The sequence below is a fragment of the Zeugodacus cucurbitae genome, chromosome 3 (genome assembly GCF_028554725.1).
Source record: "Zeugodacus cucurbitae isolate PBARC_wt_2022May chromosome 3, idZeuCucr1.2, whole genome shotgun sequence".
NCBI classification, from domain to species: Eukaryota; Metazoa; Arthropoda; class Insecta; order Diptera; family Tephritidae; genus Zeugodacus; species Zeugodacus cucurbitae.
In genome coordinates this window covers 34,117,727-34,189,815 of record NC_071668.1, presented here as the reverse complement: position 1 = coordinate 34,189,815, position 72,089 = coordinate 34,117,727, and the positions used below count along the sequence as shown (strand labels likewise).

General features: G+C 37.5%; 1 protein-coding gene and 1 long non-coding RNA gene across 5 annotated transcripts; one reads left to right on the top strand and one right to left on the bottom strand.

The window, feature by feature from the left end:
• Window positions 1-12,220: 12,220 nt before the first annotated feature.
• Window positions 12,221-60,283, bottom strand: LOC105219819 (protein diaphanous). 3 transcript variants are annotated; one of them, XM_054226334.1, is made up of 5 exons: window positions 60,254-60,283; window positions 23,965-24,274; window positions 19,897-21,101; window positions 16,337-17,615; window positions 12,221-12,735 (listed from the first exon to the last, which is right to left on the bottom strand). In XM_054226334.1, exons 1-5 carry the CDS (start codon window positions 60,266-60,268, stop codon window positions 12,251-12,253), a joined length of 3,294 nt encoding a protein of 1,097 aa, XP_054082309.1. In that variant the 5' UTR covers window positions 60,269-60,283; the 3' UTR covers window positions 12,221-12,250. The 3 variants fall into 3 exon arrangements, with proteins under 3 accessions (XP_054082309.1, XP_011194450.2, XP_011194452.2); XM_011196148.3 differs by lacking the exon at window positions 60,254-60,283 and adding an exon at window positions 52,943-53,083; XM_011196150.3 differs by lacking the exon at window positions 60,254-60,283 and adding an exon at window positions 24,842-25,001.
• Window positions 54,797-57,217, top strand: LOC128920066 (uncharacterized). 2 transcript variants are annotated; one of them, XR_008470196.1, is made up of 4 exons: window positions 54,797-55,867; window positions 55,931-56,283; window positions 56,345-56,516; window positions 56,574-57,217. It is a non-coding gene; the product is annotated as an uncharacterized LOC128920066 (long non-coding RNA). The 2 variants fall into 2 exon arrangements; XR_008470195.1 differs by having other exon boundaries at window positions 54,797-56,283.
• Window positions 60,284-72,089: the final 11,806 nt, after the last annotated feature.

Here is a 72,089-nt window from a genome sequence, read left to right as displayed (position 1 = left end):
ATTGTGTATATTCAAGGGCATCATAGGAGACACGTCTAAAATAAGTAGTGAAACTGCTACGCCAATAGTCCGATTTAATTTGTTGTACATCATCCAATGCCTCAAAAATATGTGTAGTTGGTTAGAAATAATTACAATATTTATATTCGTAATTTCAATAATACCTGTTGTTGTAGCATATTTTGCAGTGCTTCTCCATAATACGGCATATTTGAGTTCGAATTTGTATTGTATGATTGAAAGGCAACTCCTGTTGTATAAGTTGATGAGCTGCTGGTAGGATTCTTTCTACATGGGAGTAATGTGCTGAACACAAAGACGACGACACGACACGACGTAGCGACGGCTCATCACAAATGTCGCTTCGAAGCCAGCGTCTTGAACATTTTGAAGACGGCAGCGACATATCAAACAGCAATTTCATTGTTGCCGTACTAAAATCTTTCACTTCAATAAAATTTACATATTTAGTTTAAAGTGAAATTATTTGTGCAAAAAATGTAAAAATTGGCGATTTATTTGTTTTAAATAATCAATTGTTATTATAAATGATATATCAAAGCTATTTTACGTTTCTGCTGGCAAAATAACGACATACTTGTGAGAACTTTGAATAATTTTACATTTCACTTATTAGTGGCAGCTCTACAGCGGCCATTGTCGTCGGCAAAATTAGAATCATTTCTAATTTGGCGACAGCGAAGACTTCAACCCTTTTGTGGTGAAGTCGTGCTGTTGTCTAAAAATCTGTGCCCATAAGAACGCGTGTATTTTAATATTTGGCAGATGTCGCTCGTCGCTTGTCGTCGTCTATGTGTTTAGCACTTAATTCTTTATCTCAGTGTTCGGCACTGCTTGGCACAATTGTGCCGACTCAGATCACACGTACGCTTACGCTCTATCGTTCAGTCGTTGTCAAGCCAGCAGCGAATGAACATCGCGCATGGCTGTGGCACTTGGCATAAGTGCCCTGCGCGAAATGCCTTACTGTTATGAATGTTGTTTTATGTTAGGTATTTCATTTCAGGTTTTAATCTTTTTAAAGACAGTCAAGTTAGGGCTTTATGATCTAATATATTTCTTTTAATAATAAAAGAAATAAAATGAAGAAGTACGAAAATTCATACGGAATGGAAAACATTCTCAAAATTGAAGGTTGCAGAGTTCTTACTGGGTATCCTTTCTTTCGTGATCACCTACACAGTTACAATTCCTCTCGTGCCGACCACTGCTTTTTCTCCACTTTGTTGTTGTGGATTCTGTTGATTGTTTTTTTGGATTGTTATCACCATACACGTCCATTACATTGTTATTATTATTATTGCAATGTTGGTGTATATTAATGCAATCTGTTTCAATAAGTCCTCTGCCTGGAGTCGCTTTTCTGTTTCTCTTCCTTGTTTTGTATGTTTGTGTATGCATGTACGCTTCAGATGTGCGTTGCAGCTCGCTTTGCCTTTTAAGAGAACCATTTGCTGAAATTATACTCCTTTGAAATACTCTGCAGCACCCAGGCAATAATATTATCAATCTTTTAAAGGAAAATTTATTATAAATATAAAATAATATCAGTAACAAATTAATAATTCGCACTTACGTTCATTCACTCCAAATTTTCTTTTGAAAAAAATGGCCGCCATGGCGGCGATTTTTGAACGTTTCATTGTTCCATTCGATTTCCGCTGCCGCTGTCTTTGTAACACAATGGCTTTTATTCCACAAAACACTTTACTTTTGAATTTCAAGAAGTATAACTCCCCTTTTCACTATGGTATTTTTTTTTTTTTTTTTTATAGTAGGGGGAAGCATTGAAAGCCGGAGTGCGGAACTTTAATCCGCTAAACCTAACCTACTCCAAACACAAGACTCTCCCACGGAACCACCGGATTAAGTATTACTTCGTGGGAGTGACTAGACTTTTTACGTCTCCTCTATAATACGGACTGACTGACGCTTAATCTGTTCTAAATGTCTAAGTTCTGTCATAATAAAAGCTGTTGCGTCGCTAACAGCTTTCCATTTATCGGGAGACTGACACATGAGTGCAGTCAAATTTTCCACCATTAAACTACCTCCTAGGGCAATTTTAAGCCTATCTCTTGTACTTAAAAATCGGGGGCACTCAAAAAATATGTGTTCACAGTCTTCTATGGACTCTGTACACATCGGACAATACGGACTAGTGTCATGACGGAATTTATATAGGTAGCTTCTGAAGCATCCGTGACCACTTAATAATTGGGTTAAGTGGAAATCAAGGTCCCCATGCTGTCTATTTATCCACGAATGGATGTCAGGTATGAGTCTGTGGGTCCACCGTCCTTTAGTTGAAGTTTCCCACCGCTGCTGCCACATTGTTATGCTCTTATTTCTCTCGTCTCTCTTTTTGGTTTCTGTTATTTCTGAGAGTTCGTTTAATCTTGCGAATTCGTCACCCTGGATGTCTATGGGCGGTATACTTGCCAGTACTTCAGCCGCTTCGCTGGATATAGTGCGGAAAGCACTTATTACTCTTATTGCTGAGAGTCGATGTACAACATTTATTGGTTTTGCATACGCTTTTATGTCTAGCGCCTGGACCCATATTGGGGCCGCATATAATATTACGGAGCTCATGGCTTTTGCAATTAAAAAACGCCGGCTGGAACGCACGCAGCCTCTATTTGCCATCATTCTTGATAAGGCGTTATAAATCTTATTCGCTTTATTTGCCGTGTACGCCAAGTGTTCCTTGAATTTAAGCTTAGAGTCTAATATTACCCCTAAATACTTTAACTTTGGCTGTGAAATAATCGCACAATCTCCAATAGTTATGGTTATTTTTTCCTCAAGTTTCCTGGTACTTATAAGCAATACTTCTGTTTTGTGCTCCGCCAGTTTCAAGCTCATGGAAGAGAACCATTGGCGCAGACCATTTATACACTCATTACATTTGTTCTGAAGGTCACCGAGCTGTTTAGATACTGCTACCACAACAAGATCGTCCGCGTATGCAACTAGTTTTACATTTTTTGGTTGTTGTTTTCTCAGCACACCGTCATACACGAGGTTCCATAAGAGCGGACCTAAAACAGAGCCTTGTGTGACTCCACTAGAAATAGAGTAGCTCTTAGTTCCTTCGTCGGTGTCGAAGATCAATCTTCTGTTTTCAAAATAGCTCATAATAATATTTATCAAGTATTTGGGGGCGCGTATTGTATATAATGCTTTGAATATATTTGCCCACTTTGCTGAGTTGAACGCATTCTTTACATCCAGGGTAATCAGCGCACAATATTCTTTTGTACCACCTTTCCATCTTTTGCCACTTACTGCACATTTTGCAGTGTCAACGACTTCTCTTAGCGCGTTGATAGTGGATCTCTTTTTTATGAAGCCGTATTGTCTCTCTGATAGTCCTCCGGCTTCCTGGATTGCAAGCTCCAAGCGGTTTCTTATTATGTTTTCGTACACTTTCCCTATTGTGTCGAGCATACACAGAGGTCGGTACGATGATGGTTCTTCAGGTGGTTTCTTTGGTTTTGGAAGTAAAACCAGACGCTGAACTTTCCAGGGTCGGGGAACACCCCTTCTTTTATACATGCGTTGTACATTTTAGTAAACAGGGTGGGATTTGAAGTTATGGCTACCTTGAGGGCTCTATTTGGTATACCATCTAATCCTGGCGCTTTGTTGTTTTTAATTTTTTTCGCTATAGCCAATAGTTCTTCTTCCGTAACTAAAAGGGGTGACTCTGTAATATCGTTTCGGTCAGCTCTGGGAATCGGTTCGTGTGTCGGAAATAGTGCTTCGAAAACTTTCTTCATGAACGGGCCGATTTTAGGTTGTTGCGATTTATTTTTGAACTTCGACATACATATTTTGTACTTGGGGCAAGTCGTGCTCAAGAATGGTATGTTTCGCACGATCTGCGGGCAAAATCAAAGAAGTTTGATTTTCAAACAATGCATGCGATGCGGCGACGTCGAAATACACGCAATATCGCAAAATCGTGCTTACATTGAACATCTCCATTTCCAAGCATGTGATCTGCTGACATTGGACACACCGTTAGGGGCTTCGCCACTCATGTCGAATCGTCCATTTATTCTACCAACCTAATCACCATTCGATCCTTAAAAAGGCTATAATATAAACAAGTAAGGAAAGGCTAAGTTCGCGTGCAACCGAACATATTATACTCTCGCAATTTATTAATTTTATTATGATGACATACAGTATTTGTGTAAAGTTTTGGAGGCCACACCCACTTTTCAAAAAAAAAAAAAATTACAGATATGGCTCCTCCTAGTACGATCCTTTATACCAAACTTTTCTTTTATAACTTTATATATGGCTTAGTTATGACTCTTTATAGGTTTTTGGTTTTCGCCATTACAGTGGGCGTGGCAATGGTTCGATTTCGCCAATTTTCAATACCAACCCCCTTAGGGTATTTATGTAAAATTTTGGGGGCCACACCCACTTTTCAAAACAAAATTACATTCAGATATGGCCCTTCCTAGTGCGATCCTTTATAACAAATTTTACTTTTATGACTTTATTTACGGAGAGACGGACGGACGTCTCGTCATCCTGATCATTTTGATATATATAAGCCTTTATCTAACTCGTTTAGTTTTATGACGTACAAACAATCGTTATGTGAACAAAACTATAATACTCTCTTAGCAACTTTTGTTGCGAGAGTATATATATCCAGTAGAGTAGAATCGCCTAACTAAGTAGTTATGCCCTATTCTAAAGTAATGGGCGTTATCATTCATTCCGCAGCGAATTCAATTTCGATACGGAAAGGATTTCGAAAAATATCTTGCAATCATTGGGCCTAATCATTGAATCCGCAGCGAGTTCGATTTCGATACGATAAAGATTTTCGTGCAATCCGTCGATAAACTACTTTACCACAAAGTGAGAACGTAAAATTTTTTATCGACCTTCATCGACAAATATGACAAATTTGAATTGTCTGTGCTTTTTGCTTCGTTTCAAAAAATTTAAACTGACCTCCTCATCGAGTGAACTAAAATTTACTTTACATATCTAAGCGTTGTACGTGTTTGTTATATATAACTATAACACTATAAATAACGCACAATATATTAACATGATGCCTTAACACATTTTCTTTCATGCAGTTTTGTCCTACATAGTTTACCTATTGTGAATTTTCTTCCCAAAAAGTATTTTATTCGCCTGAAGCTTTTTGAGAAAATTCTTTCGCTATTTCAATCGGCAACTTTATATCGATTTAAACACCTTAAATTTATTTTTAATAGTCTGTATCTTGTTTCTAAAATGCCCATTTAAAATATAATTTAATCCCTTATCAGTAATTGTTTAAATAAAAATTTCAGAATGATTTGTTTCTTTTAAATATCCTCAACTCACTCATCAGCGGATAAATTGCGAACAAAATTTTAGATTTTGCGGATTCAATGATTTCGTAATTAACGACATCTTTAAACCGCGGAATGTATTTTTTCGAGTATTCGAGTCAATTTAAAAGAAGTTCAAAAATTAAAATTGCTTTGTCGACAAATTTTAGCAAAATTAAATAGTCTAAGCTTTTTGTTTAGCTTCCGTAAATATTTGAAATGGATAAAATCGCTTTTCATTTAAGCAATAGTGATAATTAAGCTGAAAATTGTATAAAACTTCGTCTAAAGCGCAGGATACATAAGTACTGACGATAGTTTCCATTGCCTTGTCAGGCGTCATATATGACGACGATTAATTTTCAATTTGGGGCTGGGAAAAATTGTTATAGGGATCTTTTCTCGAATATTTTCTATTGCTGTAGGTAGGTAGGTAAAGTGGTGGTCAGATGACGCACCTAGGCCTTTAGGAGGCCCATTGTGAATCCACCGGGACTGAAGCCTCTTACACTACAAAGTCCACTTTCAACCACTCTGTGGCTTTTATAAAGTTGAACAGCTCAACAAGTTTAACGTGCGCAACTTCCGAGATGTCGTCTAGAAAACCATGTCCGATTGTTGTGCATCTTTTCCTGTATAAAGCTTTGCATTCACATAGAAGATGCACAACAGTATCTTCTTCTTCTATTTCTTGGCAGCTTCTACAGTAGTCATTGGTAAGTTTTGGTAACCCCAGTCTGTCGGCATGTCTCCCTATAACAGAATGACCAGTTAGCACTAGACATCTGGAGTTCTTATGTGCTTCCTTTTAGATTTCAGTAGCCGGCCGTACGTTATTCCAATTAGGCCACGTCTGCCTACTAGTTGAGCAAGTCATAGATTATATCCACCTGGACTCAGCCCAATCTACGACCTGCTTATCAATTAAGTTTTTGCAAGTGGCCAACGGTATGCATATATCCTCTTTACTCGGATCCAAATGTAAGGTTGTACCTTCATCTGTCACACAGTTACCTGAATATCACTGTGTCCAGGAACCCATTGCAGGTTTATCGTTCTTTTACTGTATCCTGGAAATCCTTAGGGTTGTTTTGCTAGCATTTAAGTTTAATCCGCACAATTCTGCCCATCGATTTATATCGTTTAATACAACTTGCATAAGATTAGCGAGAGTACTTGGAAAGTTCCCTCTAACTGAAACAACTACATCATCAGCGTAGGCCACAACAAGTACTCCTCTCTTTTCCAGATCTAACAACATTGTATGAATTTTTTAAATCCAGAGAAGTGGGGATAACTCACCTACTTGTGGTGTACCGCTTTGAACAGATCTACGCATCTCTGAGGCTCCCAGGGTTGAGATTATGACCCTGTTTAGAAACATCTGATCAACCAAGTTTACAATAGGTTCAGAGATGTCTAGATCTTTAAGCGCGTTTACTATGTCTCTAGGCTGAATATTATTGTAAGCGTCTTCAATGTCCAGAAAGGCTATAAGGGCGTACTCTTTTATCCCCAGACATTTTTCAATTTCTACAATCACTGAATTGAGTGCCGTCTCTGTGGATTTTCCTTTAGAACACGCGTGCTGCGAAACTGACAGTTTTTCTGGAGCTATCTTGTTTCTTATATCTATTTCTGTCAATCTGTCAAGCGTTTTTAGGAGGAAAGAGGAGAGACTGATTGGTCTATAGTTTTTCAGTTTTGTATGCTGCTTTTGGTATATAAATTACTTTGACCACTCTCCATAACGATGGAATATAGTCAAATACATTGCATTGTTCCTTTGAACATTGTTACTAGATTATCTGTAATGTACTTCAGGGATTACTGTAGTTGCGCTGGAAATATCCCATCTGGTCCTGGAGATTTGAAGGGATTGAAACTATAATTTGCCCACCTTACCTTACTTTCCGATATTATATCTTCGGGGATGTGTTCTAACCCTCCTCTATGTATACTGCATATTCATTTGCATGATTTTCTGAGCTGCCCGGAAAGTGTATATCCATGAGTAGCCCCAAGATTATTCACTGGATGTAGTCCAGCCCAAAGTGTATTCAACAAAGTGAACTAAGTATTTGACATACCCGTTTTTGACAATAAAATAGTAAACAATTCATGAATTTGTTTACATTAACTCGTATCTTTTATCTTGAACAATATAATATATATTGATAAAATTTTGTGCAATTTGTCAGTTGGAGCACAAAACATTAGTAAATTGCTGCCGTGAGTTGTTTTGCACAAGCAGAAAGTATTCGGCATTTTATTTTATTCATTTAAAAAATATTTTTGTTGGTTTGAAATTTGTTTACTTTTGAATTTCAAAATTTGAATTTTTGAATAAATGTAAGGGTTAAATCAATGGCAACAAACATGTCAAATTCGGGTAAAGAAATCGCTTTTCTCATTCCTTTTTATAAGATTTTAGAAGGTTATAGTATCTATCCCAGTCCTCCTCTACTCGAGATAGTTTTGCTATATTAAATTGCTTTCTACAATCTTTCGTTAATTTTTTAAAGTTAGGTGACCACCTGTTTCATTCAGTGTAGAGTTTTGTTGCTGTAACTGATGCAAAAAACTGACCTCCCTCGACTGAACTTAAAGTTACTTGGCTGAAGGGTTAAACCCCTATTCCAAATTTGTGTTATGCAATTTTGATATAGTTTCTAGTTGCAGTTAAAATCTTAAATAAAATATACTTTACGCTTTTTCTTATTTTCTTCCAGCCAGTATTATCCTTGAGCGTTGAAAAAATTGTTCTGCTTTGTCGGATTGCATATCGCTATTAACAGTTCAAATTACTTTCGTTTGTGTGTTTTTTTGTAATTTTTAAATTAAAGTGACATCAGAAGCTGGGTGACTGCGATCTACGCGAACTGCGTCAGACTGGGTCATATTCTGGAGGCTTGGAGGCAGGTTTGCCTCTCCTCGTTCCTGTTGAAGACGTTGGAGAGGCTCATGGATATGTACATAAGGGACAAAATCACTAGATATAAGCTTATTAAAGCACACACCTATTGTAAGGGCAGGTCGGTAGACACTCTATAGTGTCGTGGATAGATAAAGACCTCTTAAATAATGATTACGAGGTAGGTACCTTCCTCGATATCGAGGGGGCCTTTAACAATGGAAGACCGGAGACCGTCATTGTTGCGCTAGACGATTTTGAGGTAGAAGCGAACCTTAAGCATCTCATCTACAGTCTGGTCAGCGACAGAACTGTCATTGCGGAGTGGGGAAGCGCAAATGCGCTCCGAGCTGTAAATAGGGGTACCCCGCAAAGTGGCGTTCTCTCCCCTTTGCTCTGGATCCTGGTAGTGAACGACCTACTGGCGGAACTTGAAGATCAGGGCTGTCAAGTTACGGCCTATGCTGATAATGTAGCCCTTTTGGTCGAAGGAAAATTCCTAAACACCGTGTATGAGATGACCCAAGGTTACCCAGAAGTGGTAACCCGTTGGGCGCATAGAAGTGGCTTAGCCATCAACCCCAGTAAAACGGAACTCGTTTTATTCACAGGAAGATACAAAATTCCAAATCCCACTCTCCCCTCATTGGGTGGCTCCAGTCTGCAACCTCCGGACAAGGTGAAATACCTGGGGCTTATTATTGATAGGAAGCTCTCATGGAACCCAAACATTCACGAGAAGGTAAGAAAGGCTTCTGCAGCTCTTTACTGCTGTAGAGGGGCTATTGGAAAAGGTGGGGTCTCTCAACGAAAGTGATTTTATGTTTGCATGAGACCATTATTAAACCTATAATGTTCTATGGCGTTGTTGTCTGGTGGAGGGCACTAGCTAAGCAGCTTCTCTGATTGGAAGGAACAACACCAACAATAGCTCTAAATTCTATTTTACACGTCGCACCTGTTGATATTGTCGGTAGGTGCACTGCGGCAAAGGTCGCTGTCAGACTCAGAGACACTGGGTACATGATCGGTCCCAAGCAGGGGCACTCTAAAATTCTCCGTCGGTTCGATTGCATCCCTGACTACTTGGCCCACTGCACCCCGGAACCGTCCTCTAGAGGTTTCTTCTCTGCGCACGTACCTATGAGGGATATGTGGGAAGGAAGAAGTTAATGGAGAAGAAGTGCAGTCAGTTTTTTCATGGATGGATCGAAGCTAAGGGGAAAGGTGGGAGGGAGAGTTTTCTGCAGAAAGCCCTCTATCAACACCAGCTTTAGGCTACCTAACCACTGTAGTGTCTTCCAAGCAGAAATCGCTGCGATCAAAGTAGCAGTGGACGCACTGCTACATATGGTGACCTCTTTTAGAGAGGTATGTATTCACTCCGACAGCAGAGCGGCAATACTGGCATTGGAATCGATGACAGTACGCTCTGGGCTAGTTAAGGATTGTCTTAGGTCCTTATCAATAGCTTCCAGCTATTTTGCGATCGACTAGTGTGGCTACCCGGTCACCCGGGGATCGTTGGTAACTGTATAGCGGGCAAGCTTGCAAGGGGTACCCTAGCTACATTGACGTCGGAATGGGAGCGCGTTGGTAGTCCATGGTGCACCTGCGCAAGAGCGCTGGACATGCAGATTAGGCATGAGCTCGTCAAACGCTGGTCAACTACCAGTACTTGGGCAATGGTGAGGTCCTTTTGGTGCTCTCTGGAGCGTAAGCGGTCTTTTCAACTGCTTTCTCTAGGCAGATTACGCATGAGCTAGTCAAACGCTGGTCAACTACCAGTACTTGCGGAGTGGCGAGGTCCTTTTGGCGCTCTGTGGAGCAAGGTCCATCTCAGCGCGATCATTGGTGTACTTACTGGACATTGTCCAATGGGTACCCATGCGGTGAGACTTGGGATCGTGGCAGATGCAAGTTGCCAAAGCTGTATGGAGGATGACGAAGTGGAATCATCTAAGTATTTCCATCTTCATTGTCCAGCTTTTGCTAGACTGAGGTTGAAACACCTCGGAAGGCCTTTTTTTGGCGATCCTAGCGAATTGGCTAGAACCGATATTAGCCGTCTTAAGAAGTTTGTAACGGATTCCAAACGTTTTGCTGAATCTTAAAGGTCTTTGATCCAGGGAGGTTTATTGGTACCACAATGAACAGCGCCAGGCTGTCTGTTTTTGTTTATGAGATCTTCTGTTTTTGCAGAGATCTGCCTACAAACCTAATCTAACCTGACATCAGTAATTGTTTACATAAATACTTAAAAATGTTTCATTTCAAATTTCCTCAACTTTCTCCCCAACGAAATGATGATGTAATGCACTTCGGCATGAATTTCAAACAAAGCGGTGTGATTTCACAAGGGTCAACTCCTGTTGCAACTCTTCGGGCGATTCTCTTCTGCTGTCGCCCGTTGCGTTCACACAAGCAATTTGTGTTCGACAACTCTGTTCGTGTTTTTCTGTCATTCCCTTTCATATAATTTTCTCAACTTCTTGTACGCATCGTTTTCAAAACAAAACCATTTTTCCTTAACAAATTTTTACCGTTATTCGCTATTTTTTAACATGTTTCAATTATACAGTGGAACTTCCATAACTCGAACTTCTATAACTCGAATATCTCCATAACTCGAACACTTGAATTGGCAATAGCGTTTAGAAATTAAATTTCATACAAATTTCCTTCCCTAACTCGAAGTTCTCCATAATTCGAACTTTTGAAGTGGCAATGGAAGGCAACTTTTTCACCAGGGCTTATAGCTTTTTGAAAAATTATATTTTTAATGAAAATTCTATAACTTGAAGTTTTTTTTTGGATTATGGTGATTCGAGTTAGAGAAGTTCCACTGTATTATGCATATTTCTATAATTATAAAATTAAATTATAAAATGCAAATTTTCAAATATATTGTATACATTAGTTTTAAAATGTGTGGAAATGCAACACTGTTACGTAGCAGCGAACTGTTACGAATAAGAACACAAAGCGTGTTGCCGAACATAGCAGACTCGGCGCGATTCTCCTCTCTTCGTCCCCCCCTCTCATATAAACTAAGAATTGTCTCAACAGGAGTTTGAAATCAATACAATGAGACGATTACCAAGTTGTGTGGCAGAAACTATCTATTGTGGAAATAAAACTATCAAACTATCAGTGTTTATGGACTGCTTCCCCAGCATTATTCAAGTTGGTCGTTGCCATCAGTTAGTGTGCAGAGATTATCCTCGAATGGAACCATCACGGAGAACGTATTGTCATTTTAGTGATAGTCAAGCGGCTCCTCAGGTAATGATGATCCTTCGAAATCAAATCAGGAATGGTATTGGATCAGGGTTGTATACAACAACAATATAACCTTGTCTTGGAGCCCTAAACATAAAACCATACAAAGCAACGATCTTGCTGACCAACACCTGCGACCGACAGGGCCAGAGTTCTATAATGCAGTAGGTCCACATGCCTCAGGGATTACTACTGGCAACTATAGATTAATGAAAGTTATAGCTTGGTTTTCACTTTGTGGGGCAATTGTTAATTTGTACGTCAATAACCTCCTCATGATGCCAATGAACAATTATTAAGTTTCATTAAGTTATCTCAACTTAACACAAATTATCGCTTGCATGCACAGACATTCAGATTTTAACTCATTATCATGGTCAATTTATTGATTAAGCTCCATATTTAACTCGTTTAGATTTAGGTGATACACACAACCGTTAGGTTGTCAAATACCGTAATAATATTTGTATTATTTTAGCATATGCAATATATTTACACGAATTTTTATGCAACACATTTAGTACATATTTTTGTTTGCATTAATTTAAAATAAAAACAAGAACAAATTTCTCGTTTTCCAGACCAATATTAAATTCACACCTCAGATTCTAAAACCTGCCTGTAACGATTTTTCAGGATATATAAATTATTATAAATTAAGAAAAGTAAAAGGCAATTAAATCTGATTATTTTTCTGTAAAAAGTTGTCATGTGAAAAACTCTCGCATGTCGCAAATGCATTTGTACCAATGCGTGTTCTAGAGCGGCTTCTACTAAGTTGTGCTCGTCGTTCGGCGCCTGAAGGTCGCGGTCGCCTTTGCCTTTGGTTTCGATTTCCAAAAGCAGTTCCAGTTTGTAAGGCTTCCAATAAACTATCCATCACCCCTTCCTGGGTTTGTGTAGAATCCATGTCAACAAGTGCTAATTTCAGTTGTTGCCGTTCTAACTGTTCGCGTAGCAATCGTTCTCGAGCATCCTGCATTCTCCGTTTCTTATTTTCTTCTTCGCGTTGGTGAACATTATCTTGTTGTGCTAGTATAAAGGCGTCCTTGAATGCCTTAAGATCAGTAAAGAATTCCTCCATTGAATATTTGGTATGGTCAAATGAAAAGTATTCTCCCAAATCTTTGTAAAGCTTTTCCATTTGAACTTGCATTTTTCCTAAAAAAATATTAAATAATTATACAAAATTTGTATGTCTAATTACGAATTTTCAACTGTGTCTTAAATAAATAATTGTATTCATAATGCGAAAATTCGAAAGGTGAAATGCGTGTTCAATGTATCTACCTATTTTTAATTACGAAGGTTTTTTGTTCAGAATCACAATGAACCGTGATATTTCCTTTTTTATTTGACCACCCGGGACCTGGAAAGGATACTATAAGAATGTGTGTAAACCTATTACTAGATTTGGAAAATTATGTTTTCATACTACTATTCCAGCAGAAACGACAGCCAATGCGGAAACCACTGCTACTAACAGATTCAAATCTAACATCCGCTGTGCTTAGTAAGGGACAACTAGTCGAGTACCTCGATATTGGTCCAAATACTGGAGCTTGAATGCGACTAGCTACGTTTTCGTTCGTATCTGATAATATTTGGATTGAACATCCCAACATTTTTGTGGGCTGATTTAGGCTTGGGGAAACAGTTGGGCACTACTTGGGATGGGTCTGTTGGCCGAAGACAAGTCTGGAGACTTGATAGTGTGTTTAGACTTAGTTGTAATGCCCATTGTGTATCACACAGTCCAGATCATTGGATAGTAAGAAATGACATACATTCCGTCAAATAAGTAACCGAAATTTCTCAAATTAATTATTAATTAACAAATTATAATTAGTTTGTGTGAAATTTTGTGTTTCAAACGAAATATCTTGCGACAAAACGTAGGAAATGTTGAAACAAACATTTGTGTGTTATACTTGTATATAAATATTCTGTCAAATAAGTACCCGGAAATTCCTAAATTAGGTAGTAATTAACAAATTACAATTAGTTTGTGTGACATTTTGTGTTCCAAACGAAATTTCTTGTGCCAAAACGTTGGAAATGTTGAAAAAACATTTGGTGATTCAACCATGTCGAAAACTCAAGTTTAAGATTGGTATAAATCGTTCAAAGAGGGACATATAAAAGTCGCAACGCACACAAAAGGTTGACTTGTTCCTAATGTCGCCGTAAACAAACTAAATGACAGATAGCAATAAAAACCGACAGAATAGTGGCTGACATTTGTGCCAACCTGGGAATAAAAAGTTTTGAAATATTTTCAGCGGGGAAATTTATCGAGAATTTTCGGTTACTCATTTGACGGAATGCATGTCTAATAGCAGTCTCACACACGTTACACAACATCTATGTGAAACCCAGGATTTATCTTAATTCTTCGCAGGGAATCCAAAATAGTCTAAATTGGACTGTTCAATTGTATGTATATAAGTATATATGTAATTACAACTAACTGATGACGGGTCAGAGTGTATAGGTACACATTGCACTGGTCTTACTCAGTATTTCACCTCTTTTAGAAATAAGAAAAAATTTATCTCAAATATTATCATCAAGTATTGTGCAATTTCTGTGTATAACTGTATATGACCAACAGTTTGTAACGGTTACCCAAACCTGCTTGAATTAATCGGCAAGTTATATAACCGAAGGCCCAGGAAACGAGCTGTTTCGATAGCGTCGGACCAGAGGGAAAGGAGTGTTAGATGAGTGGGGATTAGGGGGCATGCAAAGAGGTGGTTAGTATCATGCGGGGACTCTTTGCATACTGTACACATGTTGAGCATGTCAGAGTCTAGTTTAACCTGCTACCGTATCCCGAACGAAGTTGCGCGAGGGTCACTATAGTTTCGCGAAGCAACTCGAGCTCTGTGTTTGCGATGGGTGGTGTTTTATCTCCAAGTAAGCCATTAACGAGAAGGGAGCCGATGAAGGTGTTAATGGTTACTCTGTGAATGGCGTTTATACCGTCAGGGCGAATGGATTTAGACGATTTGGTCTTTTTGATGACATCTGCAACCTCACTGCTGGTGAAGGTAAGTGGGGAGCAGTCTTTTGACATTTTGCGCAGCCGACGGTTAAAAAAATCTTTTCGCCTTATCCACCGAAGGGTGCAGTGTAAATTGAATTTCAACTCGGTCATCACGACCTCTCGGTTGGATAGGGATTTGACAGCTCCCCCACATCAGTGGAAAGATTGCAAGATTTCAGGTGCTCTATCATTTCGTCCGCTTGTGTTGGTTTACCATACATCGAAACTCCAAATAGTGATTCCTTATGCGGGGATCACAGGGTTTAACATGGCGTAAGGCATTGCGCTCGTTGGCTAAAACTGCTGCTTCTAATGGGAAGTTAGGGCGGATGTCCGAAATTCGTCCCGAAGGAATGAAGCGAGTAGTAGCACCTGCCATGTCGGAAACTGATACCAGTCAGAGCATAAATTGGCCATTTGATGTGACATTCCGACGACGAGGAACTAGGAGTCGCCTTGGAGTTATCGTACGGGGATTGGAGCGGGAAGAAGTTTGGGAAGGGTTCTGATCAGACTGGGAGTCATGCTGCCTGGAACTTTTGAGGACCGTTGAGGTCCTATCTTGACCACTCACAGTGGATGGCGACGTTGTGCGCGCTAATTACACTGCCGTAGAGGCGGTTGACGCGGTGGTCGTGGAGGCAGCATGGGGCCACATAACTTGTGGTCCACTCCCTCCCTTGTGTCTTAAGGTCAGAACAGGCCTTAAGATCGCTCCATCCATTGGAATTTGGATAGAGCCTATTGGCGCATACGCAGCAGAAATATTCTTTCAGAATTCGGGTTTGGCTCAACGCCAGCACGAATCAAAAGAATAGTGAGCACCAGAGAACTGCAACGTGTAATAAATGTTTGTGTATACTTAAGTACTGATACGTTACTCTGTCTGATTCTATCACTTCGGTTCATGCGATAGAGAACAAATTTAAATCACTAGCGATCAGCTTATGCCTGATTTGTTTATGAATATTCGCATCAGCAGCAAATACCCGAAATGATACAAACTAATGCATCAATGATTGAAATGATCGACAGCGTTCGGTTTGTATATCATCTCCTAAACACTGATTTACTCAAGCACTTCTATTTACAAGTTCTTTATGTTCTGATGGCAAGTGAAGCGCGTATGTGTATGTATGTACGCACTCGATGAAATTTCCATTGTTTACGCAGCAGAAAATTGTTGTTGTTTGCTGTACTTATAAGTTACCCAAAGTTTCACTTCAATTCAAACAATCGTCGCAACGCTATGAACTGACATGATACGATTGCAACCGAGGCCAGCCATACCGTTATACGATCGTGATTGCCGAAGAACAGATTGTTCGTGTTGCATCAGATCAGTCCAGGGTCAACTACTCGAATTGATTAACAATGTTGTCTATGCTGAACTGAATTGATTTGATTGTGTTTTTGGCACGACTGTTTGTTCTGATTTCATCATACTCGTTGCAGCTCTCTGGTGAGCACCCGTTCTGCAAGGTATTGCTCAAATGATGACAGTATTATTCTAAAACCGATTCAAACAATCCGAGTCAATCCCGGTATCGCAGAATCGGCTGCTGTGGGAATTGATTAAGCGAATTTTCAAACTTTACCTTTTAATTTGAAAATTAAAAGTTTCACGCTTCCAGTGAAATGAGAAAAGTTAGAACTTAAGAATGATAAATAAAACTTACGAATTGTAATACAGAAATCTTTTAATTCACTTACCTAGCACATCAACTTGCTGACGGCAGTCATATGAGAATTCACTCATTATTTCATTAAACTTATCATCATCGCATTGAGGTACTTTATTATTTTGTAAATCTGTTTCTAGTGACTTTAGAGCAGAAGTCATTTGACGCATAGCTCTTTGAATCGAGTCTAAATTCACTCGAGAAGCTTTGTCAACATGTGTTAAATCGTTATAGAAATGTAGTATATCCGTAAACTCATTTTCAATTACTGTTACTAAATAATGCAAAATAGTATGCTGGTTATCAACATCTTTAGTATTACACAGTTTTGCGAGGTATGACATTTCAAATCCATAAGCAGCTTCGCTTTTTGATCCCGAGTTCAAATAATTCCCCATTAATAAAATTAGTTCTAAAACTTTTGCAAATTTTTTACTGTTGCGAACTTCTTCACACGCCGCTGTTCCAGCTACAATATCAGGCTTAATATCTTGAATGATATCAGAGTATGTTAGTTTAAAATTAAGGTTTTGAAGGCGAGGCACCAATCTTTTTATTTCGCTAATGGTAGCAGCAAATTGTTCTACTGGTGATAGCGGTTCTCCTTTTTCTTTTATATCTTGCAGTTGTTTTAGTTGATCTGATGATGGTAAATATTGAATTAAATTCTGTAATATGTTTGATGATAATATATCGGTATCACAGCGCAAAAGACAAATTTTAATTTGCTCATTTGATAAATGTTTTAATGGTCCCCCAAGCAATATTGCTAAGTTTTGAGCTGATTTAGAATCTAGTACACGTAAGCTTATATTCTTCTTTACTAGGGTATTTGCTTTATCAACCGCATCTTTTTGGTATTTCTTTACTGGCTTTGATGAAAATTTTTCGGAGAGTTCAGAAAGTAATTGCTTTGAAGCTAAACGATCTTCTTCACAATTAAGCCAAAAAGATTTATCCGAAATTTTTTGTGGTGATACAACTTTCCAATTTATTCGTTTCATTGGATTTCCTACCTCCCATTTCTTCTTCGGTTTCAAACCATTTGGAAGTTCATTAACCAAAACAGAGGATTGTTTGCACTGTCCAGGCAACGATAACAATCCGAAATTTGGAGGGGGTGGAGGCGGCGGCCCAAAACCTGGAGGTGGTGGTGGAGCTGGACAGTTCGGTATTGGTGGAGGTGGTGGTGGTGGTGGTGGTTGTTGTCCTTTCATAAACGATGGCGCAGGAGGTGGTGGTGGTGGAGGTGGTTTTGGTGTCGTTGTTGAAGTCTTCGGTTTATTACATTCTGTTTGTGAAGTACGCAACTGTATACAAACATAAATAATGTATTAATATATACTCATATAATTAACAAATTTTACTTAAAGCTAATTGTAACTTTGTTTAAATAAGTTATTATTATGATAATTATTGTGGGAAGCAAGACTTACAGGCGGTTTCACGAAATTTTTTAATTTTAAATAAAGTTCAATTTAATTTTAAATTTAATTTTTATACCCTGAACAGGGTATATTAAGTTTGTCACGAAGTTTGAAACACCCAGAAGGAAGCGTCGGAGGCCCTATAGAGTATATATATAAATTATCAGTATGTTGAACTGAGTCGATTTAGCCATGTCCGTCTGTCTGTCTGTATATATACGAACTAGTCCTTCAGTTTTTAAGATATCGTTTTGAAATTTTGCAGATGTTATTTTCTCTTCAAGAAGCTGCTCATTTGTCGGAACTGCCGATATCGGATCATTATATCATATAGCTGCCATACAAACTGAACGATCGGAATCAAGGGCTTGTATGGAAAACTTCCGCATTTTACTCCATATCTTCACGAAATTTGGTATGAGTTATTGCTCATAGAAATAATATAATCTCCGAAAAAATTGTTCAGATCGGTTAGTAAAATGTTTTCTTTTTTTTACTTACTTTTTCTTACGTCTTTAGATTTGCTTAAACACATAGTTACTAAAAGAAATGCACCTGTGAAGGGTATATTAGCTTCGGTACAGCCGAAGTTAACGTTTTTTCTTGTTTTTATTTAATTTTGCACTTAAATTTCCTGCGTTTCACCATTATTGACATTTGGCATCCAAAAAATTAAAAGGCAGGGATGTTAGTAAGTAAAACAGCTGATTTATGTAAACAAATAAATTGTATTTATTTGTAAAAATGGTAAACAAATGGGAATTCAGCTGATAGAAAAGCGTAACCATGGTTACACATATTTAAATGACAAAATAATATTTAAATGACAAAGCGTGACAATTTAAATATAAATTAAGTCAAATGGTGAAACTGAAATTAATTATTTTTCACTTACACTTTTTTCGTGAAACCGGCTGTTACAGCCGTTTGTTGTAAATAAAATAAAACAAATAAGGAAGGGCAAATAAGTTCGGATGTAATCGAACATTTTATACTCTCTCAATTTATTTATGTAATTTTATTAAGTTAAAATACAATTTGTTCCACACATTTGGCATAAAGTCCACTAGAATATCGAAAATCATCATATATTGTATATAAGGGCTGAGGTAATTCCTGAAGCGATTTCATTAATTATTCCACCAAGGTACACTATATCCAAGACTTAATATATATCTCACATATTTACCGATATATGCGGTATATTTTTGAAAAACCTAATATAATAATTAGGTATAAGCGAGCTTGGGGAAGTTGTGACCTGATTTTATCCATTTTTGGTACCAAGACACACTATAAAAAAAGATTACCTCTGATTTAAATTAAAATATCTAACAGAATTACCGATATTTTCAGTGAAAAATTACACTTAGATACTTCTACATGTTCGATATCTGGGCCTTAAAAAGCTATAGTCCGATTTCGACAAATTTTTCACAAGGCAAATACAGTATTTGTGCAAGGTTTTATTCCGTTGTCTTTATTGGTTATTAATGAATGTACATATATATTTTGAAGTGAAGGAATCAGATGGACGTCAAAATTGAGTTATATGGAAAGTAGGCGTGGTTGTGAACCGAATTAGTGTTTTCATCCGAGTCATTAGGATGTCAATAAAATGTTATGTACCAAATTTTAATAAACTCAGTCGTGTAGTTTCTCAGATATGATTTTTGACCCATAAGTGGCCATTGTCATTTTTTTTAATCTGAGCGCAGCTGCTTTCTGCCATATCTTCTGTTAAATTTTGTGTTTCTGACGTTTTTTCTTGTATAAGGAGTGGGCGGGGTTAACATCCAATTATTCATGGTGCATAATCGGGTGCTAAAAAGAAATGTGTCCAGTAAGTTCGGTTTAAATAGCTTAATTGGCTTGGAAGATATATTCAAAAAAAATATTTTGTGGACGTGACAGTGGTCGATTTCGACCATCTGCAATATAAATCGTCTAATCGTGCCAGGAAACATGTGTATGCAGTTTTATCACTTGTTTAGTTTTAGGTGTTACAAACAACTGTTCTGGCTGTGCAACATGTTGCGAGAGTATGAAAATGTTAATTAATTATCTGTATTTTTTTTTTGTAAATGTTTATGAAGCGTTGCTACGTTGTTTTATGTTTACTATGCGATGAACATCAGATTGATAACAAATGTGGACGACTTACCTGTAGTACATTGTCACTACATTTTATAGAATCATTATTAGTTCTAAATTTCATCTGTTCTTCTAAATGCGCAACTTTAGCTTCAGCTTCTTGCTTCGCGATTTCCAATTCTTCAATTTTTTTTTCAAATTCTTCGAAACGCCTTATTTCTTTGGCTTTTACCTTTTCAACGATATCATCTAATATTAATGATGTATCAATATTAAATGTACGATTATCAAAATTTGGGTCACAATAGCCTTTATGTAATACTATTTGTTGAATACATTCTTCAATCAATTGATAATATGCTGGCCGAAAATAGAAATCATCTCTTATATATAGTAAATGTTGAAGTATTGATAAAAAATATGGTTCCGAACTGGTATCTGTTATAAGATTCTTAAGTACTTCAAAACAATCTGCCATATCGTCCATGTTAAAACTAACATTTTCAAACCTTTGCGTGAATTCTTCAAAATCATCTTCTCTTATTTCATTGAAAATTTTAAAATGTTGCTTTAAAGAGTCATTATTACTTTTAGAAACAATGTCTTTAAACAAATCAAATCTTTCATAAAGTCCCATTCTCATTATTTCACAGCGTAAATGTAAACGAAAGTTTAAATCACTGGGTGTGTTTGTTAAAGTATTAATGAAAATAAGACTATGACAAGCTAAATCTCTTTTTTGGTCGCATTTTCCGTCGATAAATAATGCATCAACGATGGGTTTAAAGCGTTCACTTGTTTTATATTTGTTGGAAGCGGCAGTAGTTATAGCTCGAAGAACTTTATCATAACCGTTACGTTCAGGAACAAGACAGAATGATGCCAGTAATTTTACAGCTTCACACATCGTTTGTGGTTTTTGGGGGTTCAAAGATTGTGCCAATAATAATACGACTGTGTGCAACTCAGGTGTTAATACTAAATTTAAACCCCATGTGTTATTCATTACAGCTTTCAGACAACGAATGCATTCTAACTCGATTCGGTCAAATCCACGTTCTTTTAAGCAGCGTCTCAACAACAAAGTTATTTCATTTATGCCATCTTCTCCGAACTCTTTAATCCATGAAATGGGATTGCTCGTAAGAGCTACCCGCAAGCTCTCTAGGCATTGATAAATTTTATTTTCGTTGTGTTCTTTGTTACGCAGATACTCAATATAATCCAATGGCTTTTCGAATCGAGAGCTGGAGCGATGTTCGTTAGAATTTTTACCTGTTAACAGTCAATAGAACACGAAGATATATGTAAGATATTGAATTTTGTAAAAAATATTTAAATAATGTTCTACATACGGACATTTCCGCCAGAAGGTCCACCACAGACAATATATTAAACTTTATTAGAATTACAAAGCTTTTGCATTTAAATTTATTTATATTAAATTAATTTTAAATTAATTCATAACCAATTACGAGATATACGAAAGCCAAGTCGCATAGAAGATACTTGTTTCATTTCGATATTTGTACTGCATTTTGGTTTTTATAAAATTATTAAGGAAACATATTATGCATTAATTTTTGCTCTGAGGAAAACCTTTATAAGGGTATAAAGAGCAAAATCAAATGCATAATAAAGTATGCGATTGCAAATAACTGTAAGTTTTTGCTCTCTTATTATCCTATATTTTAATGTCCCGTGCGACATCAAAAAGTAACACTTGTTACCACTGCATCGGAAATATAAGGGTATAAACATTTAATTTTTATACAATTAAAATACAAAAAATGTTGTTCAAAAATCAGACTTAAGTATGTAAATAGATACTTTTACATTATTTATTTACATATGAGCAAAAACCGCACTATAAATTCCACTGAACTAGCTATTCAAATAGATTATGGTGAAAATTAAAGGCTTACAAATCAAAATAATACTGCTCATTTTAACAAGGTTGTCAGGAGAAAATCGTAGGCTGTTATCTATACTACTATTATAAAGAGAATTTGTATGTATGTTTGTAATGAATAAACTCAAAAACTACGGTGCCGATTTCAAAAATTCATTCACCATTGGAAAGCTACAGTCACCCCGAGTAACAAAGGCTATATTGTTTGCAAGACTCAACTGGAACTGGAAATAGTTCCCAGGTGAAGGTATCAAAAAAACTCGGTGATGAGAATCTTAATCTGAAACTAAAAATCGTCTTGCAAGTCATTCTCTTCGCATCGCAATCACGTGCCAGAGACTCGAGTAAAGAGCGCCCGCAGCTACTTGCTGAACAAAATTTCAAAACCTTCCAAGTACGAGCTTGAGAGTCGAGTACGGAACTCTGAGCGTTCCCAAGGTCTTCATAATCAGAGAGAAAGGTAATAGACATCTAAGACTAGAGGTGCTAATAAAGTTTTAGCTCATTACAAAAAAAATATAATTTTATGTTCGAATTTTCCTTATTTTACTTTTTTAAATAATATCACGCCAGAAACGGGAAAGTACATAAATATGTATGGGAGAGTATGTATATGTGCGTAAAAACTATTAACTTTTGAAATGTTTGTTTGTCTGCTAGTGTATAATAACTTTATTCCATTTTTTGTCCCGAGCGAATGCCTTGGTTTTTGCAATTATCTTGAAAATGAAAAACATTGAACAATGAACCTTATCACTAAATGTAGGGCTAATAAAGATCTATTAAAAATCCTACTGTCAAATTTAAAAAACATTGACATGGCGGAAATGCCCATAAAGTGAAAATTTAAATACGAAATTTTTAAATTGACAAAGCAGTTGGTAAAAGTTCACCTTATTGTAAAGAATATAATAGTTTTCTTTTCTCGATGAAAATGTTTCGTCGTTATATGACAGCGTTAATCAAATGCTCAATTACACCCAGCGAAAATGTTGGATTTATACGTGGCAAAAAAATTTCACGCTATCTTAATGGGCACCTCCCATTCTGATATTGTGCTGTATCTATTACTCAAGCACTTATTAGTGATATTCTCTTACGCACATTGAACAATTCTTTCACTTCTAATAAGGAAAATACTTTCAACAAAATTTGGGTGATAAGCTTTAGTAGATTGTGAGTTATCTCTACCGTGAACCTTTACACCAGAATCGCTTTACGCAGCCATATATCGGAAAAATAATGGATTACATTTAATGTGTTTTATTTCGGGACCGATCTTGATAGATCTGTAAGACAGAATTATATGTTATATACCAGATTTGATGAATATTGTTGAGAAGTAGTGTGATATAATACCATTATTTAAATTATATTACTTATATATTGTAGATTAATTTATTGTTAGGCAACATAACTTTGAAAAAATGCAAAAGAAATGTATTGAAACTGAAGTCCCTATTACGGTTTACAACCCTATTCAGTGAAATTGAAGTTAAGGCAATTCAACTGCAGATCAACCAACATTAAATTTGTCAAGTTATTTTCGTTAAAATGAGAAATATTTTTCTTTCTAATTTAGATGAAGGAACATTTCTACAAAATGAGCAAGCAACGGCGGTATTTTATATACCGAAATTATGCGTCATTCTCTGTTTCTTTGCTGTCGGTAATTATCACAAACCCAGTGAAAATGGTTTTAACGTTATACTGGCGAAATCTAGGAAGGAGAATTTAAATACAATGGAAAGTATCATAATTAACATTTGATCTTACTTTTTAAAAAGTACATAAATGGAGTAGGAGATTCTATCTATTCATGTTCACGTTACTCCTATAATCCCTCAGAATTGCATCTTGCCTCGCTCAGCTTCCGAATAATTCTCCATCAGTTCAATCAGTTTTTCAAATACTTGTTTGTTTTGGTTACAAGGACCTTTGTTTCTAATATATATGAGTACACGAAAGTTTAACTACAACTGCTAGATAGAGAAATACAACTGATAAAGAGAAGTTCGATAAAACTTCAATTGCCGGATTTTTGACGGATTGTATTGAGATTGATAATACCGATTTTTAGAACTTCAACTGTTACACAGTTTGGTTGCTAACCGTAATAGGGGCTTAATAATGTTGATTAAAGGCCTATATATTTTAGTGTTTATTTATAAATACAAGGATATAAAAATATAAATTTTTGGAATAACAATATTAAGAAAAACTTACCTTTTAGATGCATAAATACCATTTTCCGCTTTTCAGCAGGAGTTTTCTTTAAAAGCGGTTCACGTTTATCTTTAGGAATATTCATATCTTCCAGAATTTCTAAAAACTTCATGTCTATTTCACTGTCATTTAAAGTTTCATTTTCCAGTGCTTGACGGTCAATGCTGACATTATTATCAAGTGTATTTAATTTGATGGGAATGGTTGCATTACTGGTGTTTTTTATTTTTTGGCGTCCGAACCATCCCTCAAACCAACCATCTGCTGTTCCCGTCCTTACTTTTTCTTGTTTTGACATATTCGTTATTAACTAAAACAAAATAGTACAAAAATGGTATATTATATGAATAATGGGTTATTTTAATATAATATGAATAAGACTTTTAATGTTTAATTATTGATACAACTCTTAGTTACAATTGAAATTACTGGTTATTTCTTTGGCTTTCCATCTGCATTTAATTATGTTAATATTCCAAGTGGTCGGAATAGGAGAAGCTATTACATACAAAATTAGTAAGTTCAAAACTACAAAACGCTTACATATAAAATGAAGAAAACTAGACAGTCTTTGAGGAATAGTATACTGTGCTAAGCAAGTGGATATAACTTTGTTGACATTCAAAATATTTCGTTCAGTTTTAATTCAAGACAAGCTTAATAATAAAAAAAAAACGTATTTTGAATGGTATAATCGCCCATCTAATATAATGTATTTGATTATATATTAATTGTATTTATTAATTTAATTCTGTTGCATGACCATCACTAATCACTAATTTTCGCAATGCTTAGCGCTAAGGTTACGATGAAACTCAGAAAACCTCTTCTTGGCCATTGATGTCGCTAAGGCATGTTTGCCGTAATACTTATCTACCCAATGCTTTGTATCAACGGTGATTTAATCCATCTGGAGAAAATGCTTTATCAATTATAACACGAAATTCACTTTTTTTCATTGAGCAATAATGTAACGAAAATGGCACCAGAACAAACTAGAATTGACAATCGTAATCGATAACTCGCCAGATGTATCTAGACATCGATATTCGAAGTTGCCAGAATGTTCGAGCGGCGATGTATCGCTTACAATCGACTATATATGGACGTGGATATCAAAAGTTGGGAGATGGGCCAGAAGCTATGTGTCCGGAAAATATATGAAGCTGCATCACATCCACGATCCGATATCATGGTGGAAAGATTCATCTGAAATTTTGAAGAGCATTTTAGTTCCTGGCTTATCGGCCTGCTGTCCAGGAATCAAAGGCGTGGACGACTGCGAGGATAATTTTTGGTTACTGATTGATTTAAAGTTTAGGATTTATGCCAATGGAAAAAGAAATGCTAAGGAGGACAACAGTGTCCTAGAAGACGCGATTAAAGGAGGAAATGCTAAGCGTTTGATTCTGGAAGTATGTCTAATCGGGACGATCAGACTTAAGTGGAGGGCAGTGTAACGAAAATGGGACCAGAACAAACTAAAATTGACAATCGAAATCGATAAATTGCCAGATGTATCTAGACATCGATATTCGAAGTTGCCAGAATATTAGAGCGGCGATGTATCGCTTACAATCGACTATATAAGGGCTGCCGGCACAGTTCTAATAAGAGAGTTGCCGAGTAAGGACAATTCTGCAGAGAGAGTTGTCGAGTAAACTGTGAACAAGTTATAAGTCAGAGTTGTAAAGTAAAGTATTGAGTAATAAGTGTCAAGTTATAAAGAATTAGAAATAATGATAAGTGTATAGCCATTAAATAGTGACTTTTATTTGACAATCTAGTGATCGAACTCAGGGTAGAGTTTCAGCATAAACGATTTATTTTGGAAATCCGTTACAATATTTTAAAATATTATTTCTACTTAGATTCTGTAAATTTTCTTTTTTGTCGCTACTTTTTTTTAGTTATTTGAAAATTAATGTCAAATACAATTTTGAGCAATGTTCGGGTGTAACTGAATATGATATACTCTCACAATTTGCAATGGTAAAACTTTATATTAAAAGCTGAAAAGGTTAGAATTTAAATATTAATTATTCGAAGGAACCGTGAAAGAATTGCACTCTTATTTAGTGTTTACTTATTCCACATGTCATATCTTACACCCTATTCTGTGGACTTTAAAATTCAACAAATTTCGAATTTGTAAAAGCTTATTGAGCTGATTTTTTATTAAGGAGTTTATTTTTCCTTTTTTTTTGTATAAAAAAAATGAAGATAATGTGGGAAGGTTAGGTTAGGTTAGGTTGGTCTGGTAGGCCTGCAGGCCACGCATAGACCAGTTATGGTCCTTTGCGATACCAGAATGGAGTGCCTGCACATGTTCCCTGAGTAGTAGACATCGATGCGATAATGTGGGCAACTTTGAAGAAATTGTTTTCTGTATAATGCATGCGATTACAGCTTAGCAAATTTTTGCAAAAATGAACAAAGTGCAGTGCTGACCACTGGCCTTGACAGACGCCAGCTTAATACTGAAATGTAGGTTGGAGTCATTTATAGAAGTTCACGTAAGTGGGGAAAGTTTCTGACACCACACATACACACATACATCAACATGATGACACCACTCAGCACACAAAGTTCAACAAAAGAGAACGAGAATGGATCTCGCGCCACCTTTTATCGATATCAGCCGATCGTTCAGCATCTCCGCTTTTTTGAAGCATCCAAATTTCCTTTACTTAATATATTTTATATACATTTTCTATCTATCAACATTTAAAACAATTCATCAACCATATATATCATATATAAACCTTTAATTTGTATAACATCACCAATTTTCTTATTAAATATGTTTTATAACGATTCGTGCGGAATCAAGTGCGTTTTCTCCTTTAAAGTAATAGTATGTTTACGTATGAAAATAATCTTGTTCTAAGCTCGTTCAATAATCTAACCGTTTACACATAGCCAAATGAGATTATCAATTGTCAAATGTGTTGCATTTGTTGTTGTATTACACATATTTCTCACGCTGTCGGCCATTGTTGTTTACATTTTCATTTGACATTTCTCCTTTTCTTCGCAAAATTATCGATAAACCTAGGAATAACACCGAAAATCTAGTTGTATAAAACGAGATAATTTTATAATCTCGGATTATCCAGAGAGCAATTTTGTATGGGAAACCTCGTTTCTTAATTACAGATTATTGAGTTAAGCTCGTAAATGGAGATAATCTCATTATATGTAAACATAGTACAGTAGTTTTCCGAAATAACGAACATTCGTTTTAATGAAAACCGCTTATAACGAACAAGCAAATTTGTTGCATTGAGTACCTTGAATAACAAACATCGGGGATTTGTAAGTGCTCGGTTTAACGAACCGTTTGAATTAAAAATTAAAAAGAAATGTTTATTGGATTTGAATTTTAATATGATTTTGAATTTTTTAACAAATAATTAATAAAACAATTTATTAAACTGCAATTTACGGATATTTAACTCATTTTTATTGATAAAAATACCTCTAAGTGAGTACTCGAATTAACGAAAACTTCGATATAGCGAACAGGCCTGACATTAAATTCAAGTACGTAATAATTTTAAATAAAAAACAAAAACCAAAAAACAAAAATAAAAATTTGAAAAATACAAAAAAATTAAAAAAAAAATAAAAATTTGAAAAATACAAAAAATTAAAAAAAAAATGATTAAATGTCTGCTACGTCCATGTCGTTAATCCTGGGTTACGCTAAATGCAGATAATAATAGTGCATAAATCAATGAATTTTCATCATGTTCTGAGTTGGTTTTTTATTTGTAGCTCATACAAATATTGCTGTCCCAAAATTCCCTTTGGGGGGTAAAAAGGTGATGAAATAAGGAAAATTTTAAGATATTTTGGAAAAAAATCGAAGGGGGCATAAAGGGTTAAAAATTAAAAAAAAAAAATATTTCATTTTTTGCTATGAAATATTAATTTTAAAAATTTTTACGATACACAGTTTTAAAGTTTGAGAAATTCTGTACAAAAAAGTCAAATGGTGTTTTAAAATCTGTTCATTAGTTTTAAAGTTATGGCGGTTCGAAATTTTTTTACAAAAAACTTTGACCCCTTACAGTATGGCAACCCCGAGTTAAACAGACCTAACACCATATGTTTTATTTTAGGTTTTACATATACTATAAGATATATCATTGCCAAAGAAAATAAAGAACTTTTTTTTTCAAGTGGCTTTTTTTCCAGAGAATGCCTCATATGTGAAAAAGTGTTTAATAAAATAATAAAAATTATACAAGTGACAAAAAAAAAACAACAAAGATATATGCGAAAAACCGGTTTTGTGAAGCAGCAAGTGCAGCAAAAAAGTTCAATTATATTAAACAAATAAAAGTGAGGTGCATAAAAAATATGTATATATGATTAAATTTTATATGTATACTAGCAGACCCGGCCACACGTTGTTGTGGCTAAGGTATACATTAAATTAAGTTGGTCCAATCTTGGCTTCGGCGACGATATTGACTACTCGAGGTCGATTTATGTTACGCAGCATGATGACAACTCACACTACTTTTAATTGCAAAGTGAGTGGTGATACTACAGGCAAATTTAGATAGTTTGGGATAATTGACTACGTCATCCTGGTTTGTAGCTGTGTCAACTCTCCTGGACCGAAATTCTAAATTGTCGCATTAAGATCATCGATATCTTTGTTTTTTTTTTTACCACCAATATAGGTCATTCAATCAGTCATTTATGGTTATCATATTGAGGTTTTGTCAGGAAAACTTCTCTTTCAAGTCAATGAAGTGACAGAAATGTGTTGGAAATGCTATTAATCCAACGAGGTGTCAACTGCGACCCTACCATTTCCAACTGCTTCTACAATCGCAATTCGATATTGTTGCAAAAACACTCATATGTTAGTTGTTAATTAGCGATACTTTATGTGTCGCCACAAATTAAATGACTTTAGGCATGCGATTAGCCCGTCAGTAACAGTTGATCCAGGAATAATTGGAAGAGTCTGGCGTAAATCACCTGTTAACAGAATCCTGGCTCCACCAAAAACGTTTATAGACAATCAAGATCTTTTAAAGTCCTATGCAGTACCTCCAGCGACTTCTTGAATATTTGGAAAATCTTCGTTAAAGCGCTATTTTTGGCGATTTTGCCGACTGGTGTTTCGTTCATTTGCAATTTAGGAGTAATTTCAAGGCCGAATGTGCCGTTTGCTTGCATACTAACAGGTGCCAAGTTACCCCTATCCCCGTTAACCTTGGTGGTGAAAATGAGTGAAATTGGTTCTGGAATCATATCAGCCCTTATATACTATATGTTATGATTTTCTATGGGACTTTATGCCGAATATATAGGTCATATTATGTGTTAGCTTAATAAAATTACATCAATAAATTGCGAGAGTGTAAAATGTTCGGTTGGACGTGAACTTAGCCTTTCCTTATTTTTTACAAATTGTTTTGGGCTTGTTTTCGAGACAACCTTATACAATTGAACAATAACAAAAATATTTTAACAAAGCAACAATGACAACCTGCAAAATATTATTTTTTTGTTTTCTCTTTTTATATTTTTCTTGTCAACTCGAATAAAATCCTCTTATTGATATCTTCCACGCAATTTTTCCATATTTACTCACTTTCTAACCTTTTTCTGGCCTTCCACGAATTATTCAAGACTAAAATTAGCCAGATCGGTTTGAACTTCAACAACCAATAACTTCCCGATTTTAGAAAATTTTTAATTTTCTTCGCGTAAAGTTAAAAAAATTTAGGGGTGGACCACCCTTAACATTTAGGAGGATGAAAAATAAATGTTGTCCGATTCTTCACCCTAGCCGATATGCACGCTAAGATTCACGAAAATCGGTCGAGCGGTTTCAGAGAAGTTCAATAACGTACACCGTGACACGAGAATTTTATATATTAGATAAAACGAAATAAAAAGTTGCAAACATAAATAAAAATTCACAAGTGTCATCCAACTAGTTAACATATATATAACAACTAACATATAAAAAATATATAAAATACATACAATTACCAGAAAAAGACGGTAAAAAAACCAAAAAAAAATTTCTAACGCGCGCGAAACTAAAATATAAAATATAAATCGGTCGCGTTCTAACAATAAAAACACTAAAAACTTAAAACATAAATCGATCGGGAAATAATTAGAAAAAATAATCATACAATAAAGCAATTGAGGAGTACCGGAACAACCTACAAAGGAGAAAACGGGAGCAAGAGGACACTAAACAAAGGAGGGAATTAGAAAAGAATATTAAACACAGGAGGAAATTGGAGTAAAAGATCACTAAACACAGGAGGAAACTAAAACAAAAGCAGGGGATAATAACCACAAAATTATTAAATTTTACATACAAATACATACGTATTCTCCCAAAAACCCCTTGAGGCGAGACAAAGTAAGTCCTTTCCATATTTGTTAATACAATCGACTCTCGTTAATTCGAAACTCGAGGGATTCTTGGAATATTACGAATTATCGAGCGTTTAATTCTGCTGCACACTGTTCAATAACTTTTTTTCATCACTTTCGTTTTATAGACAGAAGCTTTGTAAGGTATCAAATGAGGATCTTGCTTCCTTAACTGACACCTGTGCCAAAGGTTCCTATGTATCGTCCTCATCTTCATCTTTACTTTAAGTATCTGTCGCAGATAAAATTTCGCCATCGGTTAGTGAACCTGAGATAGCAACATTTTCATCCACTTGAACAAAATCAGAAAAACTCACCCGGCTGATGTCAACTAATGGCTCTATTGCTAAAAATTTTTTTGCGACATCACTATTCTTCTCACCTTCTTCTACTTTTTCGATTACCTTTTTCTTTTCAGCAATCGTCAAACATTTATAATTTCTAGGGATCATAACTAACGCTTTTAATCTTTTTTTTTTTTCATATAATTCTTTATTTATTGAATCTGCTCTTTGGAGCCTAACAATAAGTTATAAAATCTTAATTCTAATTAAAACTAGACAAGCTCAACCAATTGATTGAGTTGTTTTGGTGAAACGTTGCTCCTCAGTGTGCTGGCATATCTCTTCTTTTTAGCCGTGATTGATTACAAGAATGTAATAAAGCATTAGCCAATGGGTTTGGGTGATCGCGGAGTTTGGACAAATATTTATTTCTGCTGTTCTCTACTTCTTTCTTTACCATGAGAATACCAAGATCTTTATGGATATTTTCATTACGCATATACCATGGTGAGCATGTGATTGTTCCAAGCATTTTTGATTGGAATCTCTGAATTATATCGATATTGGTTGCACAGGTCGTACCCCACAGTTGGATGCCGTACATCCAAATCGGCTTTATGACCGCGTTGTATAATAGAACTTTGTTGTCTAGGCTAAGTTTTGAATTTTTATTTAAAAGCCAATTTAAATGTGCTGCTCTTATCTTCATGCAGGTTATTTTGCACGATATGTGTTTTCTCCACGTGAGCCTTCTATCCAAGTGAATACCAAGATATGTTACTTCAGTCGCTTGGGGTACTAAAATATTGTTAATTTTAACTGCCGGACACGTTTTTGGTCTTAGAGAGAATGTAACATGCTTGCACTTCTGTTCGTTTACATTTATACGCCAGTTTGCTAGCCATTCTTCGACAAAAATCAAATGCGCTCCTAATACTTTTGATGCTTTAATTGGGCATTTATTTCGGCTCACTAAAGCTGTGTCATCCGCAAAAGTTGATGTCAAAATATTACTAGCTGTTGGAAGGTCTGCTGTATATATTATGTATAGAGTTGGCCCTAAAACACTGCCCTGAGGTACACCAGCTTTTATTGGTCGTTCTTCAGATATGAAGTCTCCTACTTTGACAGTAAACTTTCTATTTTTTAAATAAGACTCCAAGGTTTTATGCATTTCGAGAGGTACGCTTTTTTTAATCTTATATAAAAGCCCGTCATGCCACACTTTCTCGAACGCCTGAGCCACATCTAGAAATATAGCAGAACAGTACTCTCTATACTCGAACGCCCTTCTGATTTCGTTAGTAATTCTATTTACTTGTTCTACAGTGCCATGTTTTGCACGAAAACCGAATTGGTGCGTTGGTATTACATTATTTTCAAGGAGGAAAGGAGACATCTTTGATAGTAACACTTTTTCAAATATTTTAGAAAGACAGGGTAGAAGACTGATTGGTCTGTATGAAGACGGCTGTGTCAAGTCTTTACCTGTTTTCTCTATCATGATGATCTGCGACTTTTTCCATGAACTTGGATAGTACCCTGTAATCTGCATACCAACGAAAGAGTAACAGTAACTGAATAACTAAACAAACCAATTCGTGAGAAGTGTGTGCGTCAAATAGTCAAACTAATCATAACAAAAACAAAGGCTCGTGTATCTTGATACAAGTTTGAACTTGTCGCAAAATGTACTTACAATCTTTCCGCCTTTTCTCTCTGCAACTTTGCATTGTCGAGTGTTGGACGCTGATGAGTTCGAATTAACGCGTCGTTTTGTTAAATAGCAATGATTTTTTCGTTCGAATTACCAAGTGTATGAAAATGTATTGATTTTGTTCGAAATATAAAGAGATTTAGTAGGGAACTCGTGATAACTTTGAATTATAGAGAGGTTCGAATTATCGCAGGTTTGAATTAACGAGAGTCGACTGTATATGTAAATATGTATGGTATCATACGGTTTTATCAGATATAAAATCCAAATAATCCGTTTGAGCGATTCCAAAACGGGAATAAAAAACAGTTTGCTAAAATATATCATCCATATATTTATATAAAAACATAAGGAAATCACTTCCTGCCTTATATGCTTACCCTTGTGTACACAAACACACCTATCAGCAAAAAGAAAACCAACAAATTGTATTCAAGTATTTACTTGCAAACTTTCAAGCAAAAGGCACAAAAATCCATAGCAAACAAGTAAGGAAGGGCTAAGTTCGGGTGTAACCGAACATTTTATACTCTCGCAATTTATTTATTTAACTTTATTTATATTATATAATACACAATTTGACCCACATATTCGTCATATATATTGTATTAAGTCTATTGAAAGTTGGAAACCATACTATTAGGTTAGAAGCACCGAGGTCCTCGTGTTCAATATATGGGACCTTAAAAACCTATGGTCCGATTTCGGCGATTTTTAGAATGGGGATGCCACACTATAAACATAGTATTTGTGCAAAGTTCTGCACCGATATCTTCACTAGTGCTTACTTTATATATTGTAAAGTAAACGATTTAGATCGTCTTCAAAGTTCTGGTATATAGGAAGTAGGCGTGGTTGTGAAGCGATTTGGCCCATTTTTACACCACTTTTTGCCCGAACAACATTGGGATGTAAGGAAACTATTACAAAGCAGGTTTCAGTCGAGTAGTTCCTGAGATATTGTTTTTGACCCATAAGTGGTTTTGTAAAAAAATCTGAGTGCAGATTCCATCTGCCATTTCTTATGTCAAATTTAGTGTTTCTGACGTTTTTCGTTAGTGAGTTAACCCACTTTTAGTAATTTTCAACCTAACCTTTGTATGGGAGGTGGGCGTGGTTATTATCCGATTTCCTTCATTTTTGGACTGTATTAAGAGGTGGCTAAAAAACGACTGCAGTAAGGTTGGTTTATATAGATCTATTGGTTTCCGAGATATGTACAAAAAACTTATTTGGGGGCGAGGCCACGCCCACCTTCCCAAAAAAATTACATCCAAATATGCCCCTTCATAGTGTGATCCTTCATACCAAATTTTATTTCCATAGCTTTATTTATGGCTTAGTTATGGCACTTTATGTGTTTTCGGTTTTCGCCATTTTGTGGGCGTGGCAGTGGTCCGATTTTGCTCATTTTCGAAAGCAACCTTCGTATGGTGCCAAGAAATAAGTGTGCCAAGTTTCTTTAAGATATCTTAATTTTTACTTGCAGCTTGCATAGACGGACGGACGGACAGACAGACATTCGGATTTGAGCTCCACTCTTCACCCTGATCACTTTAGTATATATAACCCTATATCTAACTCGTTTAGTTTTGGGTGTTACAAACAACCGTTATGTGAACAAAACTATAATACTCTCTAGCAACTTTGTTGCGAGAGTATAAAAAGAGAACAATTTCAAACATACATATTTACATATTCACTTATCAAAACCATAAGTCTAATATACATAAATGCAACAAACATAACTTAGTACTTACTAATATACATAAACAAACATTCAAACAAATATTAATATATTGAAACATATTAACAATTAACTATTTAACAAACTACACGTATAAATTGGTAATATTATTATAATATATTAGCACATATATAAACAATTTAAGCCCGTGTAGGCAAATATTATGACAACAATACCCCTTGTTCTTTGTATTGCAAAAACAAGCAGGTTTGTAAACCAACCAATTAAGCATAAATAGGCACATAGGGTCCTGAAGAATGTACTTGAGATTCGCGTACTTTTTGTATAACGGTAGTAGATTGTATACTAACTTCCTAGCTGGGCTCTAAGCTACCGTGGGGGTCGGCAGGTCGCGGATAGCCGGATGGCCTATTTTAGCAGGTTAGTTGCGAAATAAGTCCGAACGAATAAGCAACCCCCGACGATAAGCGACAGGAGTTTCCAGGCGCGACGGACCCAAAATGGGCGGCTTCCTGGTCAGCGTCTGTTCACCATGTTAGGTGCGGCTGTTACAACAACTTGACCGGTAAACAACGTGGCGCACTGGGAGTCCCTCGAAAACTTAACAACGACTTCTCCGTTGTTAGGTTGGACAGGGTGATGTGAGCTTGCTCTGCCGAGGTGTCAGCCCCCTCGAGCTTTGGTCAAGAAGTGTGCATTAGGCCTAGGATTAGTAGCCTACGTTGCTCCGGGCGAGCGCTGGTCCGTTCGTGTTCTCCGGGACTGGTAAAGCGAAGGACAGGCCTCAGGGAACTGGGGTAGGAGCATAGACTCCGAGGGTATACCCGTTCCTGTTTATTTCGGCTCGCCCCCTGCACACGATGCGCTGGTAAAACAAACTAGAAAGATAAACTTATTTGAGAAATAACAATAGTAGCAGCAACATCTATGCCGCAATAATAGGTAGTGGAACTGAAACCACAAATGACTGTACTAACAAGGATCCAGAGATATGCTCCTCCCAGAGGACACCGAGTATGGATATAGATCCCTTTAAACGAGCCCCAAGACTTGGTAGATCGCCTACAAAAGCAATGAAACTATTGGGAGAGGAAATCAAGGAGCTGACGGAAATGATGCGACCACCATAGCGACATCAACAACACCTTAGGGATCTCCTTAGCCATATAGGAATGCTATATAACAAAGCGCAAGAAGAGCACTATAAACTGAAAGAAAGAAGGCACATTCACCGAAGAGACCCCGTGACGAAAATCAAGCCAAACGAAGGACGCCACCGAAAAAAACAAGACTACCGATGGAGAGGAACCGAGGAAGCCTAAGGAGAAAAAAATTTACAAACCAACTACCGTTAGTAAAGGAATACTAAAGGAAAAAGACGACTGGACCGCGGTCAAAAGAAAAAAGAAGAAATTATACAAGCATCCACCACGCCCTGATGCAATAGTGTTTTCGCGAACAGGAAACCTGTCTTATAGCGACACCTTAAGTGCAGTGAAAAAAAAGAAGATGCCCTGCAGAAGCTGGGTGAAAACGTAACCCAAATTAGGAAGACTGTCAAAGGCGAAATGCTGCTGGAATTAAAAGAAGCGCACATGAAAGACACAGGCGAATACACGAATGAGATATGTAAAGTGCTTGGGAACCAGGCAAAAATCAAAGCACTTACTCATGAAACAACAGTGGAAATTAGGGATCTTGACGAGATAACATCTAAAGAAGATATTAGCAACGCAATACGTACCCAGGTAAAGGAACTTGGCGATTTTGACAAAGGTGTTATTAAAAGCATCACCACTACTAGAGGCAAAAAACATAAAAATAGGCTGGGTAATATGCCGGATCAGAGAAAGACCGAACCTTAAAAAGTGCTATAGGTGCTTGGAATACGGGCATTTGGCTAGAACCTGCAGCAACCCAGATGACAGAAGCCAGTCCTGTCTTAAATGTGGGGAAAAAGGACACTTTGCGAAGACATGGACGAGGGAGTACAGACCACAAAATTGGTAGTAAAAAATGTCCTATGTACCAAGCAGCGTGCAAAAGGGCCAAAACATGAGGGTCTTGCAACTCAACCTCAACCACTGTGAAGCAGCGCAAGATTTACTTACGCAAACGGTGTTTGAGCAAAAAGTGAACGTAGCAATCATCAGCGAACAATACAAAAACATTGGTACCGCAAATTGGATCTCTGATCAAACAGCAAAGCTACCATTTGGGCCTGTGGGGAAAAAACACTCCAAAATAAGCCGCTAATAGGACATACTTACTACACACGAGCAACAATCTGTGGCATAAACTTTTATAGCTGTTACCTACCGCCGAGTGTACCGCAGACTGAATACGAAAGAATCCTTGATAACCTGGTTCTAGAGGTTGCACATACAACAATGAATATTGTGGCAGGTGATTTCAACGCGTGGGCAACGGAGTGGGGTAGCACTCACACGAACAGGAGAGGAGATGCCCTTCTCAAGGCGTTTTCATCAATTGATATTGTACTGTTAAACACTGGTAACAGGAATACATTCGAAAAGAACGGCCGTGGTTCCGTGATACACATCACGTTTGCTAGTAGCTCCCTGGTGCGAATAACAACCTGGAAAGTAAGTGAACTATACACGTATAGTCACCATTTGGCCATCCTCTTCGAAATTGGAGATCATGCACATATACAAAGATTTAGAAATTATGAAATTGAAGACCTATGAAAAGAATGTCACAAAGCGAGGCGTCTGTGTCAAAGAGGACGACTTTCGGCAGAAAACACAGTACTACAAGAAAGTTTTAAGAAAAAACGGAATGAACTAAAGAAGACAATTAAGAAGAGCAAGGCCTGGGGTGACGCTTACAAGCTTGTTATGACAAAAATCCGAGGACGTAAAGGTCAAGCCCCAACCTGCCCAACGCTGCTAAAGTCTGTAGTAGAGACTCTCTTCCCTGCACAAACGCCGCAAGAATACTGCATCGAAGAATCAGGAACAATGAGCCCACCAGTTACCGACAAAGAGGTCGTAGAAGCAGCGGAACGATTCACCAACACCAAGGCATCTGGGTTAGATGGCATTCCTAACAAGGCCCTAAAGATTGCGATTAAGCTAAACACTGAACCGTTTACCAAAATGTTCACAAAGTGCCTACGAGAGAGAGTATTCCCTAAAATCTGGAAGAGACAACGATTGGTTCTCATTCAAAACCCAAATAAACCAGCCGGAGAACCAAGCTCGTACCGACCACTATGTATGTTAGACACGATCGGGAAAATATTTGAGAGAATAATATGCGTGCGCTTGGAACAACATCTCGAAACAGAATTACCGGGCCTGGTCGATAATCAATATGGATTTCGCAGACACAGGTCAACAGTTGATGCAATTAAAAAACTTACTGATATCGCTAGTAAAGCCATAGAAGGAACCAGGTGGATGTATGGTTCTAAAGAGTACTGTGCATTAGTCATATTCGATGTCAAGAATGACTTCAACTCGGCCTATTGGCCGCATAGACTAAGAGCCCTTGAAGTCAAGAAGACACCCCCCTATCTGATGAAGATAATTTCTAACTACCTGTCGGACAGAATACTCTTATATGATACAGACGAAGGACCACAAAGCTATACAGTGACGCGCGGAGTACCACAGGGCTCTGTCCTGGTCCCGCTTCTCGCTCGCATCGCAGTAACTATAGTAGCGAAAGAGATCAGTCAAATAGAGCGACTCTGCAATCATGCGGCGATAAAAATAAAATAATGGCTTACGGCGACAAAACTGCAGGTAGCAGGCCAAAAAACTGAAGCAGTACTTATAACAAGTAGGAAGAAACTGGCAGAAACGTTGGGATGCAGCAACTTCGGGGAGATGGACCCACAGGTTTATTAAAAGTGTGCAAACGTGGGTAGATAGAAAATATGGAGAAACTGACTTCTACCTTCCGCAGATTTTAACAGGGCATGGTTGTTATAGAGAATATCTATACAAATATGGACACGATGACCAAACGAACTGCTCTTTCTACGGCAGCGTTGGAGAAAACGCCTTACACATCTTTTTTTCGTGCCCGAGGTATGAGAATGAGAGATGTGAAATAGAAGAGCTGTCAACGGATCGAGTGACGGCGGATAACAGCGTGCACCACATGATCCAGTCGAAGCTGGTTTGGGACAAAGTGAGTACATGGACAACGGTAGTTATGCAAGAACTAAGACAAGAGTGGCGACGCAGCGAAAGTAGAAGGATTAACCAGACGTAAACCGGAAAGGTGTAATTGACGAGTCGAATGGCAAAGCTTAGCCTCACGAAGAAATGCTTAACGGCGGTCCAGTCGGGCGTTTATCAAGTAATTACGACGGAGTTAGGGTTTAGTACGTAGGCGTATTGACCAACTTAAGCGGCCAATGCGAATCGTGCATACCGTCCGGAAAAATTACGGTATCTTTTGAAGATTCCCCCTCCGAGATAAAAAAAGCACATAGCGTGCACATATATGTACAAAGGTTACTGACCTTCTTTACCTCTTTTACAAGCGCTCATTTACAAGGACATACGGATAAGTCCGTAATATATATATTATAAATATACAAATATAAAATCGCAAGTAAATACGAACGTGCGGTCAACAAAATCGATTAACGCGTATTTTAGTTAATTTGCGGGAATAATAACTCAAATATAAAATCGCAAGTAAATACGAACGTGCGGTCAACAAAATCGATTAACGCGTATTTTAGTTAATTTACGGGAATAATAACTCTTATTTACTTAAAAGAGTTTCGGTTTTCGACATTTATCAGTTAGCACTGAAAAAATTTATCTTATCAAATTTTCACTTCTAAATGAGCACAGACTCAAAGGAATCTAAATCAAGTCAATTTTTACAAATTCCGAAAATGGCTGATGAAGATAAACCACAAAGCACACCTGCTGAAGGTACACGATCAAAGCATGGTACAAAGAAAAACAGATCAAAAGATATTTCAATATCAAGATTCATCACTGAAAGCATTCCTTGCTACTCAGTACGAGATAGCTGAGCGAATGGGCAACCAAAATATAAATCTATCAAGTCATCAAAATGAGTCGAGTAAAACCTCGTTTAAACCTCAAGCCAGCAAAAATATGCAATACAATAGATACGCCAATAAAAGTCACACATTCGTTTCAAATCAAAATAATCAACGGCAATTATTGTGTGAACTCTGTAATGTATGTCGTAAGTTAAGATCTTGCGAGAGATTCAAAAAATTACCCGCTTCAGATAGAAACAATCTTGTTCGGCAACACAAACTTTGCAAAAACTGTCTGTCAAACTAACATATGACAAAAGACTGTGAAAGCAAATTCAATTGTGTATATTGTCAACGAAGACATCACTCATTGCTCCATATTAACAATTTTCAAAATATGTATGAAGCAAAATCAATTTAAAAAAAACCACGTGTTTAGTCGCTACATCTTCATGTAGTAATCCCGAAATATCAAATCACATCCACATGACCAGTTTTGCCGAAGAAACAGGCGACCATTTGCTTCGAAGTGCTTCTTCCACGAACAACTTTCGTTGGATTTGGCTCGTCTCGACTTTTGAAGCACCGCGATCGTATTTTTTCAGCATTTCTTTACACCAATCCACACGAGCAAAATGTTCACGAGTTAATTCCATTATTTGGCCGAGATGAATTTTTTAATTCCCTGTAAATAAAACAATTCACCATTAAATGACAAAACGTTCTGAGTGATGTTATGCTAAAAAATGTCAAACTTTCCAATAGAAATGTCAGATTGCACCTGGCAACACTTAGTGTTGCTTAGGCCAGAAATATATATAGCAGCCCTTATTAGGCAGTGACTTAATACCTCAAATAATTATTGAAGGTATTGAGAAAATCTCCAATAAATTGTTAGCCCAAAATACAATATTTGGGTGGATTATAAGCGGCGAAGTCACTGAAAAAATAAATTCTTTCACAACACAAGTGGAAAATATCACAAACGAATATTTAAATAACCAACTTAAAAAATTCTGGGAAGTGGAAGGATTACCTCAAATCACTCAACTTTCAGAAGAAGACCAGTCATGCGAAGCCTATTACAAGTCCACAACAACAAGAAACGAACATGGTCGTTATGTCGTGCGACTCCCATTCAAACCCACCTTTCCAGAAACCATAGGTCTAGGCCACTCCAGAATATCAGCAGTCCAGCAATTCCTAAGCATGGAAAAAAGCCTGATAAAGAAAAGTGAGCTTAAATCAGCATATGATAATGTGATGGATGAATATCTTGACCTCAATCATATGGAAGAAACTGTACCATATGAGAAAATATCCAAAGGTAGATATTTGTCTTTTTACCTTCCACATCATGAGGTAATAAGACCAGATAAAATCACAACGAAAGTGCGAGTGGTTTTCAATGCCTCAAAATGTACGAGCTCAGGCAAATCACTCAATGACGTACTATACACAGGGCCAAGATTACAACCTGACCTCATGTTGTTAATCCTAAATTGGCGCATGTTCAAATACGTTTTCAATGGGGATGTAGAAAAAATGTAAACGCATAGTCTTCCGCAAATCAAACAACAGTCCAATTAACGACTACAAACTCAAAACAGTTACCTTTGGCATCAATTGCGCACCCTATTTTGCCATTAGGACAATACATGAAGTTGCAAAAACATGCGAAACAAATATGCCTCTAGCAGCTTCTATGTTGCAAACACAAATATACGTAGACGACATACTATCAGGTAGCCACAGTTTCCCAATAGCGTGCGAATCACTATCTCAAGTGATCAAAGCACTGGTGTTCCCCTAAAGAAAATTACATCAAATCACCCCGAAATAATAAAAGATTAAAAAAAGGAAGATTTATTAGATACAGACTTCCTTAAATTTGAAAAGGCTAGTACAACAAAAACACTAGCGATTCAATGGAATGCGATAACAGATCAATTCTCATATACAATTGAGTCAATATCTGCAATGTCCGCCATAACCAAACGCCAAATACTTTCCTCGGTGGCGAAACTTTTCGACCCCGCAGGATGGCTTTCGCCAATAATAATTCAAGCTAAAATCCTCATTCAAGAATTGTGGCAAGACGGCACTGAACAGGTAAAACCTATACGCTTAACAAAATGGGTTCAATTTGCTAACAACTTACACACCATATCAGAAATTCGAATCCCTCGATGGGTAAACTTCACCCCTGACATTAATGTAGAATTACACGGTTTCTGTGACGCCTCTGAAAAGGCATATTGCGCAACTGTCTTCGTAAGAACTCAGTACGATAGCAAAATATCTTCACATCTTTTGGTAGCCAATGCCAATGTTGCACCTTTGAAGACACTAAGCCTACCACGGCTGGAACTGAATGGTGCGCTTCTGTTAGCAAAATTAAATTCAATAGTTCAAACTCATCTCAAATTAAACAATCACAAAATGTATCTTTGGTCAGACTCAGAAATAGTTCTAGCATGGTTAGAGAAACCACCCTATACTTGGAAGACGTATGTCTCTAACCGCATATCTCAAATATTAGACTTAGTTGGCCCCGCAAAATGGCAACATGTTGCAAGTGCAGATAACCCAGCGGATCTCGGCACAAGAGGTTGCAAACCACTTCACATCACCAGCACTACACTCTGGTGGAACGGTCCTACAAGGCTAACAGAATCACAAGATTTCTGGCCAAAACCTCCTGCTCGGAATATAATTCCGCCCGAAAGTCGGAAAATCACTCCCGAAGAGGATGATATTCTCCACCGGTTTTCGTCATTTCCTAGAACACTAAGGCTAGTCGCTTACATCCATAAATTCATCCAAAGGATTAAACAAAAAATTAAGGGAATATCAAGTGATCATTGCGCACAACGAACTCATTCCGACTTGCAACATGCCAAGGTCAGTCTTATCTTATATACCCAAACTCGCTATTTCAGTCGAGAGCAATCAAAGCTACTTGAAAAACGACCTCTCGAAAAGGGAAGTTCACTTCTCGTCCTTAACCCATTCCTGGACGCTAATGGATTAATAAGGTCAAATGGAAGACTAGCAAACTCCAGACATAGTTATAATGAACGGCAACCCATTATTTTTCCAGAGAAATCCCGTTTTACCCATTTATTTCTGATATATCTCCATCAGCTAACACTGCATGGTGAGCATCGCTTGATGCAACAAATGGTCCGGCAAGAATTTTATATACTGCGACTAAAGCCACAAATTAAAAGAACCATCTTCATGTGTAAACAGTGTACTATATACAAACACAAGATGCGTACGTAGATCATGGCAGCCTTGCCACCTGAACGCTGCAATTATGCTCTACCCTTTACCATCACTGGGATTGATTTTGCTGGACCTTTCCAGATAAAGGCCTCGATGTTAAGGTCTTCCTCATTTAGAAAAGGGTATGTGGCTGTCTTTGTATGTTTTACGACAAAGGCAGTACACCTAGAGCTATGTTCGGATCTGACTACCGCAGCTTTTCTCGCAGCATTTGCAAGATTTGTCGGACGACGCGGCTTTCCTTTAAAAATTATGAGCGACAATGGAAAAAGCTTTGTCTGAGCTCAACGAGCCACGGAAAGGGAGTTTTTACAATTCAGCCAAGAAGTAGCCCTTGAAATTGTCAAAAAAATATGCACCCCAAGGGATCGATTGGCAATTCATACCACCATGTTCACCACACATGGGCGGACTCTGGGAATCAGCAGTAAAAAGCTTCAAGTCCCATTTAAAGAAAACGGCAGGTAACCGTTCAATTATGGGGAGTTTACCATATTACTCGCTCGTATCGAAGCCGTACTTAATTCTAGACCTATCTCACCACTCTCGCAAGATCCCTCCGACTTCACAGCCTTAACCCCAGGGCATTTTCTCAAAGGAGCACCCATTCTGGCCATACCTGAGCCAGGCGTGGAGTCGCTATCCTTATTAAACAGATGGGAACGAATTAAAATTCTCCATCATGATTTCAGAAGTCGATGGAAGGAAGACTATATAAAGGATCTCCACAAGAGATACCGGTGGTAAGTTCAAGGGAAAGAACCAAAGCTGGGAGATTGTGTTGTTATACAAGACGATTGTCTCCCTCCTTCGGAATGGCGACTTGGACGCATAAAGCAGCTTCACTACGGCTCCGACGGTCATGTTTGAGTAGTTGATCTCCGCACCCAAACCGGAACGTTAACCAGACCGCTCGTCAAATTATGCTTTCTGCCAACCGCAGAATAATTAATAAATCGTTAATACAGATAAACCGCTTAAAACCGAAAACTCGAAAATCCAAAAAACGCCACAAAAACCCAACATAAATGTCCGATAAGAAATGACAATCTATGCCTAACCTTGTTCCCACTCCGTGCTCTGTAGCTGCCCCAATCGCAGTACGCCGGACCACCATTCCAACCGCCGTACCTCAACCAAGGACAGGCACCACCGCGCCAACGGCTCCGGCCAATGACACGGCATCAACACCAGCATCACCCGCACTAACAGCGGATCTGCAGCGTATTCGATGCCCATTATGTCGACGCCCGCATCGACTATGCGGCATTTTTAAAGGCATGCCACCGATGCAACGCCAGCAGGTTGCACAGGCACACAGCTATTGCCTGAATTGCCTGGGAACTACTCACGCAACACAGGAGTACCCATCCAACAATCGTTGCCAAATCTGTGTGCGTTCGCATCACACGCTGCTGCACCGCATCACCGGGCGACAAGCGGCTCCTCGCACTAGTGGCAACATAGGGCGTTCTCAAAGAGCGTCTCTGATACAATACCGCCGGCGTGGACCCCCTTCGGTAGAACCCCGTCCTTGACAACACCGTGCCACATCAACACGACGTCTTCAGCCTAGGCCGCAATCCCGCCGGTCCACAGGCCTAAGCAGCGTTGTAGCCACGCTACAGCGACTTCTAGGCTAAATATTCGCCTAGGGGGGCCGGGATGGCTAAATAATTCTGAAGCATAAGCAGGTCGTGGTTCTGTGATTGAAATCACTTTCGCTAACAGCTCCCTAGTGCGTACAACCAAGTGGCAGGTGAGTGACCTGTATACCCACATCGACCATCTGGCCATTATATTAGAAATCGGTAACCAAGAACATACCCAAGGACGTAAGACCCCCAAGAAAGCGCAAACCAGAGGTTGGAAAATTGAAACTCTCGATGAAAATCTCTTCAAATCAATTGGACGGAAACCCAAACGACGAATCAGACGTGGAACGGAAGGCGGAGCAACTCGTGAAATTCGTCAGCAAAGCCTGTGATGCCTCAATGCACAGGAAAAAACAGTATACACACAGAAAGCCAGCGTACTGGTGGAATGAGGAAATATATGCGATAAGAAATGAATGTCATAAAGCGAGGCGTCTGTGCCAAAGGAGGCGACAAACAACGGAGTATATAATGCTGCAAATTATTTTAAGAAGAAGAGAAAGGAACTCAAGATAGCTCTTAAAGGGAGCAAGGCCTGCTGCTTTAAAGAGCTCTGCAAAAAATTAGAAGAAAACCCATTGGGGATGCCTATAAGATAGTAATGACAAAAGCTAGAAGCCGCAAGGGACAAAACCCAACATGCCCTAAACTACTTAAGACTGTAGTACAAACATTATTCCCCACGCAAATCCCACAAGAATGGAATAACCAAATAAAAAATACTCAAGGTATTTTGTTTTTGTTGTTGCAGTGCACAAAAATGCTATGTTGCTGTAAACGTTGATCTATTCCTAAGCGAAAGAAATTTGCTTAAGATAGATTGCTGGACATGTGACAGAGACCAAAGCAATAAAACTGATGACAAGTAGCAGTAAAAAGTGATTACACGCAGTCTTTTTGTCAATATCATGTCACAGTGAAAATGGCCCACTGCAAAAACTATTAAGTTATATAAAACTTATCACAAATATTTTTTTTTATATTATTTTTAGCAAATAGCCTCCTTTAAACGATTTGGGATAAATTCCAATAACTTTTTTCATTATTTCGGACTTATTTTATCCTATTCTTCCGAAGGACCTTTTTAAGTCACATTTGCTTGATGTGCTATGTTTTCTTATTTCAATTTCCAATTTATGCAACAAATTTTCAATAATGTTTATATTTGGTGGTAAGAGAGGCCTTTTGATCACCCTGGGGCAATGATATACATAACAGTAATTCTTTTACAAATCCAGCCGTATGTTTGAGATCATTTTCTTGGTAGGAATTATAACTGTCCTTTATACCAAGTTTTTCGCCACTTTGTACATGATATTTTTTCAAATATTTGAATATTGAGAAATATCAATATAATCCCACCGACATTTTTTGCTTTGTAATTTTTTTGGTTACAAACTTATAATCAATTTCGAACTATAAATAACTTATTTATCAATCCATAATATATACACACGACTCACGCCTTTACGCCTTTACTAATTTTCATTCATCCAGTTTTGTCCTGGATTGGACAAAATCTTCCAAAAAAGTCTTTAATTCGGCTGAGACTCTTTGAGAAAATTCTTGCGCTATTTCGAGGGGTAACTTCATATCGTATTTAAACGGCTCAAATTAATAGCGTTTTCTTTTCTCGATGAAAATGCTGCCTCTTTGTATTTCTAAATTATACAAATGCAGCATTACCTCTTTGAATGTTTTCCATTTTTTACATGATAAAAGAGCAAAAAAATGTCTTCCTATTATGCTGGTCAACTCTCATCCACAATTTGAAAATCCGAGTACAGGATAATAATGTTAAATTTTTTTGAGAAAAGAAAACGCTATAAGTTTTGTTGAAGTGTTTTTGTCTCTTGTCACTAAAATACCAGTATATTTTATTTTTTGCCCCTGAATAATATTGTATATAGTCCTTAGCTTAATATTAAAAATTGTGGACACCTATTTTTAATTTTTTTTTCTTTGAAATAATGAAAATATACCAATTGGTTAAATTTCTCGTGAACTCATTTGAATGACAAATCTTATTTTCAATTCGATCTGTATTTCAAATTAGACCTGTGCAATTTTTTTTATTCATTTCTCATGAATTCGTTCTTCGAATTGTGCTTGCGTTTAGCACGACATTTTTTGACATGTTTGTTGTCATTGATTTAACTCTTACATTTATTCAAAAATTCAAATTTTGAAATTCAAAAGTAAACAAATTTCAAACCAAAAAAAATATTTTTTAAATGAATAAAAGATAATAACACTTTCTGCTTGTGCAAAACAACTCATGGCAGCAATTAACTAATGTTTTGTGCTCCAACTGACAAATTGCAAAAAAATTGTATCAATATATATTATATTGTCCAAGATAAAAAAGACGGGTTAATGTAAACAAATACATGAATTCTTTACAATTTTATTACCAAAAACGGGTATATAAAGAAACTGTGTCCAAATTCAAACAAAGGAAATTCTCTTTGGAAAGCCCAAAAATCAATGAAGCCTCCAGTCGACTCCAACTTGCCTATAAGAGGCTTGGGTGGAAACTGGGCACGAAGTGACGAGGATAAGGCAAATTGTTTCGCAAATCACCTAGAAAAGGTATTTCAACCTAATTGCCCAAAGAACAGCTTTAAGTTTGGTCTATTCAAACGTCATCTTCTGAAATTATTAAAATCATAAAAGAGCTGAATCCTAAAAAGTCGGCAGGACACGATAAAATTAGTCCAAAAATGCTAATTGAGTTACCAAATATTGCTTTAACAGTACTCTCCTTGCTCTTTAACGCTATTCTCAGTTTCGGGTACTATCCAAGTTCATGGAAAAAGTCGCAGATCATCATGATAGAGAAACCAGGTAAAGACTTGACACAGCCGTCTTCATGCAGACCAATCAGTCTTCTACCCTGTCTTTCTAAAATATTTGAAAAAGTGTTACTATCAAAGATGTAATACCAACGCACCAATTCGGTTTTCGTGCAAAACATGGCACTGTAGAACAAGTAAATAGAATTACTAACGAAATCAGAAGGGCGTTCGAGTATAGAGAGTACTGTTCTGCTATATTTCTAGATGTGGCTTAGGCGTTCGATAAAGTGTGGCATGACGGGCTTTTATATAAGATTAAAAAAGCTTACCTCTCGAAATGCATAAAACCTTGGAGTCTTATTTAAAAAATATAAAGTTTACTGTCAAAGTAGGAGACTTCATATCTGAAGAACGACCAATAAGAGCTGGTGTACCTCAGGGAAGTGTTTTAGGGCCAACTCTATACATAATATATACAGCAGACCTTCCAACAGCTAGTAATATTTTGACATCAACTTTTGCGGATGACACAGCTTTAGTAAGCCGAAACAAATACCCAATTATAGCATCAAAAGTATTAGGTGCGCATTTGATTATTGTCGAAGAATGGCTAGCAAACTGGCGTATAAATGTAAACGAACAGAAGTGCAAGCATGTTACATTTTCTCTAAGAGCAAAAACGTGTCCGGTAGTTAAAATGAACAATATTTTAGTACCCCAAGCGACTGAAGTAACATATCTTGGTATTCACTTGGATTGAAGGCTCACGTGGAGAAAACACATATCGAGCAAAATAACCTGCATGAAGATAAGAGCAGCACATTTAAATTGGCTTTTAAATAAAAATTCAAAACTTAGCCTAGACAACAAAGTTCTATTATACAACGCGGTCATAAAGCCGATTTGGATGTACGGCATCCAACTGTGGGGTACGACCTGTGCAACCAATATCGATATAATTCAGAGATTCCAATCAAAAATGCTTAGAACAATCACGTGCTCACCATGGTATAAGCGTAATGAAAATATCCATAAAGATCTTGGTATTCTCATGGTAAAGAAAGAAGTAGAGAACAGCAGAAATAAATATTTATCCAAACTCCGCGATCACCCAAACCCATTGGCTAATGCTTTATTACATTCTTGTAATCAATCACGTCTAAAAAGAAGAGATATGCCAGCACACTGAGGAGCAACGTTTCACCAAAACAACTCAATCAATTGGTTGAGCTTGTCTAGTTTTAATTAGAATTAAGATTTTATAACTTATTGTTAGGCTCCAAAGAGCAGATTCAATAAATAAATATATGAAAAAAAAAACGGGTATGTCAAATACTTAAGCTCCAGTTACCGATGCTTGACTTGACTCAGCTTCGAAAAATTTGGTTTGAAAACTTAGATGCAGTTATACTTCACACAACTTCAACTTCAGCTGTTATTATTATAGTTTCTGGGTAGAGTTGCCAGATGTGCAGATTTAGCTTTAAAATTAAGTTTTTTAAATTAAAATATCACCAAGATTGAAGATTTTAAAACTAGTATACAAAAAAAACTTCACTATTAGGAAATCTGTGAACACGTGAAGATTTTCTGTTTGAAAGAAATCTTTTTAATAAATATATGAATATAGCTTTGAGCAGAATAGCACAAAAGAAACGTGCACGCGTTGTTCAGTTTTTCGATATTTAGAATTGTTAGAAGATGTAATAAATTGGAGCCAGCTGTATAGCGTAAAATTTTTTAAAATTAATATTTCATAGCAAAAAATGAAAAAAAAAATTTTTTTTGGAATTTTTAACAAGTTATGCCCCCTTGTTCCTTATTTCATCACCTTTTTACCCCCAAAGGACAGCAATATTTGTATGAGCTACAAATAAAAAACCAACTGAGAACATGATGAAAAATCATTGATTTACGCACTATTATTATCAGAATTTAGCGTAACCCAGGATTAACGACGTGGACGTAGCAGACATTTAATCCCTTTTTGTTTTTTTTATTAAAAAAAAAATTTAAACAGAAACAGCTGATTTCTGTCCAATTATATTTATTTGGATTGAAAAATTTATTTGAATTATTTTATAACGTAAGTTTTCACATGCATTTCAAGATTTGTTGCAAAATAGTTAATAATTTAACTTCAATTTCACAATAAATCCTTTGCTCTTGGTCTAGACGTGAAGTTTCTGAGAGAGCGCAAATATTCCATGCTCCGAATCTAGCCCCATTTTTAACCGAGCCTTCTTCATTGTGGCTTCGTTGATAAGTTTGGTTTACGATTGACCGGTTATCAGCCTATCTATCTGATTCTGATGTATCGAGAATTCTGAGATATCGACTGAAGCCATTCAGGCCTTATGCAAAGAATTTGGTTTGATTTTACAACCCCATGTACTCTATATAGATGACAAGGTTATACCGCATTTACGCGGTCGCCAAAGCCTCGCTAATCCCTCTAACCAAACAAGGAGAGCCGCGCGTAAATGAGATTGATTGATTGATAATCGGATGACAGAAGCTATATATTCGCTTTTCCATCCCATCTCCCTGACTAGTCTTTTGCTCCCCTCAAAGCCACAGAATACTAAATAATATAATACATATACATATTATCCCTTTATTTGTCAAGAGCATTTTACTTCTTAACAACTTATCAAGAAAAAAGATTTTTAATTAAAAAACACAGAATACGAAATGCTTGATAAATTTCAATTTTTTACAAATTAGAAATTTGTTGAATTTGTGAAGTGCACAGAATAGGGCTGTTAAAGTGCAAAATATATGTGAAAAATTCAATATATAGTACAGTGAGAAATAACGTGTTAAAAACTGTTAATTTGAAATCTTTAATTGCAAATATGGAAAATTTTAGTATACCATCCCACGATTTCGCGGATATAATGTGTATGGTTGGATAGAGGAGATTCTCCAGATTAAGAATATATATAATTATAATTATTAAGAATATATATATATATTACAGGAGACTTATAGTTTTCGAGATATTCGCGTTTAAAGTTTAAAAATTGTCTAATTTTAACACGTAATTTCTCTTTATATAGTTAACTTTTCATTTATATTTTGCACTTATTATACACTTACACTTCACTACTTTCTTTCTATATATTTATTTTATATTAATCATTTAGAAATTTACTTTAAATAAGCATTTTAATTTTTATTTAATTTTATCAATTCACACAATAACAAAAGGGTTGCATGCTGACGAAAAAATAGCTTTTTAAAAAATTGTAAAATGAATCAAAATAAATAAAAAGGAGGGATTTTACCCCAAATTATATCTCGGGTTGTCTATCTAAGTCCCATTCGCGTAGTATTACTTTCTGCAATGGCGGCCTTCGGCCGCGCTTCAAAAAAATAACCCTGGTCGAGCGAACACCGGGGATTATCAAAGAGATGGAAATTACAACTTATTTTGCGTAGAACTACCTTCTGCATTGGAGGCCTTCGGCCGCGGTTCAAGAATAACCCTGGTCGAGCGAACACCGGGGATTATCAAAGAGATGGAAATCACAACTTCTTTCGCGTAGAACTACTTACTGCATTGGTAGCCTTCGGCAGCGCTTCAAAAAAATAACCCTGGTCGAGCGAGCACCGGGGATTATCAAAGAGATGGAAATTACAACTTCTTTAGAGTAGAACTACTTACTGCATTGGCGGCCTTCGGCCGCGCTTCAAAAAATTAACCCTGGTCGAGCGAACACCGGGGATTATCAAAGAGATGAAAATCACTACTTATTTTGCGTAGAACTACCATCTGCATTGATGCATGCTTATTTAAAGCAAATTTCTAAATAATTATTATAAAATAAATATATAGAAAGAAAGTAGTGAAGTGTAAGTGTAAGTGTATAATAAGTGCAAATATAAATGAAAAATTAACTATATAACGAGAAATTACGTGTTAAAATTAGACAATTTTTAAACTTTAAACGCGAATATCTCGAAAACTATAAGTCTCCTGCGGCTATAATTATATATATTCTTAATCTGGAGGATATCCTCTATCCAACCATACCCACTTTATCCCCGAAATCGTGGGATGCTATACTAAATCCCAGCCGCAAATCTCTCAGAACCTATAAGTTTGCGAGGGATATAATTATATACATATATTCGTAATCTAGAGATCCTCCTCTATCCGCCAATATCCATTTAAACCCCGAAATCGTGGGACGGTATACTAAAGTTTTCCCGAAATCGGAATTGTGACGCATTTTTAAACACGAATTTTCTTTTTTAATTTACTTTGGATTCGAAAATACAGTGACTCACAGCTTATTTCATGCAATATAAATTTTTCAGTTTATATTGCCATAAAATGGAAAGTAAGACACTTAAGAAAGAAAAGTTGATGGATATATATTCTATAATGCTTTACTAATATAGTATGCTAAATAAAGTTCTTGGAAGAACAATCTTACATTAACAAAAACAAGAATTCCAGCTACCTTCCAGAAATTTTGCTCACAGCTTATTTCATGCAACCACTTGTCTATGTTGTGGAGAAATCCCGTTGCTTGGGTTGCGGTACTAGGCGTTTGTAAATCTTAGGGCTGGGATTCAGTAATAGTTTAAACAAAATTTTAATGTGTTTTTGAGTGTCGAGTACATCAGTGTACCAATTTGAGTAAAATGGGCCCCCGAACAACGATTGAGCAGCGAGAATTGGTCATAAACCAATTCAAAAATGGAAAATCATAACGAAAAATTGCTGGGATTGTAAATTTAAGTAGTGCTACAGTGCAAAATATAATTGAACGTTTCGTGCATGAAGGTCGCATTCAAAATAAAAGCCGAAACGCACCAAATAAAATTTTCAATGAACGTGACGAGCGTTTAATTGTGCGTAAAATTAAAGAAAACCCGAGATTATCAATTCCAAAGTTAACTACAGAGATTCAGGAGGAGCTAGGAAAATCATTTTGTGCTGAAACTGTGCGTCGGGTACTACGTGCGCATGACTTCAATGGTCGAGTAGCCCGAAAGAAGATATTTATTAGCAAAAAAACTAACTAAACCGAGTTACAATAGCAAAGGAAGCTGGAAACCAAGGATTTTAACTTCTGGAATACTGTAATTTTTGCTGTATTGTATTGCTGTGAGTCGAAATTCAACCATTTCGGTTCAGATGGAATGGCTTACGTGTGGTGGAAACCCAATACTGAGCTTCAGAGGTGTAACATTAGGCCAACAGTTAAACATGGTGGGGACAGCGTTATGGTATGGGCGTGTATGTCTGCAGCCGGCATTGGAAATTTGGTATTTATTGAGAGTATAATGGACAAATCATTGTACCTTAATATATTAAAACAAAATTTAATCCAAAGTGCCGAGAAACTTGGGATCCGTCAAAATGTCCGGTATTATCAGGACAACGATCGTAAACACAAAGCGTCAATAGTACAGACCTGGCTAATATGGAATAGTCCACATTTAATGAAACCTGACATGAACCAGATCGAGAATTTATGGTCTTTGTTAGAAAATAACATCCGTAAACACCGCATCAGTAATAAGGAACAGCCAAAAAGTGCTATTTTGGAAGAATGAAACAAAATTGGGACAGAAATTACACAAAAACTAGTTGAGTCCATGCCAGCTAGAATAAAAGCTGTATTAAAAGCTAACGAATATCATACTAAGTATTAAGCAAGTGTTAAACAAATTATTTATCTCATTTTTAATTAAAAGTACACTGCATGAAATAAGCTGTGATATGAAATCTGTTTACGTTTCTGGTTTTTTGTTTATAAGTTATTGAATAATTAATTAAAATAATAAAATAAAATATATTTTATAAACTACACAATCGTATTAACAACTAGGAGTTTGAATTATTTCGATATGTGTTTTTCTTGTCAAGATATAACATTTCAAATTTTGTAAATTCATATGCATGAAATAGCTGTGAGCCACTGTATGTCAAACTCTTATATGATTAATATTTTAGTGATGTGTTGAAATAGGAAATCCACAAATTTATAGTTTCTTCCTTTCCAATATTATGAATTCGTGCATTGCTCGCATTTAGATGGTTTTCACAATTATATCTGTGTGATTCAGAAAATTCACTTACCTTACTTATCTATCTGTTCTTTAATAGCTATGTTATTTTGATTCGACTTATTTTCTGAACTTCTCCAAATAAATCCCAACTCTCTTGTTGATATTATGATTGCTAATATATACAACGGATTTGATATATCGATAAACTTACCCCGACGTTGCACGTACAAGAAATTGCTTATTATACAGTTTTCCAATTTTCAAATAACAATTATTAATATTTTAAAATTAATGATGAATAAAGTTGAAATAAGTGAATTATCCCCTTTTACGAAATTGTACACATCATTATCATTTTACGGGACATTAATCTTCAGAGGTATCTACAGAATGATTTAAAAATAAAGCCTTATGAATCAAGACGGCATCTTTGCAATAAAATTTAATTTCATGTTGCTTACAGCAAACGTTATGGGCTTCAATTTATGTTAATTTTTGTGCTGAACACATAGAAGACGACAAGCGACGAGCGACATCTGTCAAATATTAAAATACACGCGTACTTGTGGGCACAGATTTTTAGACAACAGCACGACTTCACCACAAAAGGGTTGAAGTCTTCGCTGTCGCCAAATTAGAAATGATTCTAATTTTGCCGACGACAATGGCCGCTGTAGAGCTGCCACTAATAAGTGAAATGTAAAATTATTCAAAGTTCTCACAAGTATGTCGTTATTTTGCCAGCAGAAACGTAAAATAGCTTTGATATATCATTTATAATAACAATTGATTATTTAAAACAAATAAATCGCCAATTTTTACATTTTTTGCACAAATAATTTCACTTTAAACTAAATATGTAAATTTTATTGAAGTGAAAGATTTTAGTACGGCAACAATGAAATTGCTGTTTGATATGTCGCTGCCGTCTTCAAAATGTTCAAGACGCTGGCTTCGAAGCGACATTTGTGATGAGCCGTCGCTACGTCGTGTCGTGTCGTCGTCTTTGTGTTCAGCACATTACTCCCATGTAGAAAGAATCCTACCAGCAGCTCATCAACTTATACAACAGGAGTTGCCTTTCAATCATACAATACAAATTCGAACTCAAATATGCCGTATTATGGAGAAGCACTGCAAAATATGCTACAACAACAGGTATTATTGAAATTACGAATATAAATATTGTAATTATTTCTAACCAACTACACATATTTTTGAGGCATTGGATGATGTACAACAAATTAAATCGGACTATTGGCGTAGCAGTTTCACTACTTATTTTTGACGTGTCTCCTATGATGCCCTTGAATATACACAATGGATAGTTAAGTAAAATATGTAAATTTTGTCAATGTATAAGTGATAGCCACAAAAATGTTTGTAAAAATTAAACTTTAATGTTAATATTTAAAAATTAATCTGTAATAATTATTTATAATGTAAAAAAATTATTATAAACTATTTACAATTAAATAAATAAAAAAATACAATCTTCTTTTTTTATTTCTAAACGAAATAAAGCATGAACGAGGTGCCCACAGAACAAATTTTTAGTAACGAGGCGGTGACCAAATTACTGTGTCTAAGGGGTTACCATAGAAGTGATGAAGCAAACAAACGACTTCAGATGGCACCGCTAACCACAGAGTGACGTGTGGCTTTCCAAAATAATAGAAAACCCGTTTTCCTGATGCTTGAACAAGAGTGACCACGAAAATAATATATGCTTTTTATACTGGTAGCCAATGGACCATAAGATAAGTAACTCTATCCGTCTTGCAAGGATATGTTTTACAACCGCTTTCTATAAATACATATACAGTATGTCAAGAAAGTGTTGTGACAAGAGAAAGTATCGTTTTCGCAATTTTTTTTGCAAACATATTCTGTTGCGATTTTTTTAAAGTTATATATAGTTTGGAATATGTAAAAGGATATGCAATAGGTAAAATTTAGCAAAAATAGTACATTTTAAAACACAAAAATTAAACACATGTGCTGAACACATAGAAGATGACAAGCGACGAGCGACATCTGTCAAATATTAAAATACACGCGTTCTTTTGGGCACAGATTTTTTGACAACAGCACAACTACGCGACAACAGGCTTGTAGTTGTCGTTGTCGCCAAATTAGAAATGTTTATAATTTTGCCGACGACAATGGCCGCTGTAGAGCTGCCACTAACATGTGAAATGTAAAATTATTCAAAGTTCTCACAAGTATGACGTTATTTTTCCAGCAGAAACGTAAAATAGCTTTGATATAAAATTTATAATAGCAATCGATTATTTAAAACAAATAAATATACTATTTTTACATTTTTCGCACAAATAATTTCACTTTAAACTAAATATGTAAATTTTATTGAAGTGAAAGTTTTCAGTCCGGCAACAATGAAATTGCTATTTGATATGTTGCTGCCATCTTCAAAATGTTCAAGACGCTGGCTTCAAAGCGACATTTGTGATCAGCCGTCGCTACGTCGTGTCGTGTCGTCGTTTTTGTGTTCAGCACTTGACAATAAGTTCGCATGATCAACTTGAAAGGAACCCAGCAAGTCATGGGTACTGAAACTCCAACACATTCAAAGAAATTTAAAAAACACCACTACATACACACATACGAAACAAAGGGTAAAATGTGCATAAACATTTAACTCAACTCTTCTCTCATACAGCACCCTGAATGATAGAAAGAAACAACCAAAGTTCTCGTGTTTGAACAAGTTTTGTTTTGAGCTATATCATGGCTGCTTGTGAAGTATTATTTTGCGTGTTTTATTTAATTCAGTGAACTGCAGCCTAATTAAAGTTTAAATTTTTGAAGCACGTATTTTTAAATAAGTAAAACGTAAAATAAAAGTTTTCTAAAGCCAAAATATGGAATTGAAGAGAATGATACAGTAATACTTCATCGCACTGTCAATTCGAAGCACGCAATAGAAGCTACGCCAACAATGGTCAACATCAATGGCGAAACCATTGAATACGTAAATAATTGTTGAATATAATAATATTATCTTGCCTTAAATTCTAATTAATTTTCCACACAGATATTTCAACCTCATATGGCGCGTTTAAGGTACGCAAACTTATTGGTGTCACTTATTGTAGCAGCGTAGAACTTCTGAAGCGATGGAATATGTGCTGCAAGCAAATCCAAAACTATGGATGCAAACGCTGCTACATGTAACACAAATCATTTACAATTAAACCTTTTGGTCAACACAAGCACGTGAAGAATTGGAACGACGTGGTTTGGGTGCTTTTGTAACCGTTTATCATCGCGACGTGCGTTAACTGGGTTTGGCCAATGATCTAGAGGGCAAAGCAGTGGCAGTATTTATGAACTTACCGGCACCTCAGTTGGTCGTGCCATTAGCAGCTAAAGCACAGAAATTAAAGGGTAAATTTAAGTGAATGTTTGTGATCATAAAAATTTAAAAACTTCTTGTATGTTTAATTAGGAGGACTTTTTTGATTCATTTTCACCTTGTATTGAGGAATCATAACGTTATTGTATCGCTTTACAAGGACATGGATTCACCGAAATTAGTTCAATGGAAATACTACAGCAAGAGCATGGATGTTAAGACTAGAACGTTGATAGTGCTAGATTTAGAATTCCTGAAACATAAGGTAATTATTACCAACTTTTATGTTGTAAAAATTCTAATTTTACTTTATATTTTATAGAAACCCTCCTCCCAGAAAATGGACGACTAGTACTAGTGAAATTAATGAAAGAACAGATCTTCCAAATCTCCTAAAGAAACCAAAATAGTCCTCACATAATGTGCACAGCTTACACTTCCAGGCCGCTCGGGGTATTTGACATTTGCCACTCTTCCTCCAGCTTTGTCAGATAGCAAAAATTGTTCAAATATTCAATACGTTATACATATGTATATAATGTAGTACGATAATCTATACTAATATTATAAAGCTGAAGAGTTTGTTTGTTTGTTTGTTTGAACGCGCTAATCTCCGAAACTACTGGTTAGAATTGAATAATTATTTTTGTGTTGGATAGTCCATTTATCGAGGAAGGCTATAGGCTATATAGCATCATCATCAATGTGTAAAAAAGTATATTACTTTGTTTCTAATAGTTTCACAGTAATTAATCCTTTTTTGTCGGTGAGAATAAATGACTGTAACAGCATACATTATTTCAAAGGATTCTTCATCTTCTTGACTGGCGTAGACACCGTTTACGCGGTTATAGCCGAGTCCAAAACAGCGCGCCATGTATCCCTCCTTCTGGCAGTTTGGCGCCAATTGGTTATACCAAGAGAAGCGAGGTCTCTCTCCACCTGGTCCTTCCATCGGAGTGGAGGTCTCCCTCTTTCTGGGCTTCCACCAGAAGGTACTGCATCGAATACTTTCAGAGCTGGAGCACTTTCATCCATTCGAACAACATGACTTAGCCAGCGTAGCCGCTGTCTTTTTATTCGCTGGACTATGCCTATGTCGTCGAACAACATATACAGCTCATCATTTCATCTTTTACGGTATTCGCCGTTGCCAATGTTTAAGGGACCATAAATCTTCCGCAAAACCTTTCTCTCGAAAACTCCTACTCTAACTACCGAGATTGCCGCTTAACTACAAAATGTTACCAATGTGTATGTATTGGTAAAAGCAGAAAAAATTTGCATATGTAGTGGTGTATGAGTTAGCTCCGTCTTGTAGGGCATATATATATATATATTGTAGTAGTAATACATTTATAAAGTAAATATAATAATAAACAACTAAATGGCATGATATTTTAAATAAATATGAAATATAATTAATGATTTGTTATTAAATTCTCATTTGGGATTATGGTAGAACTAACCGAAAATAGCGGGTATAGTTTCTGGGCTTTTGTGGGTCGCAGTACTGAAAGTGCACATGGAGTTTTCGTTCGCAGTTTTGGGTCTTTCATCCGTAATAGTACCAAGAACAGTACTAAAAGTGCACTGTAGGTTTGGTTCGCATCATCCGTGATTGTACCAAGATCATTCACAGAATTGTGCAAGAGGTATATATAAATTGTTAAATGTAATGTGCAAGAAATGGATGAACGATGACACGTACACAATAGTTTGGGGTACTTTTGTCAACTCGCCCTTAAGAATGGCACAGAAACTTTCATTGAAACTGCTAGTACCGCTCCCTGGCATTTCACCGAAGAATTCGCCGGTACCTGTCTTGCAGGGAAGCTCTTTCCCGTGTAACGACGGTGAGGTGAGCAATATAGCCTTACTGGCTGCATAATTCTGATGTCACATAATAGTTATCACTATAAATATGGTGAAAATTGATTTAAGTTATTGGGGAAATTTTTATTAACCATCCGACGATTTCAGGGTTAAAACAAATGTAGTTGGATAGCGGTAATTCTTCAGATTCCGAAAAATGTTGCCAGATACTTATAGTTTTCGAAATATTCGAATTTTAAGTTGAACATTTGACAAATTTTATCACGTAATTTCTTGTTATTGTAACGGATTTCCACAATCTGTCGCTAACGCTGAAACTCTACCCCGAGTTCGATCACTGGATTGTCAAATAAAAGTCACACTTTAATGGCTACACACTAATCTTCATTTCTAAGGCGCCTGCTGCACGTTCAGTATTTATCGTGATATTATGCAATATTGATGAATCACGATCCATATCACAAAATATTTAAATATTTTAAAACCCAGATCGCGGATCGTGGATTGCAAGATACATATCAATAATACCGTGAGCTGAAGAGGGTAGCGAGACACATTTGCAGACAAAAACAGAAAGAGGCCGAAATGCGTGAATATGAAGAGCTTGACAAGATCCGGCGACTAACTGAATGTTCCAAGACCGGAGCACACTTCTATAGGACCCCCAGAGGTGATCTAGTTGTTGATGACCAGAGTATACTGAGTTTGTGGAGCGAACACTTCTCCAACCTGCTGAATGGAAGTGAAAGTACAACACCAGGATAAGGCGGACCCGATTCCACAAACGACGACGATGGAACAGATGTTCCATTGCCCGACCGTGAAGAAATTAGAATTGCAATTACACGCCTGAAGAACAACAAGGCGGCGAGGCTGATAGATTGCCATCCGAGCTATTCAAATACGGCGGCGAAGAACTGATAGGGTGCATGCATCAGCTTCTTTGCGGAATATGGCCGGAAGGAAGCATGCCCGACGATTGGAATCTCAGTGTACTCTGCCCAATCCATAAAAAGGGAAACCCCACAATCTTCGCCAATTACCGTGGGATAAGCCTCCTTAACATCGCTTATAAGGTTCTATCGAGCGTACTGTTTGAAAGACTAAAGCCCACCGTCAACAAACTGATTGGACCTTATCAGTGTGGCTTTAGACCTGGAAAATCCACATCTTACCAGATATTTACCATGCGCCAAATCTTTGAAAAGACCCGTGAAAAGAGGATCGACACACATCATCTCTTTGTCGATTTTAAAGCTGCTTTCGACAGCACGAAAAGGAGCTGCCTTTATGCCGCGATGTCTGAATTTGGTATCCCCGCAACAGCTGTGTAAGCTGACGTTGAGCAACACCAAAAGCTCCGTCAAGATCGGGAAGGACCTCTCCGGGTTTCAGACAAGGTGATTCACTATCGTGTGACTTCTTTAACCTGATGCTGGAGAAAATAATACGAGCTGCAGATCTAAATAGAGAAGGTACAATTTTCTATAAGAGTGTACAGCTACTGGTGTACGCCGATGATATCGATATCATTGGAAACAACACCCGCGCCGTTAGTTCTGCTTTTTACAGACTGGATAAGGAAGCGAAGCGTATGGGTCTGGTGGTGAACGAGGATAAGACGAAATATCTCCAGTCGTTAAAAAAACAGTCAGCGCATTCGCGTCTTGGCTCCCACGTCACTGTTGACAGTCATAACTTTGAAGTTGTAGATAAGTTCGTCTATCTGGGAACCAGCAATAACATTGTCAGCCTAGAAATCCAACGCAGAATCACCTTTGCCAACAAGTGCTACCATGGACTGAGTAGGCAATTGAAAAGTAAAGTCCTCTCTCGACGAACAAAAACCAAACTCTACAAGTCTTTCATCATTCGAGTACTACTTTACGGTGCAGAAGCGTGGACGATGTTAACATCCGATGCGACGGCACTAGGAGTTTTCGAGAGAAAGTTTTCGATTATATATATATATCTACAGAGCTTAATGCTTGTAATAACTAAAAAAAAAATTTAACAACTTTTTAACATCAAAATACAAATTATTCTAAATAAATATTTTGGACACAATGCAACAGATGCATTCTTGTACATAAATACACATGTACATACATATGTACATCTTAATACGCACTAACTCAACATGCACATATACGCATTTATATTTACCATGTTATTTTCCATTGTTTTCTGCGTTGTTGTTGTCATATATTACACCAATTCTAAATCCATAAAACTGAAATTATTTAAAATTTCTAATTTGTATTATGTATTAAAAATATATGAAACATACCTCCACCAATTTCACCGTCATCTCCTTGCTCCTCCTTTGCTGTGCACACATGTATAACTACAATGAAATGAAATTTTAATTATAAAAACAAATAACAAAAGTAACACAAATAATGCATTTATAAAAAAACAAACACTTAACAAAATAAAAGAAATATTTAAAAGGCACTTACATCCATTCACCCAAAATTTTATTTTCAAATGAACAGCGGCCATGGAGGCGATTTTGAACGGTTCATTGTATCTCTCTCTTACACATACAAAAATTAGGGTTAATGAATTTTGCTATTCTAACTACCGAGATTGCCACTTAACTACAAAATGTTAGCAATGTGTATGTATTGGTAAAAGCTGAAAAAATTTGCATGTGTAGTAGTGTATGAGTTAGCTCCGTCTTGTAGGGCACATATGTATATAGTGTAGTAGTAATACATGTATAAAGTAAATATAATTATAAACACCTAAATGGCATGATATTTGCAATAAATATGAAATATATTTAATAATTTTGCTATTTAATTCACATTTGGGGATTTGGTAAAACTAACCGAAAATAGTTGGATTAGTTTCAGAGCTTTTGTGTTTCGCAGTACTGAAAGTGCACGTGGAGTTTTCATTCGCAGTTTTGGATCTTTCATCCGTGATTGTGCAAGAGATATATATACATTGCTAAATGATGAATGTAATGTGCAAGAAAGAGATGAACGATCACTTTTGTCAATTCGTCTTTAAAAATAGCTTAGAAACTTTCATAGAAACTGCTAGTACCGCTCCTTGACTTTCCACCGAAGAATTCGCCGGTACCTAACCAACAACAATCACCACTCAGACAACAACACCGGCATCAGCAGCAACAACAACTAATACATATTCAAATTCAGAATAAAGCCAAAATCGCACAACACAACCGGCCCTGGTTATTTTGTTTGTTTTATTTCTAACCAACTATAAATATTTTTCAGGCATAGGATGATGTACAACAAATTACATCGGACTTTTGGAGAAGCAGTTTTACTACTTATTTTTGACCAGCTAAACACAGTGTCTCCATCATAGCTCCTGGATCTACACAATGAATAGTTAACATGTTAACAGAGCTCAAAAAACAACATTGAGGCGCCAAAGTTGTTAATTTTTCTTCTGATTTGACTATGCAGGAATTATTAAGCTGAACTTCCAATTTTAATTTTCAATATTATGATTGTTAATTTAAGTTTTTAACGTTCGCAAAAGCACTAAATTTCTTAATTAAAATGTAAAATATGAATCTACGAATATGATAATGAAAGTTTACTTTGTACTGAAATGCTAATATTAAAAATTATTCTATAATATTTATTGAAAATGTAATATACCATACTAATTTATAAATGTAAATACCCCATACAATTGAATAAATAAAAATAAAAAAAACAACTTAATTTTTAAACCAAAAATTAGGTGATCTATAGAATGAAACTGGAATACCATTGAACCAAACGGTGTCCCAACAAATGATCAATAAATTTGCTTCCTGTGACTAAGGGGTGACCCTGAAAATGAAAAATCAAACAATCTCTACTGATAGATGGCTGATTAAATAAAGAACTACTACAGATTTTGTAAAAATTTATCCTTAGGGGGTGAGATCGACATGTTCGATATCTGGCGCTTTGAAAAGTTATAGTCCGTTTTCGACAATTTTTTCACAAGTGAAGCCAGAGATGATATGCACTATTTATGTAAAGTTTTATTCCGCTATATTCATTGGTTCCTTATGTTTACATTATAAAGTGAAGGAATGAGATGGAATTCCAAATTGAGTTATAAGGAAAGTATTCGTGGATGTGAACCGATTTGGCCCATTTATCCGTGTTATCAGAGTGTCAAGAAAATATTATATACCGAATTTCATTCGAATCGGTCGAGTAGTTTCTGAGATATAGTTTTTGACCCATAAGTGGTCGCTGCCACGCTCATTTTCCGTTTTGTAAAAAATCTGAGTGCAGCTTCTTTCTGCTATTTCTTCTGTAAAATTTAGTGTTTCTGAAGTTTTTCGTTAGTGAAATAACCCACTTTTAGTAATTTTCAACCTAACCTTTGTATGGGAGGTGGGCGTGGGTATTATCCGATTTCAACTGATTTCATGGTGTGTGGGGGGTACGTAAGAGAAGTGACTGCAGAAAGTTTGGTTTATATAGCTTTGTTGGTTTGCGAGATATATACAAATAACCGATTTGGAGGCGGGGCCACGCCCACTTACCCAAAAAAATTACATCCAAAAAAGTCCCTTCCTAGTGCGATCCTTTATTCCAAATTTTACTTTTATAACTTAGTTATGACACTCTATGTATTTTCGGTTTTCGTCATTTTGTGGGCGTGGCAGTGGACCGATTTTCGAAAGCAACGCTCTCACGGTCCCAAGGAATATTTGTGACAAGTTTCGTCCAGATATCTAAAAGTTTACTCAAGTTACAGCTTGCACATATGGACAGACGGACGGACGGACAGACATCCTGATTTCAAATCTACTCGTCACCCTGATCACTTTGGTATATATGACTCTATATCAAACGCTTTTAGTTTTAGGTGTTACAAACAACCGTTATGTGAACAAAACTATAATACTCTCGTAGCAACTTTGCTGCGAGAGTATAACAACAAACAAAACCAAACAGCGAGAAGGGTACTCCTAGCTCAGGGAGAAGACCACGCTTCCTTGATGCTCTAACGGCAGAGGAGCGTTCGCTGTTCGAGGAGAACGCGAGAGACGACGATGTATCCTCAACGAGCAGCGGCAGAGTAGGCAAACCACTACTCCTGGCATCCCAGGCGGGAGAAAACCCAAAGGAGGTTCGAGCGAGTACGAACCCCTGCAATGTACCCTTTATCGCAGAAGATAACAGCAAGGAGCCGGCGAAGAAACGGCCTGGCAAACAAACAGAGTCCAATAAGAGACGGGGGCACAGGTGGGGTAAATACCCTCCGCTACCTGAGGCAGGCTGCCCAGGTGGTCCAGACGATCGCCGCAGGGTAGGAATGAGTGGGACCACTGTAAAGTGCTACCATCGACATCTGGATGAGGGAAAATTTAATGAAGTAGCAAAGGAACTTGCCCTTGGCAGAATACGAGGTGACGGAGGAAGCAATGCCAAAAAAGCGCCTGTGGCAAAAGGTACACAGAATAACTCTGACACCAGGAGGCAAGTAACATAAGAATTGCCAAATTCTAAGCGGCGCAGACCAGCCACGGCTCCGGAGTCGAGCGGGCAAGCTAGGACCCAAGAAGCATCCAGGGTAGTAGACAGCCAACACAGGAATGCGGACACTTTTAGGATCGTACGCATTGGAGTACTGCCGCTAAACTACCCAGAGATAGCTCTGGTCCCGGCCCAACTCACCGTCCTTCAAAACCGTATAATGAAGCGAGTAGCCAAATGATGGAGGCACGCTCTATCCTTCAGTGGCGGATATCCAGTGGAGGATAGCTAGGGTTATCTTCATACCCAAAATAGGTAGGAAGGATTACTCCTTGGCCAAATCTTTCAGGCCAATTAGTCTAACATCCTTCATGCTGAAAAGCATGGAGAAGATAGTCGATAATGAGATTAGAGCAAAGACTCTCAAGGTGCAACCTTTGCACGGATATCAGCATGCTTACAGAGCTGTTAGGTCTACCAACACCGCCCTGTACCAGCTAACGATTGAGATCCGGAAATCTCTAGAGGACGGAGAAGTAGCACTATGTGCCTTCCTAGACATCGAGTGAACATTCGATAATGCCTCACACTCTGCTATGAAAAAGAGGCAAATTGCCGATCCAATCTGCAGATGAACGGAAGCGCTGCTTAGATCGAGAATCGCTGAGACTATCTCAGGGGAAAGCAAAATTCAGATCGGCACCACTAGGGGCTGCCTTCAAGGGGGGTTCTGTCCCTTTTGCTCTGGAGCCTCCTGGTGGACGATCTCCTAGTGATATTATCTGAGAACGGAATCCGCTGTCAAGGATATGCGGACGACATAGTGATACTGGCAATAGGCAAATTCGAAAGTACCCTCTGTGATATCATTCAGAGAGGTCTAAGTTTAGCAAAACGCTGGTGCGACAAGGTTGGACTGGGCATCAATCCTGCCAAAACAACCATCGTCCCTTATACTAGTCGGAGAATCCTGCCGGCTCTAAGGACCATTAAACTTAGCGGCAGTGATATTGAATTCTCCAGCGTAGTGAAATATCTAAGAATCACCTTGGACGCTTCTCTTCGCTGGAATAATCAGGTGGATAATATGGTTACCAAGGCAACCAAAGCACTCATGGTGTGTAAACGTCTGACTGGCAGGACTTGGGGCTGCAGCCCACACATTATTAGATGGATGTACACCATGATAGTAAGACCAATTATCGCATATGGAGCAGTGACATGGACTGGCAAGGCTTCCCTTTCTGTAGTGAAGCTAAAGCTGGCCAAACTGCAAAGGCTAGCCTGTGTATGCATATGCGGAGCGATGAGGACATGTCCCACAGCAGCGATGGAGGCTATCCTAAACCTCACCCCACTGCACTTTGTGATCAAACACTGCGCCGACCAGACCATTCTGCAAATGGCAGCGGACGGTTATGGAAAAGGCAAAGTAATATCATCCAGGAACATGATGGAGATTGGCGAGAGACTTCCTCTAGCACTCCTTCCTAGAGATGATACCATCCGAGAAACAAATTTTCCTAGGAGATTCACGATCACCCTATGCAAAATAGACAACTGGAACAGTCAGCCCTTTGAAGCTTTATTGAAAAGCAACTCGCTGCATTGGTACACTGGGTGCTTTTCCTAGCATCTACCAGGCTGAAGTTTATGCAATATACCGGTTCGCTGAAATAAACATTCAGCGTAGGTATCATAACGAGAGAATTGCCATCATGAGCGATAGCCAAGCGGCTCTAAAAGCGCTTTCCTCATACGAAACGAAGTCCCGCTTGGTTAGAAAGTGCATGGATAGGCTTAATTATCTATCAACGTGCAATAAAGTTCACCTCATCTGGGTGCGGGACATAAAGGGATAGAAGGGAACGAAATTGTGGACGAGCTCATACAGCTGCTGCAACTATACCGACTGGGCCAGAACCCTTTCTGGCAGTGGGTCCCCACACTATCCGGGATTTGTTCTGGGCAGAGGAAAAAAGAGTTAGGGATGAGCATTGGCGCCAGTCAGCTGGATTGCGTCAGTCGAAAGGTCTATTGGGAGGTTATAACGCCAAAAGATTCAAGTGCTTAATAAACCTCTCAAGGTGTAAACTAAGGATATTGGTGGGTATATACACTGGTCACTGTAAGCTCAGGAAACACCTTAATAATATGGGCTTGGTCTCGTCGCGGATCTGTCGATTCTGTGACATGGAGGACGAAACTGCCCTGCACTTACTACTGGAATGTGCAGCGCTTCACAGAAGCAGGAGCAAAGTTTTAGGATATACCATCCCAACAGAGGCGCGCATCGTCTCCCTTAGTCCTAATACTATCCTGGAATTTTTCAGGGTACTGGGTCTTATGGAGTCGCTGTAGACTTGGAGAGGGCACAATAGACCACTGGTCGTGGTGCTTTCCTCAATATTAATATTTATCTATCTATCTGTCAATTCCTTTTCCAATTCGTCGCAAGTGAGCCTTGAGGTGTCCAAAAGCTTTTTCGACAACTCTATGTGCTTTCGAAAGAGCGTAGTTGAATACCTTCTCACGATGAATTTGAATACCTTCTCGCAATAACAAATACAGGCACATTTCACTTATACCCCTTACAGACGGCGGCGTTAATTCGGATTAACTGCTCTAATCGGGGTTAATTCGAGAGTTATCTCAGTTAACTCCGTTTGCGGAGTCCCATTTAATCCTCAAAATTTTAGAGAGTTAGTGGGAGTATGTGCCATTTTCGTTGGCAACATTGTTAAACATGGCCGCTTTTAACCTATTGTGAATGAAAATATGCAATACTGACAGCTATTTTTCAAATAAATGGAAACAGAAATATACAGATGCAAAGAAATAGCTATTTTTTTCTAAAATGGAAGTTCTAATAATAACGCATTTATGTATATTTTTTAGTAATTAGTGATTTTGTACTAATTGTGCGGCTAACAACCGCAATACTTGCTTTCTATCCAATATTATTTTACCAAAATGAAAATATTATTGCCAATCAGCTGTTATAGGAGTTGATAACTCGTTACATATTTGGAACTGATTAAAAGCGCAGTTATTCCGAATTAATTTTGCCGTCTGTCTAGGCTATTAGTAAAGGACAATTCTCCAGTGACGACGTCTCATAAATTTGAGAATCATTACATGAAAATGCTTTGCATTCATTAAATATGTACTTGTATAATGCGTTTCCATATTTTACTTTGCATCAAGTAATGCCATTAAAACGGTGGAATACCACTCTTTGTAATTGTTATAATCCACAGCTTGTTCAGAGGATAGGTGAAACTCAATGTGGCATCCATCTGTAAATAATTATTAGATCACCTTTGTAATTCCAGAGATAGTCAGGATTTTCAAAAAAGAGTAAAATCTTACAAATATTCTCTGAAAATTTGAAGTTGATCCGATAATTACTTTTCGAGTTATTCGACAAATAACAAAGAGCGCTCAGGCACTCCAACACACTAGTGTCAAACTTTATATGCGTTTATCTCAAAACTATGTTTTTTGAACTGGTGACAACTGTAACTCGATAACCGCTCAGTAGATTTTAATGAAATTCGTATAGCTTTTAGAACACATAATAAACTTAGGCCTGATCCGAAGGATTTTTTTTTCAAAAATTTCGATTTTTTAAGACCAATTAACTATTGCTTTTTTCCCGAAAATCGAAAAAAAAAAAATTCCTGAGTTTTGTTAATTTTTGAAAAAACAAGCTTCGGATCAGGCTCAGGATTATCTATTTATAAAACTAATTTTTTTTATCCGCACAGCTTTGGTCAAAAGCTGCGAAGAGTGTTAATTTACAGGTAGTTGGTGCTGGCTGCTGTCGGCTTTCAGAAGATTATATTTTTAAAATTTATCAATATAATATTGAATAAATTACTTGGGAATATATTTAAAACTAAAGCCAATGAATGACAATAAAAAATTAATTAATTTTTGTATTGACTCATAATTAGTGTTTTCATAGTTTCACAGTAGAAACTTTGCTACCTAACAGTATAGAAACACACTTACGTATATGACAGCTGGTTTATAAATCTCCAACGGCAGTGAGAACAAGTAACCTGTTGTGAAGCGTTTAATCTAATCACTTCAAATTTTCTATCTGAACATGATATTAAATTGCATACTTTGGTGTATACTTGGTGATCAGGATAAAAAATGGGCACCACATATGATCTGCAATACCATGATGCGACCTAATCTACATTAGCAGATTAATAGAGCGAGCGATAGATCAGTAATACACAAAAAAAAAAGACCGATAGATCAGTAAAAAAAAATAGATCAGTAATACACAAAAAATCCTTGTTACATCTACTACAGCAGCCATATAAAGGAGCGCAAATTCGGTGTGGGATTCGTGGTGGGAGAGAGACTCCGTCGTCGAGTCCTGGCATTCACACCGGTGGATGAACGTCTAGCCACAATCCGCATCAAAGCGAGGTTCTTCAACATATCGCTGATTTGCGCCCACGCCCCAACGGAAGAGAAGGACGATGTGACCAAAGATGCTTTCTATGAGCGCCATGAACGTACCTATGAGCGCTTCCCCGCCACGATGTCAATATCGTGCTTGGCGATTTCGATTTCAACGCTAGAGTGGGTAAGGAAGGTGTCTTTGGCACAATAGTCGAATCCTAGATCGAATCACACGCAACCAGATGGATCATGTTGTGATAGATGGACGACATGTCTCCAGGATTTTTGATTTGCGTACGCTCCGTGGTTCCAACATCGACTCGGACCACTATCTTGTAGCAGCTAACATACGCACTCGCCTCTGTGTAGAAAAGCGCACACGTCAACAAACACAAGGAAGGTTCGACATCGAGAAGCTGCAATCACAACCGACAGCCGAACGATTTTCTACTCGACTTGCACTCCTGCTCTCTGAGAGCACTCATCAGCATCTCGGTATAAGGGAGCTGTGGGACGGCATATCAAACTCCTTACGTACAGCTGCAACCGAAACCATTGGTTTTCGGAAAAGCCAAAAAAACAGCTGGTATGATGAGGATTGTCGTCTCGCAGTGGAGAGAAAACAGACTGCCTACATCGCAATGTTGCGATCGACCGCAACACGAGCGGGATGGGAAAGATACCGAGAGCTGAAGAGGGAAGCGAGACGCATTTGCAGACAAAAAAAGAAAGAGGCCGAAATGCGTGCGTATGAAGAGCTTGACAAGCTGGCCGACAGGGGTAATGCTCGAAAATTTTACGAAAATATCCGGCGACTAACTGAAGGTTTCAAGACCGGAGCACACTCCTGTAGGACCCCCAGAGGTGATCTAGTTATTGATGACCAGAGTATACTGAGTTTGTGGAGCGAACACTTCTCCAGCCTGCTGAATGGCAGTGAAAGTGCAACAACAGGAGATGGCGAACCCGATTCCCCAATCGACGATGATGGAGCAGATGTTCCATTGCCCGACCGTGAAGAAATTCGAATAGCATTTACCCGCTTGAAGAACAATAAGGCGGCGGGGGCCGATGGATTACCGGCTGAGCTATTCAAATACGGCGGCGAAGAACTGATAAGGTGCTTGCATCAGCTTCTTTGCAGAATATGGTCGGAAGAAAGCATGCCTGACGATTGGACTCTCAGTGTACTCTGCCCAATACACAAAAAGGGAGATCCCACAATTTGCGCCAATTACCGTGGGATAAGCCTCCTAAATATCGCCTATAAGGTTCTATCGAGCGTACTGTGTGAAAGACTTAAGCCCACCATCAACAAACTGATTGGACCTTATCAGTGTGGCTTTAGACCTGGAAAATCAACAACCGACCAGATATTCATCATGCGCCAAATTTTGGAGAAGACCCGTGAAAATAGGATCGACACACACCATCTCTTTGTCGACTTTAAAGCTGCCTGCGACAGCACGAAAAGGAGTTGCCTTTATGCCGCGATGTCTGAATTTGGTATCCCCGCAAAACTAATACGGCTGTGTAAACTGACGTTGAGCAACACCAAAAGCTCCGTCAGGATCGGGAAGGACCTCTCCGAGCTGTTCGATACCAGACGAGGTTTCAGACAAGGTGACTCACTATCGTGCGACTTCTTTAACTTGATGCTGGAAAAAATTATAAGTGCTGCAGAGCTAAATAGAGAAGGTACAATCTTCTACAAGAGTGTACAGCTACTGGCGTACGCCGATGATATCGATATCATTGGAAACAACACCCGCGCCGTTAGTTCTGCTTTTTCCAGACTGGATAAGGAAGCGAAGCGTATGGGTCTGGTGGTGAACGAGGGCAAGACGAAATATCTCCTGTCATCAAACAAACAGTCAGCGCATTCGCGTCTTGGCTCCCACGTCACTGTTGACTGTTGACAGTCATAACTTTTAACTTTCTACCTGAGAACCAGCAATAACAGCAATAACAATGTCAGCCTGGAAATCCAACGCAGAATCACTCTTGCCAACAGGTGCTACTATGGACAATGTCAACACCCGGCACTAGAAGTTTTAGAGAGAAAGATTTTGCGGAAGATGTATGGTCATATTAAACGGCGAATACTGCAGATGATGGAACAATGACCTGTACGAAAAAAGACAACGGTTACGCTGGCAAGGTCATATTGTTCGAATGGACGAAAACACTCCCGCTTTGAAAGTGTTCGATGCAGTACCCGCTGGTGGAAGCAGAGGAAGAGGAAGACCTGGCTGCCCTTGGTATTACCAATTGGCTTTAACCAAGTGCTCACGCCACATAATTATGTATGAAGAAATCAGGAAAGCAGTCGAGCACAGATTCCTGTTCAGCTATTTTTCTCGATGCAGCTCAGACGTTTGGCAAGTTCTGGCATGAAGGCCTTTTAAGGAAAATCAAAAAGGTTTTACCATAAAAATTGCATAAAACTTTGGAGTCATACTTAAGAAACAGGAAATTTACAGTTAAAGTAGCAGATTTCAAATCAATCTCAGGGATCAAATACAAGCTCAGCTAGGACCAAATGCAAGCACGTTACATTTTCGCTAAGACCAGAGACGTATCGGGCAGTTAAAATAAACAATACCACAAGCGAATGAACTAACTTATCATGAGATTCACCTATATCTCAAGTGGCGAAAACATATAGCGAGTAAAATATCTTACATGAAGGTAAGCAAATTTAAAGAGGCTTTCAAACAAAAATTCTAAACTTAGTTAGACAACAAAGTTTTGTCATAAAGTCGATTTGTATTCAACTATCACGGGTTCACCATTGTTTATTCGTAATGAAAATATCTACAAAGATCTTCCCATGTCTATGTTAAATAAAAAAGGATACAAGAAAGAAATAGATATGAATTTGGAACATTTCTGTAATTAAACTCGCTTTAAAGCATGCGTAAAGAGTAACGTACTACGCGTCTAGTTTTAAATTTATTTAAGAATTTATTGCTTATTGTTAGGTTTAAAAATATGGAGGATGGAGTCATATGTAGAAGTTTACGTAAGTGAGGAAAGTTTCTGACTGTCATTCACTTGGGAGTGGCCAGGAACGATTCTTTTACATGTGGCTCAAGCAGCTCACGACTTCCGGTTTTAGACCAAGTATCCTCTGGGTAGCTAACAAACATCCGTTTGGAGGCGAGCTAAAGTGAGAAGGCGAAACCCGCTTCTGCGATTGTGCGTAGGGTTTGGGACCCACCACATAAAAACACCCCCCAATGAAAAGAACAAAACAGCCTCGGATGAGAGACCCCAATTTTGATGACGACCACTGCAAACGTTTAAAGGACTACGATTTAAGGGCATGCACCTGGAACGTCCGGACCCTTAATTGGGAAGGTGCCTCTGCCCAGCTAGTTGATGTCCTCGTAAGAGTAAAGGCTGACATCACCGCAATCCAAGAAATGCGATGGACGGGACAAGGACGGAAGAAGGTGGGTCCTTGTGACATGTATTACAGCGGCCATATAAAGGAGCGCAAATTCGGTGTGGGGTTCGTGGTGGGAGAGAGACTCCGTCGTCGAGTCCTGGCATTCACTCCGGTGGATGAACGTCTAGCCACAATCCGCATCAAAGCGAGGTTCTTCAACATATCGCTGATTTGCGCCCACGCCCCGACGGAAGAGAAGGACGAAGTGATCAAAGATACCTTCTATGAGCGCCATGAACGTACCTATGAGCGCTGCCCCCGCCACGATGTCAAAATCGTGCTTGGCGATTTCAACGATAGGGTGGGTAAAGAAGCTGTCTTTGGCACAACAGTCGGAAAATTCAGCCTCCATGACGAAACATCACCAAACGGTCTGAGGCTGATCGACTTCGCCGGGGCCCGAAATATGGTCGTCTGTAGTACTAGATTCCAGCATAAGAAAATCCATCAAGCTACTTGGATCGAATCACTCGCAACCAGATCGATCATGTTATGATAGATGGACGACATGTCTCCAGTGTTTCTGATGTGCGTACGCTTCGTGGTCCCAACATCGACTCGGTCCACTATCTTGTAGCAGCTAAAATACGCACCCGCCTCTGTGTAGAAAAGCGCACACGTCAACAAACACAAGGAAGGTTCGACATCGAGAAGC

Excerpts from the sequence above, each read along its gene's own strand:
- LOC105219819 (XM_054226334.1), bottom strand. Across the intron at positions 21,102-23,964 it reads GGTATTTATGCATCTAAAAG|GTAAAAATTCTAACGAACAT; the intron begins GTAAGTTTTTCT and ends GACTGTTAACAG. Across the intron at positions 17,616-19,896 it reads GTAGTGACAATGTACTACAG|TTGCGTACTTCACAAACAGA; the intron begins GTAAGTCGTCCA and ends GTTTGTATACAG.